At 49.4% G+C, this 72,089-nt stretch overlaps 1 pseudogene; it reads left to right on the top strand.

Moving 5' to 3' along the window:
• Positions 1–25,183: 25,183 nt before the first annotated feature.
• LOC138520865 (histone-lysine N-methyltransferase SMYD3 pseudogene) lies at positions 25,184–56,301 on the top strand (annotated as a pseudogene).
• Positions 56,302–72,089: the final 15,788 nt, after the last annotated feature.

Raw genomic sequence — 72,089 nt, forward strand, 5'->3', positions numbered from 1 at the left:
AAAGTCTTCAACTTTGATGAAATAGTGAAAGTTTGGAAAAGTACATGAATTTGGTCCGAGCCGGCAGAGGGAGACCAATTGAAGGTTTTATGTTAAAGTGGGTCTGGGCCCGGGTTGAACAGTAAATCACCCAAGAAGTTGTATGAGTGAAAATCCTAAGAAGAACAAAACTTTACAGTTTTTTAGTGTTGCATTGGGCCCTCTGAAATAAGAGACTTTGAATGACAAAGAGACTTTGGCACAGAAGGTCCTGATGAAATCTTGAGCTGCATCCTCATGCTGGAGAAGCCACAGACTGTGCTAAACTCAGGTGTGCTACCTTGTCCTATGCTGAATATGTGGGGAAGGGAAGCCAACAGCTTGAATATCCTGACATATCATTTCTTGAACACTTTTCTTTTGCATAACATTGTTTCCCACACTATTTGTATTTAGAAGTAAGGATTGGCAATAGGTGTATTAGTATAGGCCCTTTTATTTTGTCAAGACACCATTAGGACGGTGTTATTATTATTTGATGGTCATACCTCGCTGCCATTTTTAGATTTAGTATTAGATATGCGTTTTTCAGACCCAATTGAAATTCAATAAACACCCTTGAACTGTGATCACTTGTGTCTGTCTTTCTGTTTGATACCTTGCCTTCCTTACAAAATCCAGACTGTAAACCTCAGAGATACAAGGTCTGTAATGATTGATCGGAGCACACGCTGTTAAAGACTCATGCCTCTCACTTCAAACACTGCTCCCTCCCCGGGTTAACGATCCACTCCTTATCTGTGGTTTAGTTGCCAGTCCCTCTATGTCCGCGTGTCCTTCCATGTAGTGGGCACATAACTTTGTTTTCGCTCTGGTAGTCCCAGAGATTGGGCCATACGTGCATGTACGCTGCAGTAAGATTAGTGTCTCTGCGTGCTAAGCGATTTGTGTCTTGTCAAGCTTGAGATGCTATGTGAATCCAAGGGAGATCTTGTGAATCAAGCACAGGGCCCTTGAACTGGTGAAGTCCAAATATTAATTCAAACCTTTCCTGCAACTAATATGCACACAGTGCAACTATTTCCCCGTCAAAGAAAAACAGAGGAAATTAACTGATTAATGAAATTAGTAGGAGTAGTCTGGGCGGGTTCGGTGAGAGAGTATTAGGAATCTTAGTTTTTAGTTGGCAGACTAGCTAGCAAGGGTTTTGTGTAGTATTAGATAGTTGATTAATCTTGACTTAGCCTACTAGCACAAAGTATTTTAGAAAATAAATAGTAACCGAACAAGGAGGTCTTAGTAACGTTCAATGCCGGCAACAAAAAGATATTTTGTTTAGGCCTCAACCTGAGGAGTACAATTAAAAAAGAGAAGCATTACTATGGACAATCTTTGAGGGATAAGACTACTCAAAGGAGATATTGGATTTTATGAGTTATGCCTCAATTTGTCTCATTCAGCCTTTAAGGATTACAACCCTCCAGCCAGTGCCTTAAGTGTCCTGCAGACTCGAGCCAAGGGTCTTAGGGCGCATGGACTGCAGAGGGTCAGCACCTTAATTGAGAGGCAACAGTTCCCTCACCTGAATGCTGCCTGTTAGGCCACGCCCCTGTAAGAGCCCCGGCTCCATTTTTAAAAAGGGCCAGGGCCTAACTGGCAGCATTCAGGTATGTGTTGCTTTGGCTTTTAATTGTGGCACTGACCCCCTGCCAGGCACCCCTTTCAATAGAGATGGGGGATCAGGGGTCTAGTACAATGATTCCCACATCTTTAATGAAAGGGGTGTCTGGTAGGGGGAAGGCGACACAAAAAAAGCCTCACCTTTTCACTGAGTCACCGACCCCCTGCGAGTCACCCCTTTCATTAGAGATGCATCACCCATGCATCTCTGATGAAAGGGGTGGCTGGCAGCAGAGTGGGCACGACAAATGAAAGGTGGGGCTTTTATTTTCTTCTAAAGTCTTGCTATGTAGCAGCCTGGAAGGCTGGGGTTAGCAGCGGATTTAAGGGGGACTCAGCAGGGCCCTGTGTCAGACCTAAGTTTCCGAGCCTGTCGGGGCTAGACCCCTGCTAGGCCCTGTCCACTTAAAGCCCTGCCTCCAGCTCTTTGGAGAGGTTTCAGGTAAATAAAAGATACAAGGGGAGGAGCTAGGTGGACAGAAGGTCCTAAGAGGAAGGGTTGATCCTGTTCTTTTTCTTTCCTTCCCCTGTCTCACTCGGCAGAGTTCCTGGAAGCTTTCAGGCAGTCGAAATTGGGGTTTGTTATTTTGTCCAAATCCCCTTTCCCCTGGGAAGTTTATTTAGATTCCCAAGTAGGAAGCTTGGGGTGTATGCAACTCTCAGCGGGTCTGAAGGATGCAGCAGCAGTTCCTGTTGCCAACTGGATGCGCTGGCCTGACGGGTTGCACACACAAAGGGAAACCAGGTTTCCCTCCATATTGGTCGTTTCAGGACTCTCTGAGGGTTTGCTCTGGTTTCACTAGCCCTGCCTTATGGCTCCTTCATAATGGGTAGCAGCTCGGCACCTTGTCGCCCAGTATGCACGGGCCGTTACTGTGTTCGACACACTCTAAGCGGTGTCGTAGAGTGTGCTTTTGAGAGGAATAATGAGAGGAAGTGTGTGAACGTTTTGTAGCATTCCTGTTTAAAACTGCACATAAGATATGAAAATGACTATGGTGTGATGGTAAAATGTATCTTAATATAAATACTATGTCCTGGGATTACATGGGATGTGTATGGGATGTGTTACCTAGAAATTACTGCCTGGAGTAATGTGGGGTTTTCCCTCTGTAGCACTTTGGGTACTGTTGTGTGGCCCTCCTAAGTGTATTGCCCTTTTAAGAGGTGTCATGACTATGTCATGACACCATGCTAATAAAAGGAGATCCTGCACGCACGTGCCTTAGAACAGCGGCAGACTCCAACAATGGATTTACTGTGTCTGTCTTTCACCCCGGCCTGCAGGCCCATAACTTGCGATCACGGTCCTGCAGGCCTGGCTGACCTGGGACTCTCAGGCAGCATGGTGCCCTGGGTCTGCCCAGGTCGCTCTATCATCTGGAGGCATCCTGCATACATGTGTGCTACAACATCCTGTGCCCGTGTCTGCAGGGAACATCAAGGTCCGCCCTGCACACAGTAAGACCAGGTGATCCTGGCAACATAGCAAGGTGCTGGCACCCCCAGTACAGATGGGGCCGGTTCGAGAGGTCTCGCCGTGCCCCACAACAATGGCAATGAGAATGGGATGCCCCCTGCGGTGTGGTCTTTGCCCGCGTGGTAAGAGAGGTGAGCAGTTCCACCGCCACAAAGGAAGTGAGGGGAGTGGCATTCACCAACGCAAAAGAAGAGAGGTGAGCGGCATCCACCACTGCAAAGGAAGTGAGGTGAGTGGCATCGATTGCCACAAAAGAAGAGAATGGGCACCCCAGCACCCTGCTGAAGTGGGTGCTTGTTCGTGTTACCCACCACTGCCTCTTTAAGAGAGGCGTCTCTGCCCACGTGGGTGGTGACAAATGACGTTGGGGGTTGAGGGAGGATGAGAAAAGAATAAAGAAGGTTGTTTGCATTCCCTTCAGCTGAGGATCCTTTATTTCCAAGTTCCCAGGCCCTGCCTGGGTAACAACTGGTGACAAGGTCTTCTCCCGCCAGCCAGAGTCTTCCTTGCCGGTGGGCCCCACCGAGCGTCCGCAGCTCTGCGTTACAGGCGATCCCGCTGTATGCATCCTCCTTCTGCATGGCAAGTGATCCCGCTGCATGCATCCTCCTTCTGCGTGGCAGGTGATCCCGCTGCACGCGTCCTCCTGCATGACAGTGCCACATGCAGTGCCCGTCCTGGCTGGTGATCCCACCGAGCCCCGTCTCAGTGTGTCCCTCCAGGCCGTTACCCGCAACCCACATACAAATAACACACAATACGCGGCTGGCCGCCACCGTGAAGAGCACGCCCGCGGTCCCCTGCATTGCATGCCAGCGGGGACAAGTGAAGAACCATTAGCCTGCCGGTCTGCGCCCCACCCAACGCAACCCACGGCGGCCTGCGTAGCACACAGCAAAGCTGCAAGAACTACGCAGCATCTAAAGGCATCCACACAGTGTTGCACCGCCGCGGGGGAGGCCACCCGACCCTCGCCGGCACCTACAGTGCGCAGGAGTGCCAGCAGGGCCCAATCAAGACTACAACCAAGCACATGTGGCTAGTCGCCGTCCCAGGTTTTGACCTGCTATTGCCTCCCCATCCCAGTCAGAGGCAGCTGTGGGTTCACTGAGAGACATCCAGGGCACTTCATCCACTCAACCCAAGGCCCACAGCTGCACCCGCCATGGAAGCACAGCAGCACAAGATATGGCCACATCCGCCAGTCTACAGCGAGGCCCCAGAGCACCTGGCACATCTGTTACCCCAGTAAGAGTGTGCCTCCTACCACAACGGAGACCTGGTCAGAGCCTCCCCTGCCCAGCAAGTCACAGCCAGCGAGTCTGCCGCCATGAGCAACCCAGTCTCACCCCAACCCACCCGCAGCACTAAGTCCATCCAGCTGTGCATGCCCCTGCTGTTCTCCATGATGCCCCAGGCCAACAAAGGCCCTCGATGGACAGAATGGATGGAGTATTTCTATCATTTCGTAATAGGCTCTGGCGATGAAGACTCGCCCCACCTACGGGATATCTTCCAAAACTTGGTGGGGGGTGAGATGAAAACGATCGTCAAAACCATCCCGACGTCCGACGTCCGACCAGAACATTTTTGCTGCCCTCATTACAGCGCTGGACAAGCTACTCATTGAACCCAATAGAGACTACGAGCGGTACATTTTCAATCAACGTACCCAGAAACCACAAGAAACCATTGACGAGTACATAACACGCCTGAGGGAGCCCACTGCCAGTTTGATGCCAGTTTGATGCCTTTTCGCTAGAGAAAGCCATACGTCTGCGCATCATAGAAGGGTTTTTTTCACACACACTAAAAAAAGCTCCTAAAGAAGCCCCTCACGATCCCCAAAGTCAGTGAACTTTCCAGAATTTTCGAAAGGGTGGACGCACAGGCTGCATCCATGGCAGGCACTATGACACCGAAACCGGACACCATCGAACTCATTGCAACAATCCAGCCACCCACCCAGAGATTAGGGGAAAGAAGCATGTATCCATACAGACAACCCAACCTGCAGGTACCAAGGCAACAGCCCCACTGCTACTTCTGTAGCATGGCCTTCCCACAATCAGGGGCCTGCTCACCGCTATCGTAAAGATGCGCGAACGGCGGAAGAGAGGGGCACTTTCAGTCCATCTGCAGGGAAGGAAGACCATTCCCCACTATGAGACCCCAGGCACCCACCAGGACACCATACCATCCACAGCACCCCCAGTATGGCCCACAGAGACCTCTCCAGCTGAACCAACGCCGTTATGTCCGCGCCGTTGATGAATATCAGCTCCAGGACTACCCACAGACCTACAACTACCAGGAACAACCACCTAGTATGACTGACGAGTATGATGGTCCCCCAGAAGGGTATACAGAAGATGAACACTAGTACGAACCCATTAGCCCAACGGACACCTCATACTATGATCAAATGCTGTGAGACGAGTACGTCAACCTCGTATTAGATAGCGAAGAAGCCAAGGAAGCCCCGAAAATCCCGATTAAAATGGACAACTGCCTATTTCAGTTTCTGGTGAACTCAGGTGCCACCGTAAATATCATGGGTGAACAAGAATACCTAAAAATCAAAAATTCCTTATCTGCCAGTGCTGAAGATGACACAATCCAGGATTTTTCAATGGGGCGCAGCCACTCCACTACAGACCATTGGACACTTCAAATGCTGTCTTTTCCTCAGAAATAGACACACTGACACTACCATACATGTCATCAGATGCCACACCAAAGGTCGGTGTCTTCTCAGCTACTTAACAGCTTACTGCCCAGGCCTCGTTGAAATCCATGTGGGAGCAGGCATGTAATAACGTCCATGTGATACACCAAAGCTGTGAAGAGTCCGTACGGGCTGTTGCTCTTACCAACGCCCAAAGCCTCATCTCCCTGCTCGACATCAAACAGAAATTCCCCCACCTGTGCAAGGGTTTGGGAAAGCTATTAGGGTCTCCGATCAAGTTACAAATAGACCACTCGGTACGGCCGGTACCGCAACATCCGAGAAGAGTGGGGTTCCACCTCCAGGAAGCAATGTCCCGGGAACTTCACCAACTCCTGGCTGATGGTACAATTAAGCCTGCAACCGAGCCCACCCCGTGGGTATCCCCCTTGGTCATCGTGCCGAAGGAAGGTGGAACACTAAAGTTATGCGTTGACATGAGGGTGGCAAATACCGCCATTCAGAGAGAGAGACACCCGGGCCCATCCATCGAAGACATGATTGTACAGCTAAACAACGCATGCATGTTCTCCAAACTGGATCTGATATAGGGATACCACCAACTGGAATTGCACCCAGACTCCAGGATAATAACAACGTTTGCCACACATGAAGGATTATTCTGTTACCGGAGACTAAACTTTGGCATTTCTTCCACAGCGGAGATTTTTCAGGAGACGGTGAGGCAAAACATTAGACCAATAACAGGTGCTCTAAACTACAGCAATGTCATTCCTGTTTTCGGATCATCCAAAGAAGCCCATGACGCCGCCCTTTTCGCCACATGCAAAGCCATCCAAGCTGCTGGCCTCACCCTGAACATCGACAAATGCAGATTCAGTAAATCTAAGTTAAAATTCTTTGGCCATGTCTTTTCGAGCGAAGGGATGGAGCCTCACCGCGAGAAGGTGGAAAACATCACAAAGCTCAGTGAACCACGCCAAGTAGCTGATGTCCGGTCGTTCCTTGGCATGGCGGGATGGTTCCCTATGCAAGAAGAGCCCTGTCCACCCCAAGGACGGCTTACTCACAGACTGAGAAGGAGAGTTTGGCAGCCGTCTGGGCCTGTGAACATTTTCACCATTTCATAATCGGAAAGAAGTTCACCCTAATCACTGATCACCAGGTCCCCTGTCATTGTTCGGCAACCCTCGCACGAAGATGCCCCCGAGAATAGAACGCTGGGGTATCCATCTGCAGGAATACGATTACGACATTGTGCATCGTCCTGGGGGTGATTTAAACCCAGCAGACTACCTGTCCCGCCATCCGCCAGGTCCCCCGATCACCCGGAAGGGGGACGTCGCCTACATTGACTACATTGCAACCACCAGCACAGAGACAGTTGCGAGTACGTCCGCCGCCGATCCCACAACTGCACTGGCCATCAGCCTGACTACAGCCAACAAATGGAAGGACTATATGTGAGCGATGCTGGCTCACCCGGGGGTTTGTAAGGAAGAAATAGAAAGGTTGACCAGAGTACAGACAGAACTTGCCATTAAGGATCACAACATCCTTCTGAGAGGATGCCGGGTTGTAATCCCCGCAGCTTTGAGGGCCAAAGTAATTCGAACAGCACACAAAGGTCACCGGGGAGTAGAAAATACAATGAATCAACTAGCCTGCAGCCCCTGCGTCATTCGTTTTGCTCCCGCCCGTGAGTGAGAGTGCCTGGCTCTGCGATCAGAGCTCCAAAGTGAAATAACGAGGAAGAGGCATCCGCCATCGACAAGGAAACAACCCTGTGGCATTTCCCTTGAGCTGCAGGGAAGGAGTCGCCCCCCTCGCTACTGTAAGGAGGAGAGATTCACCACCACGGCAAACACCACTGTTAGAACAGGAGCAGGTCCGGTGAGGAACGGTCTGACCCCCCCCACGCAGGGCGCAGTGCATCCCTGCAGATTGTCACCCCGCCGAGGCCCTGGAATGATCACAGGCAGGCGGGCGGCGAATAAAGAGGTAACGTGCAGTCCAGCCCCAGACACTGCTCTCTAATAGAAGTTTGAAATGGTAATGGAAGAACTGAACTGGGACATGCCAAATGCAAAGACACAAGAGGGTTTCAGCTCAGTGTGAGTGCTTGTGCGCCCTCGAATGCTAACGGGTTTGTTGTGGGCGTGCTAGGCCCCAAATAAGGACGCAGACTCAATGTGCGTCTTAACTCTCCTTTATTCCTTACATCAACTGCCGTTTCCCTCTTTCCCGCCTCGCCTCCTCCCGCCCCTCCCCCAGTCCCTCTCCTGCTTTCGTTTTCCCTTAAAGGGGCCCTGTGCCCTGTTCCCTTCACAAAACCCCCCCACTTACTTATCGCGTAAGTCTGTGGTCTACATTTCTTCAATGAGACGGGCGGGCCTTCTGGCAGTTCTGTGGGGCCTTTCGGCCTGGTCACTTCTGTCGTTGTCCGGGTCCGTTGACGTGGGCTCCTCAGGTGGATCTGGGGGAGCCTTCAGGTCCTCGGGCTTCTCCTCCTCTAGAGGCATGTCCTCGGTAGGATCTTCCTGGAACATCCTACGGAAAAAGATGCGTTTCTGGTTATCTCACCTTGATCCCCTATTGCGGTGATCATGGGCCCTTTTACTTCAGTCACGATCATAGGCTCGGGCCGATGTGTCCAGTCCGTTTTCCGGCACTGGGCCTGCCGGACTAGCACTGTCTCCCCAACAGGAATTAGCGACTCTCTGGCTTTCTGTTTCCTGTCAGCCCATTCCTTGGCCTTTTGTCTTTTCTCTGCTTCTCGCTGTCTTATTTCATCATCTTCCTCGGGCGTGTAGTCCTCGAGTTGGGGAAGCTGGGATCGTGGTTTGCACTTGATCATGAGTTCAGCTGGGGTGCAGCCGGTCACCTCATGTGGGGTGTGTCTATAGCTTTGTAGCATCTGTGAGATGGCCTGGGGCATCGAGGCCTGTCTGTTGCCGCTGTCTGGCGTGTGCGCTTGATGTTCGCCATGAAGCGCTCCACCATTCGGTTGGCCTGTGGTCATAGTGGGGTGATTCTTTGGTGGTGGAACCCTAGGTGCGCCGCAAATTTCTTGAATTCCTGGCCCTGGAACGGGGATCCGTTTTCAGTTTTCACCGTGTGAGGAATGCCCCATTCACTGAACAGTTTGTCTACCGTGCCCAGTACGTGATGGAAGGCTGTGGTTTGCACATGTTTCACCAGTGGGAATCGGGAGTACTCATCAATGGCCACCAAGAGGTGGCCTCCCTCTTCCAGTTGGCCGTAAAAGTCAAGTGCCATGCGCTGCCATGGTCCTTCCGGGAGGGGTACTATCTGCAGTGGGCATGGCGGTGGGCTGGCTGCATTTATTTGGCATGGTCTGCAATGTCTCATTATGTCGTCTACAATAGTGTCCATGTGGGGAAACCAGACCTGGTTCCGTAATATCTTTTTCGTGTTGGCCACGCTTCGATGAACTTCATGTGCAATCATGACCAAGGATTTCCTCAGGCTCTTGGGTGCTACGAGGCGGTTTCCTCTGAGTAGGATGCCTTGGCTTGTTGTGGCTAGTTCGTTGTGTATTTTCTCCATTCTCGCTAGGTCTCTTCTGTCTACTTCCCCCCCCCTCCCCGGCTCAAAGTGTTAATTGGCCACCTGTCGCCAGTTATTCATGTTTGTGAGGTGTACTGCTGCTCTGATGGTGGGGTATGCTCTGCTCTTTTCCGCTAACAGTTGCGCTGCGATCGCTGGGGGAAGGGCGTTTAGTGACAAGTACGCCACATACTCTTCAGCTTCTCCTTGCACCATGGTGTCGGACGCCCCGTCCAGGTGGCGCAACAGATAATCTGCGGGGTTGGCATCGCCTCCAGGTTTGTGAATGATGGTATAGTCATATTCCTGGAGGCGAATGCCCCATCGTTCGATGCGTGGCGGCATCTTTATTTTCGGGTTGCCAATGAGAGCTAGCAGGGCCTGGTGGTCCGTTATTAGCGTGAAGGTGTGTCCAATGATGAAATGGTGACATTTTTTGCACGCCCACACTGCGGCCAGACACTCGCACCCCGCCTGTGAGTAGGCTTGTTCGGTGGTGTTCAGTGCACGACTGGCATATGCTACGATGTGGGTTGTGGTGTCGTGCTGCAGGTCATTTGGGCCAGTATTGCCCCTAGCCCTACCGGACTGATGTCTACAGTGATTTCAGTGTGCCATTGTGGGTTGAAGTATGCCAGTTGGCGGTTGGTTGCCAGTTCCTGTTCTATGGAGGAGAATGCTTGTTGGCACTAGTCAGTCCACCCAAAGGGTTGATCCTTCTTCGCAGTTGTCGTAGCGGGCATGTGAGTGTGGCGTATTGGGGAAGGTAGCGGGCGCAGTACCCTGCCATGCCCAGGAATGAGCAGAGTTCAGAGACGTCCCTCGGGCAGGACAGGTTTGTTATGGCACTGATTTTGTCCGGGTCGGCTTTGATGCCCTAATCTGAGAAAATGTGGCTGAAGAAACATAGGGTGTGAGTATTGACCTCACATTTCTGGCTGTTGAGTGTCAGTCCAGTGTCTTGGAGGATGCGACAGACTTGGTGTAGGGCCTCGTCGTGTTGGTCTTGGGTGACTCTGAAGACGAGGATGTCGTCACTGTAATTGAACTCGTTGGTGACTGGGCTGATTAACCTGCAAATTGTTTCATGAAAGATCTTGGCGGCGGATGAAATGCCGAAGTTCAGCCATTTGTAGCGGAACAGACCCTTGTGAGTAGTGAAGGTTGTGATGGGTCTTGATTCGGGATCGATGACTAGCTGGTCGTAACCTTGATTGAGGTCTAACTTTGGGAACTTGGTGGCTTGGTTGAGTCTTATCAGCATATCTTCTATGTTCAGTCCTGGGTGTCTTTCCCATTGAATGGCTGTATTGGGGATCCTCATATCGACGCGGAGGCGAAGGCATCCGTCAGCTTTGGGGACCACTACTAGTGGGGACACCCATGGTGTGGTTCCAGCCGCTCTCTCTATGATGTCGTTTTTTAGTAGCATCTGCAAATCATGGGTGACTTTGGCTTATAGATGAAACCCTATCCTTCTGGGATGTTGTGGCACTGGTCGTACGGATGGGTCAATGTGCAGTTTGATTACATTGTCCTTCAGCATGCCGACACCCTCGAACAAGCCGGGATAAGCGGTTTTTAGTGTCTCGATGTCTAGCGGCTTCAGACTGATGGCTCGTATGTATTGGGCGTTGGGTGGGAGCCCTTGAATCGCTTCCGGCTGGTCATAGTGGATATCAATGAGGTGTAACGCAACGGCTGTTTTGTGACTGAGGAGGCACTTTCCTGTCGTTGGGCTGTGGATGACATGTATCGCTGTCTGAACTCTTTTCCCTCTATGTATTAGATCGCATATGAATTGTCCTTTGGAGATCAGTGGTTGTGTTGCACCCCATTGGAATATGTGGGCTTGTGATGGTTGTAACGGGAACTTGTCGGCCAAGTTTTCATATGTTTTATGACTCATGACGTTGACGGTGGCGCCTGTGTCTACCAGGAATGGGGTGTCAGTTCCCCCTAGGCGGACTGTCACCCGGGGCGCCGTGCTGTCGTTTGAGGATCAGAGATGAGGCGGACGTACTCTCTGCTGTGTCGGTCATACTCTGCTTATTCTTCCGGTTCCGGTATTTCTTCCTCGAAGGGCGGGTTCTCATATGGGTCCCTGGTTGCGTTCTCTCTTCTGGGTTCTTTGTTAGGGTAAGATTGCATGTGGTATATTTGTTCTTGGCTAGTGTAGATTTCGTTAGCCGGTTCTACTTGTAGATTCTCTACTGCTCTAATGAACCCGGGGTTGGCCATAGTTCTGGGGTTGTTGCTTTTGGTGCTCTCCCGCTTGGGGTATGGTTGTGGGTTGAAACGCCTCGGCGGTTCAAAACGTCTCACTGGCGCTTGTAGATTTGGTGGCCAGTATGCTGATAGCAGGGATGTTTTCTCCCGGCACATGCTCTGGAAGTGGTTTTCTTGGCCACACCTCATGTACATTTGGCCTATTGCAGGGCATTGACCTGTGTGTGGGAATTCAAACCCGCAGCGGTAGCATTGCCTTTCTGGTGGTGCTCGTCTCGTGGAGTTCTATTGGTCTTGTCTGTATGCGGTGCCGGGTGGCCGGTTTGGCTGGCTACTGGTGATAGCTGCTATGGAATCTGTCTTCTTTGGGTTCTCCATGTGGGCAGCCTGGCTGTCCACCCTCTCATATACTCTGGCTAGCTCAGCGATCACCTTCAGGGGTAGCGGCTTCTTTAACAGGTGCTTACGAAATATTGAGGACAGACATCCCTCAATAACTCTTAGACGGATGGCTTCATCGTCATTGAAGTAGGCGAAGTCGCAATAAGTGATTTTCCTTTGAAGACGTAGTATGAACTGTCCAATTGTCTCCTGAGGCATCTGAGTGCACTGGTTGAAAATATAGTGTTCATGGTCTCTATTTGGGACGACCACTAGGCAGCTGTTGATGGCCTCGATGAGTTTTTGATGTGTCATCCTCTCTGCTAGCGGGATGGTTTTGATGACGCTCTTTATGTCTTTTCCGACCAGGTTTGTGAAGATGTCTAGTTTGTTTGGTGCGTCCTGATTTCCTACAGCCCTCATGAATTCTTTGAACTCGTCCATCCACTCCTGCCACCTCTGGCCCTGATTCTCTTGGGGTTCTAGTGGGAACGGGTTCGGACGGCGAAGGAATGATACAGGGTAGGTGGGAGTTACCCCTAGTGTGGCGGGTGCAGTAGTGTCTACCGCTGCGCTTCCTGATTGTGACATGGTTAATAGTGTCTGGTTGTGGTCGTGGTGCCACTGCCAAGGTCCTCGCTTTCAAGTGGCGTTTTGCTACGACTGATGCGTGCCTGTTTCCTCGCTTTCAAGTGGCTTATCGATATGACTGATGCGTGCCTTTGTTTCCTCGCTTTCAAGTGCCTTATCGCTAGGACTGATGTGTGCCTTTGATTCCTCGCTTTTTCAGTGGCTTATTGCTATGACTGATGCTTGCCTTTGTTTCCTCGTTTTCAAGTGGCTTATGGCTATGACTGATGCGTGCCTTTGTTTCCTCGCTTTCAAGTGGCTTATTGCTATGACTGATGCGTGCCCTTGTCTCCTCGCTTTCAAGTGGCTTATTGCTATGACTAATGCATGCCCTTGTTTCCTTGCTTTCAAGTGGCTTGTTGTAGCATTTTCAATGTCTATACTGTGCCACTCTCCTCATGTGCCAGGCCCTCCCCGTGTCTCCGTACCTTTGTGGTGTCTCCTTACACTTGCTCGTGGCTCTTCCTGGCCTGGGCGCTGTGCGCAAGCCTCCTGAGTCCTCCGCTCCTTTGGCCGGCGATGCGCTGCATTCCCTTCTGTGCGGCTGGGCCTCCTCCCCAGACGCGGGCAGCGTCCCTTGCCTTCCTGCCGGGCGGCGCACTCCTCGACTCCTCCTCGTTCACTCCTGCGCGGCTGGGCCTCCTCCCCGGCATGAGCGGCATGTCTCAGCTCCTCCTGTGCGGTTCGGCGCTGCAGGTCTCCGTCACTCCTCTGGGCGGGCTGCAACCTCTCTGCTCTTTCTTCTGGGCTGGGCTACCGGACCTCCTCACCGGCACTGCTGTGTTTCTGCTTGTTGGCGGCGCAGAGTCCCTCCGTGACTTCCGGCGGCTCTCGGCGCTCCTCCTTCACCTCTGCACCTTCTTCTGGGCTGGGCTGCCGGACCTCCACACCAGCGTTGCTGCGTTGCTCATTGATGGTGGCGCCTAGTCCCTCTGTGACTCTGGCGGCTCTCCACACTCCTCCTTCTTCTCCGCGAAGGCGTGGGTTCTTCTCCGCTCGTCGCCACATGTTGTGGCCGTGCTATGCCCCAAATAAGGACGCGGACTCAATGTGGGTCTTAACTCTCCTTTATTCCTTACATCAAATGCTGTTTCCCTCATTCCCGCCTCCCCTCTTCCCGCCCCTCCCCCAGTCCCTCTCCTGCTTTCGTTTTCCCTTAAAGGGGCCCTGTGCCCTGTTCCCTTCACAACAGGGTTATGCCAACGACTCCTGCCTGAGGTGAACAAGAGACCAGCCGTCATCTGTACCTGTTGCCTCATGCAGGAAAAGGGAGCAAAGGAAAGTACAGAGTGATTCTCATTCAAGGTGCTTGATACTGATGTCAGCAGAGCACACAGGAAAGCGCCCCAGTGCTTGCACCACAGTGAAAGACACCACCTGCAGCACAAACAAGCCCCCCATGTCCCTAACAGCACAGCTAGTGGCATTGTGAAAACACTCCATTCCCTGTCTCCAAGACTGGCCAGGCACATCTGATATTGAAGGGCAGTAAATCAACTACTAGGAAAGCTGGCACCAAGCACCCCAACGCCAGGTGGTAGTACAGACCGGAGAGATGTTATCATGTGGAAACACTCTCCAAGCCCCACGATGTCCACAACACCTGGTCATCAATGCGAGACCAGCACCCATATCAGGCAGAGGAGGCGCTGTGAACTAGTATCAGTGCAGGAAGGTGACTAGCATGACAGCCAAACACTAACACTGGCAAACAGGGGCATAAGGTCTACCTAAACCAGAAGAACAGACCACGGCTACCCATGCCTGTCATGGCAAGGAAGCCCTTTGGATGCTGCCCAGCACTATAGAAATGTCATTGCGGTAGCCTGGCCAGGACCGCTGAATCCTCAAGTGAACATATAACTCCTGGAGGAGGGAGAAATTGAGGGTGGCCTCCTATTGCAGGGGCAAGATAGGTAACTCCTGCCTGGGGGAGAGTATCCTAGACACTCTGCCAACAATGCCTCGCTGCCCCGCAGCCGCTGCTCCTGCCTGGAGGAGAGTATCCTAGACACTCTGCCAACAACGCCTCGCTGCCCAACAGCTGCTGCTCCTGCCTGGTGGAGTGGATCCTAGACACTCTGCCAACAAAGCCTCGCTGCCCCGCAGCCGCTGCTCCTATCTGGGGGAGAGTATCCTAGACACTCTGCCAACAACGCCTCGCTGCCCAACAGCCGCTGCTCCTGCCTGGTGGAGTGGATCCTAGACACTCTGCCAACAATGCCTCGCTGCCCAGCAGCCACTGCTCCTGCCTGGGGGAGAGTATCCTGGACACTCTGCCAACAATGCCTCGCTGCCCAACAGCCGCTGCTCCTGCCTGGTGGAGTGTATCCTAGTCACTCTGCCAACAATGCCTCGCTGCCCCGCAGCTGCTGCTCCTGCCTGGGGGAGAGTATCCTAGACACTCTGCCAACAAGGCCTCGCTGCCCAACAGTCGCTGCTCCTGCCTGGTGGAGTGTATCCTATACACTCTGGCAACAATGCCTCGCTGCCCCGCAGCCGCTGCTCCTACCTGGGGGAGAGTATCCTAGACACACTGCCAACAATGCCTCGCTGCCCCGCAGCCGCTGCTCCTGCCTGGGGGAGAGTATCCTAGACAAGTATCCTAGACACTCTGCCAACAAGGCCTCGCTGCCCACTAGACACTCTGCCAACAATGCCTTGCTGCCCCTTATCCGCTGCTCCTGCCAAGCGGAGAGTATCCTAGACACTCTGCCAACAATGCCTCGCTGCCCACTAGACACTCTGCCAACAATGCCTTGCTGCCCCTTATCCGCTGCTCATGCCTGGGGGAGAGTATCCTGGACACTCTGCCAACAATGCCTTGCTGCCCTGCACCCGCTGCTCCTGCCTGGAGGAGAGTATCCTGGACACTCTGCCAACAATGCCTCGCTGCCCAACAGCCGCTGCTCCTGCCTGGTGGAGTGGATCCTAGACACTCTGCTAACAAGGCCTTGCTGCCCCGCAGCTGCTGCTCCTGCCTAGGGGAGAGTATCCTGGACACTCTGGCAACAATGCCTCGCTGCCCAACAGCCGCTGCTCCACCCTGGTGGAGTGTATCCTAGTGACTCTGCCAACAATGCCTCGCTGCCCCGCAGCTGCTGCTCCTGCCTGGGGGAGAGTATCCTAGACACTCTGCCAACAATGCTTCGCTGCCCAACAGTCGCTGCTCCTGCCTGGTGGAGTGTATCCTATACACTCTGCCAACAATGCCTCGCTGCCCCGCAGCCGCTGCTCCTGCCTGGGGGAGAGTATCCTAGACACTCTGCCAACAATGCCTCGCTGCCCCGCAGCCGCTGCTCCTGCCTGGGGGAGAGTATCCTAGACAAGTATCCTAGATACTCTGCCAACAAGGCCTCGCTGCCCAACAGCCCCTGCTCCTGCCTTTGGGAGAGTATCCTAGACACTCTGCCAACAATGCCTCGCTGCCTCACAGCTGCTGCTTCTGGCTGTGGGAGAGCTTCCTGCCTCGCTGCCCCACAGCCGCTACTCCTGCCTGGGGGAGAGTATCCTAGACACTCTGCCAACAACGCCTCGCTGCCCAACAGCTGCTGCTCCTGCCTGGTGGAGTGGATCCTAGACACTCTGCCAACAAAGCCTCCCTGCCCCGCAGCCGCTGCTCCTGCCTGGGGGAGAGTATCCTAGACACTCTGCCAACAATGCCTCGCTGCCCAACAGCCGCTGCTCCTGCCTGGTGGAGTGGATCCTAGACACTCTGCCAACAATGCCTCGCTGCCCAGCAGCCACTGCTCCTGCCTGGGGGAGAGTATCCTGGACACTCTGCCAACAATGCCTCGCTGCCCAACAGCCGCTGCTCCTGCCTGGTGGAGTGTATCCTAGTCACTCTGCCAACAATGCCTCGCTGCCCCGCAGCTGCTGCTCCTGCCTGGGGGAGAGTATCCTAGACACTCTGCCAACAAGGCCTCGCTGCCCAACAGTCGCTGCTCCTGCCTGGTGGAGTGTATCCTATACACTCTGGCAACAATGCCTCGCTGCCCCGCAGCCGCTGCTCCTACCTGGGGGAGAGTATCCTAGACACTCTGCCAACAATGCCTCGCTGCCCCGCAGCCGCTGCTCCTGCCTGGGGGAGAGTATCCTAGACAAGTATCCTAGACACTCTGCCAACAAGGCCTCGCTGCCCACTAGACACTCTGCCAACAATGCCTTGCTGCCCCTTATCAGCTGCTCCTGCCTAGCGGAGAGTATCCTAGACACTCTGCCAACAATGCCTCGCTGCCCACTAGACACTCTGCCAACAATGCCTTGCTGCCCCTTATCCGCTGCTCATGCCTGGGGGAGAGTATCCTGGACACTCTGCCAACAATGCCTTGCTGCCCTGCACCCGCTGCTCCTGCCTGGAGGAGAGTATCCTGGACACTCTGCCAACAATGCCTCGCTGCCCAACAGCCGCTGCTCCTGCCTGGTGGAGTGGATCCTAGACACTCTGCTAACAAGGCCTTGCTGCCCCGCAGCTGCTGCTCCTGCCTAGGGGAGAGTATCCTGGACACTCTGGCAACAATGCCTCGCTGCCCAACAGCTGCTGCTCCACCCTGGTGGAGTGTATCCTAGTGACTCTGCCAACAATGCCTCGCTGCCCCGCAGCCGCTGCTCCTGCCTGGGGGAGAGTATCCTAGACACTCTGCCAACAATGCTTCGCTGCCCAACAGTCGCTGCTCCTGCCTGGTGGAGTGTATCCTATACACTCTGCCAACAATGCCTCGCTGCCCCGCAGCCGCTGCTCCTGCCTGGGGGAGAGTATCCTAGACACTCTGCCAACAATGCCTCGCTGCCCCGCAGCCGCTGCTCCTGCCTGGGGGAGAGTATCCTAGACAAGTATCCTAGATACTCTGCCAACAAGGCCTCGCTGCCCAACAGCCCCTGCTCCTGCCTTTGGGAGAGTATCCTAGACACTCTGCCAACAATGCCTCGCTGCCTCACAGCTGCTGCTTCTGGCTGTGGGAGAGCTTCCTGCCTCGCTGCCCCACAGTCGCTACCCCTGCCTGGGGGAGAGTATCCTAGACACTCTGCCAACAATGCCTAGCTGCCCAACAGCCCCTGCCCCACAGCCGCTGCTCCTGCCTGGGGGAGAGTATCCTAGACACTCTGCCAACAATGCCTCACTGCCCACTAGACACTCTGCCAACAATGCCTTGCTGCCCCTTATCCGCTGCTCGTGCCTGGGGGAGAGTATCCTAGACACTCTGCCAACAATGCCTCGCTGCCCAGCAGCCACTGCTCCTGCCTGGGGGAGAGTATCCTGGACACTCTGCCAACAATGCCTCGCTGCCCAACAGCTGCTGCTCCTGCCTGGGGGAGAGTATCCTAGACACTCTGCCAACAATGCCTTGCTGCCCAGCAGTCGCTGCTCCTGCCTGGTGGAGTGTATCCTATACACTCTGGCAACAATGCCTCGCTACCCCACAGCCGCTGCTCCTACCTGGGGGAGAGTATCCTAGACACTCTGCCAACAATGCCTCGCTGCCCCGCAGCCGCTGCTCCTGCCTGGGGGAGAGTATCCTAGACAAGTATCCTAGACACTCTGCCAACAAGGCCTCGCTGCCCACTAGACACTCTGCCAACAATGCCTCGCTGCCCACTAGACACTCTGCCAACAATGCCTTGCTGCCCCTTATCCGCTACTCGTGCCTGGGGGAGAGTATCCTGGACACTCTGCCAACAATGCCTTGCTGCCCTGCAGCCGCTGCTCCTGCCTGGAGGAGAGTATCCTGGACACTCTGCCAACAATGCCTCGCTGCCCAACAGCCGCTGCTCCAGCCTGGTGGAGTGGATCCTAGACACTCTGCCAACAATGCCTCGCTGCCCCGCAGCCGCTGCTCCTGCCTGGGGGAGAGTATCCTGGACACTATGCCACCAATGTCTCGCTGCCCAACAGCCGCTGCTCCTGCCTGGTGGAGTGTATCCTAGTCACTCTGCCAACAATGCCTCGCTGCGCCGCAGCCGCTGCTCCTGCCTGGGGGAGAGTATCCTAGACACTCTGCCAACAATGCTTCGCTGCCCAACAGTCGCTGCTCCTGCCTGGTGGAGTGTATCCTATACACTCTGCCAACAATGCCTCGCTGCCCCGCAGCCGCTGCTCCTGCCTGGGGGAGAGTATCCTAGACACTCTGCCAACAATGCCTCGCTGCCCCGCAGCCGCTGCTCCTGCCTGAAGGGAGAGTATCCTAGACAAGTATCCTAGACACTCTGCCAACAAGGCCTCGCTGCCCAACAGCCCCTGCTCCTGCCTTTGGGAGAGTATCCTAGACACTCTGCCAACAATGCCTCGCTGCCTCACAGCTGCTGCTTCTGGCTGTGGGAGAGCTTCCTGCCTCGCTGCCCCACAGCCGCTGCTCCTGCCTGGGGGAGAGTATCCTAGACACTCTGCCAACAATGCCTAGCTGCCCAACAGCCCCTGCCCCACAGCCGCTGCTCCTGCCTGGGGGAGAGTATCCTAGACACTCTGCCAACAATGCCTCGCTGCCCACTAGACACTCTGCCAACAATGCCTTGCTGCCCCTTATCTGCTGCTCCTGCCTGGAGGAGAGTATCCTGGACACTCTGCCAACAATGCCTCGCTGCCCAACAGCCGTTACTCCTGCCTGGGGGAGTGTATCCTAGACACTCTGTCAACAATGCCTCGCTTCCCCGCAGCCGCTCCTCCTGGCTGGTGGAGTGTATCCTATACACTCTGCCAACAATGCCTCGCTGCCCAGCAGCCGGTGCTCCTGCCTGGGGGAGAGTAACCTAAGCACTCTGCCAACAATGCCTCGCTGCTCAGCAGCTGCTGCTCCTGCCTGGGGGAGAGTATCCTAGGCACTCGGCCAACAATGTCTCTCTGCCCCACAGCCGCTGTTCCTGCCTGTAGGAGAGTACCCTAGACACTCTGCCAACAACGCCTCACTGCCCCACAGCCGCCATTCCTTCCTGGGGGAGAGTACCCTAGACACTCTGCCAACAATGCCTCGCTGCCCCAGAGCCGCTGCTCTTGCCTGGGGAAGAGTATCCTAGACACTCCGCCAACAATGCCTCGCTGCCCCACAGCCGCTGCTCCTGCCTGGGTAAGGGTATCCTAGACACTCTGCCAGCAATGCCTCACTGCCCAACAGCTGCTGCTCCTGCCTGGGGGAGAGTATCCTAGACACTCTGCCAACAATACCTCACTGCCCCACAGCGCTGCTCCTGCTTGAGGGAGAGTATCCTAGACACTCTGCCAACAATGCCTCGCTGCCCCACAGCCGCTGCTCCTATCTGGGGGAGAGTATCCTAGACACTCTGCCAACAATGCCTCGCTGCCCCACAGCCACTGCTCCTGCCTGATGGAGAGTATCCTGCACACTTTGCCAACAATGGCTCGCTGCCCAACAGCCGCTGCTCCTGCCTGGGGGACAGTATCCTGGACACTCTGCCAACAATGCCTCGCTGCCCAACAGCCGCTGCTCCTGCCTGGGTGAGAGTATACCAGACACTCTGCCAACAATGCCTTGCTGCCCAACAGCCGCTGCTCCTGTCTGGGGAAAGTATCCCGGACACTCTGCCAACAATGCCTCACTGCCCAACAGCTGCTGCTGCTGCCTGGGGGAGAGTATCCTAGACACTCTGCCAACAATGCCTCGCTGCCCCACAGCCGCTGCTCCTATCTGGGGGAGAGTATCCTAGACACTCTGCCAACAATGCCTCGCTGCCCCACAGCCACTGCTCCTGCCTGATGGAGAGTATCCTGCACACTTTGCCAACAATGGCTCGCTGCCCAACAGCCACTGCTCCTGCCTGGGGGACAGTATCCTGGACACTCTGCCAACAATGCCTCGCTGCCCAACAGCCACTGCTCCTGCCTGGGGGAGAGTATACCAGACACTCTGCCAACAATGCCTCGCTGCCCAACAGCCGCTGCTCCTGTCTGGGGAAAGTATCCCGGACACTCTGCCAACAATGCCTCACTGCCCAACAGCTGCTGCTCCTGCCTGGGGGAGAGTATCCTAGACACTCTGCCAACAATATCTCACTGCCCCACAGCGCTGCTCCTGCTTGAGGGAGAGTATCCTAGACACTCTGCCAACAATGCCTCGCTGCCCCACAGCCGCTGCTCCTATCTGGGGGAGAGTATCCTAGACACTCTGCCAACAATGCCTCGCTGCCCACTAGACACTCTGCCAACAATGCCTTGCTGCCCCTTATCTGCTGCTCCTGCCTGGAGGAGAGTATCCTGGACACTCTGCCAACAATGCCTCGCTGCCCAACAGCCGTTACTCCTGCCTGGGGGAGTGTATCCTAGACACTCTGTCAACAATGCCTCGCTTCCCCGCAGCCGCTCCTCCTGGCTGGTGGAGTGTATCCTATACACTCTGCCAACAATGCCTCGCTGCCCAGCAGCCGGTGCTCCTGCCTGGGGGAGAGTAACCTAAGCACTCTGCCAACAATGCCTCGCTGCTCAGCAGCTGCTGCTCCTGCCTGGGGGAGAGTATCCTAGGCACTCGGCCAACAATGCCTCTCTGCCCCACAGCCGCTGTTCCTGCCTGTAGGAGAGTACCCTAGACACTCTGCCAACAACGCCTCACTGCCCCACAGCCGCCATTCCTTCCTGGGGGAGAGTACCCTAGACACTCTGCCAACAATGCCTCGCTGCCCCAGAGCCGCTGCTCTTGCCTGGGGAAGAGTATCCTAGACACTCTGCCAACAATGCCTCGCTGCCCCACAGCCGCTGCTCCTGCCTGGGTAAGAGTATCCTAGACACTCTGCCAGCAATGCCTCACTGCCCAACAGCTGCTGCTCCTGCCTGGGGGAGAGTATCCTAGACACTCTGCCAACAATACCTCACTGCCCCACAGCGCTGCTCCTGCTTGAGGGAGAGTATCCTAGACACTCTGCCAACAATGCCTCGCTGCCCCACAGCCGCTGCTCCTATCTGGGGGAGAGTATCCTAGACACTCTGCCAACAATGCCTCGCTGCCCCACAGCCACTGCTCCTGCCTGATGGAGAGTATCCTGCACACTTTGCCAACAATGGCTCGCTGCCCAACAGCCGCTGCTCCTGCCTGGGGGACAGTATCCTGGACACTCTGCCAACAATGCCTCGCTGCCCAACAGCCGCTGCTCTTGCCTGGGTGAGAGTATACCAGACACTCTGCCAACAATGCCTTGCTGCCCAACAGCCGCTGCTCCTGTCTGGGGAAAGTATCCCGGACACTCTGCCAACAATGCCTCACTGCCCAACAGCTGCTGCTGCTGCCTGGGGGAGAGTATCCTAGACACTCTGCCAACAATACCTCACTGCCCCACAGCTGCTGCTCCTACGTGGGGGAGAGTATCCTAGACACTCTGCCAACAATGCCTCGCTGCCCCACAGCATCTGCTCCTGCCTGGGGGAGAGTATCCTAGACACTCTGCCAACAATGCCTCGCTGCCCCACAGCATCTACTCCTGCTTGGGGGAGTGTATCCTAGATACTCTGCCAACAATGTCTGGCTGCCTCACAGCCGCTGCTCCTGCCTGGGGGAGGAGTATCCTTGACACTCTGCCAACAATGCCTCGCTGCCCAACAGCCGCAACTCCTGCCTGTGGGAGAGTAAGCCTCGCTGCCCCACAGCCTGCCTGGGGGGGGGAGTATCCTGGGCACTCTGCCAACAATGCCTCACTGTCCAATAGCTGCTGCTCCTACCTGGGGGAGAGTAAGCATTGCCGCCCCTCAGCTACTGCTCATGCCTGGGGGGGAGTATCCTGGACACTCTGCCAACAATGCCTCGCTGCCCAACAGCCGCTGGTCCTGCCTGGGGGAGAGTATCCTGGACACTCTGCCAACAATGCCTCGCTGCCCAATAGCTGCTGCTCCTGCCTGGGGGAGAGTAAGCCTCGCTGCCCCACAGCCACTGCTCCTGCCTGTGGGGGGTATCCTGGACACTCTGCCAACAATGCCTCTCTGCCCAACAGCCGCTGATCCTGCCTGTGGGAGAGTATCCTGGACACTCTGCCAACAATGCCTCGCTGCCCAACAGCCGCCGCTCCTGCCTTGGGGAGAGTATCCCGGACACTCCGCCAACAATGCCTCGCTGTCCCACAGCCGCTGCTCCTGCCTGGGGGAAGAGTATCCTGGACACTCTGCCAACAATGCCTCTCTGTCCCGCAGCCTCTGCTTCTGCCTGGGCGACAGCATCCTAGACACTCCGCCAACAATGCCTCGCTGCCTCACAGCCGCTGCTCCTGCCTGGGGGAGTGCATCCTGCCTCGCTGCCCCACAGCCACTGCTCCTGCCTGGGGGAGAGTATCCTAGACACTCTGCCAACAATGCCTCGCTGCCCAACAGCCGCTGCTCCTGCCTGGGGGAGAGTATCCTAGACACTCTGCCAACAATGGCTCGCTGCCCAACAGCCGCTGCTCTTGCCTGTGGGAGAGTATCATAGACACTCTGCCAACAATGCCTCGCTGCCCCGCAGCCACTGCTGCAGCCTGGAGGAGGGTATCCTAGACACTCTACCAACAATGCCTCGCTGCCCCACAGCCGCTGCTTATGCCTGTGGGAGAGTATCCTAGACACTCTGCCAACAATGATTTGCTGCCCAACAGGCGCTGCTCCTGCCCGGGGGAGTGTATCCTAGACACTCTGCCAACAATGCCTCGCTGCCCATGAGCTGCAACTCCTGCCTGGGGGAGAGTATCCTAGACACTCTGCCAACCATGCCTCGTTGCCCAACAGCCGCTGCTCCTGCCTGGAGGAGAGTATCCTACACACTCTGCCAACCATGCCTCGCTGCCCAACAGCCGCTGCTCCTGCCTGGAGGAGAGTATCCTACACACTCTGCCAACCATGTCTCGCTGCCCCACAGCCGCTGCTCCTGCCTGGGGGAGGAGTATCCTTGACATTCTGCCAACAATGCCTCGCAGCCCAACAGCCGCAACTCCTGCCTGCGGGAGAGTAAGCCTCGCTGCCCCACAGCCACTGCTCCTGCCTGGGGGGGGAGTATCCTGGGCACTCTGCCAACAATGCCTCGCTGCCCAATAGCTGCTGCTCCTGCCTGGGGGAGAGTATCCTAGACACTCTGCCCACAATGCCTCGATGCCCAACAGCTGCTGCTCCTGCCTGGGGGAGGGTATCCTAGACACTCTACCAACAATGCCTCGCTGCCCCACAGCCGCTGCTTATGCCTGTGGGAGAGTATCCTAGAAACTCTGCCAACAATGATTTGCTGCCCAACAGGCGCTGCTCCTGCCCGGGGGAGTGTATCCTAGACACTCTGCCAACAATGCCTCGCTGCCCATGAGCTGCAACTCCTGCCTGGGGGAGAGTATCCTAGACACTCTGTCAACAATGCCTCGTTGCCCAACAGCGCTGCTCCTGCCTGGAGGAGAGTATCCTACACACTCTGCCAACCATGCCTCGCTGCCCCACAGCCGCTGCTCCTGCCTGGGGGAGGAGTATCCTTGACACTCTGCCAACAATGCCTTGCGGCCCAACAGCCGCAACTCCTGCCTGCGGGAGAGTAAGCCTCGCTGCCCCACAGCCACTGCTCCTGCCTGAGGGAGAGTATCCTACGCAAGGATGGGTCTCTTGCTTGCTGCGCCCTCTACGAAGGTGGCTTACCGTCATGCCGGCACTGACCTCAACTGAGAGGGTGCTTGTGAGGACAAGAAGAGGGGTGAGTAACATGTTGCTGCCCCATGCCCTTGTCAACATCCAGAAGCATTCCCCCCTGGGGGAGCCTGAAAGTAGCGCAGCCTAGACGCGCTGCTATCAGTGTCTCGCTGCCTGCCCCAACATCAAGGGACTAAGCCGATGTGGCCCCCGGTGCTCCAGGTGTGGCTTTTCCACCATCCTGAACTGATACTAGTGCATGTTTGAACTGGTTTCCTGCAGTCAAGGCGATGCTTGAAGAGGACTCAGTAAACATGGATTTGAATGCTGTGACCCTATGTAACTTATGCTTAAAGTAGTCACAGTGAGAATGGATTCGCAGCTGTGCTCCTGCAGTTTCTCGGCATGCTTTATATGGTGCCAGTAGATGACAATGGTAAGTTCCGTGTCTCCCATGTGCAATACAGTGTTTAGAATGTAGTGGAGCTGCCAACAGACCATCAGCAGTCCCCCAACCCTGACTGTCACCCGCCGAATGTTAACAGCCTGCTTGATACGGGATATGTTTGCAAATATGTGAGTCCCAATGTTCTCCTACAAAGAGGTGGGCTGATAGCTGAAACGCGAATTGCTCCTCTCTCTCATGTGGGCGACCTGCCCTTTGCAAGGCACACCCAGGGTGTCATCGTCGCGAGGCTGATAAGTTCACTGCCATGAACACACGCGGCCATATCTTAAAACCTCGTATTACAGCGCTTAGAAGTAGAACTTCACCATGAAGCGCTAGAAAAGAACACACTATTCCTGTACTCGTAAAGACAGCCCCAGTCTCGGTAATCGGCAGCTTGACAACTGCTGAGGTAACGCTGCCCTCTTCTGTGCCCAGGACACGTGTTGCAAAGCGTGAAGGGCGGGCACTATTGTTTGCGCTGTAGCGTCTGGTTATGATTTCCCTGTAAAGGACTCGCCCCAGTTTCGGTTTCGTTTCTTCTGCGGCAACAAGTTCCCGAGTTCCGGGACGCCTCTGCCCGGCGACAAGAGGGCTATAAAGCCGAGGTGGAGGGGGGTGAAGAGTGGGACCGAAGAAGTGAACAAGCGCCGCGACGCAGAACCCAGCCCGCAGAGGCACCGCTGCCAGATTAGAGCGCGCAAGAGAAGAGGGCGAGGGCGACCTAGGGCGATGCCAGTACGGGGCTGGGCTGTAATTCGCAAACAGCCGCTTGCCACTCGTTTTATCAACGCCGGGAGGAAGAAAGGCTGAGGAATTGGAACTTTTTTACATGCGAACTCCACGGTTGGTAAACTGTGCTTTAAGTGGGATTGGAAATCGGGGGCGCTCTCGTTAGGGCGTGTGGCCTGGTAAAAGAAGTAGAGCTGGGGGCACATTGATGCGCCCAACACCCAATTTTAAAAAAAAAGTCCTAAAAAAAAAAAGTGGGGGGACATAATTTGCATACATGCCAACATTCTGTGACCAAAAATCTGTAAGAATCTTAAAGTTTCAAAAATAGTCAGGCGAGGAGGTAATGATAGGAATAGGGCGCGTCAGCAGCCCATTGTCATTAAATGAGCCCGCCGCTGCGGGTACATTCAATGACAATGAGGCGCCTGCCACGCCTTCTGCCATCACGCCAGCTCGGGGCAGCCCTTGAAAGACTCGCTGGAGTTGACGTGGTGGGAGGCTAATGACACCTTTTGTGAAAGGCACTCGCGGCGGAGGGGCGCCCTTAGCCCACCGCCGTGGGCGCCTTTTACATCAAATGCCTGCATGCTGCACCTTCTCCCGCTACGCCAGCTCGGGGAAGTCCTTGAAAGACTCCCCCGAGCTGGCGTGGTGGGGGGCTAATGACGCCTTTGGCCAAAGGCACCCGCGGTGGAGGGGCGCTTTTAACCCACCGCCGTAGGTCCCTTTGACATTAAAAGCCTGCATGCTGCGCCTTCTCCTGCTACGCCAGCTCGGGGAAGTCCTTGAAAGACTCCCCCGAGTTGGCGTGATGGGGGGCTAATGGCGCCTTTTGCCAAAGGCACCCGCGGCAGAGGGGCGCTTTTAGCCCACCTCCGTGGGTGCCTTTGACATTAACAGCCTGCATGCCACGCCTTCTCCCGCTACGCCAGCTCGGGGAAGTCCTTGAAAGACTCCCCCGAGCTGGCGTGGTGGGGGGCTAATGGCGCCTTTTGCCAAATACACCCGCGGCGGAGGGGCGCTTTTAGCCCACCGCCGTGGGTGCCTTTGACATTAACAGCCTGCATGCCACGCCTTCTCCCGCTACGCCAGCTCGGGGAAGTCCTTGAAAGACTCCCCCGAGCTGGCGTGGTGGGGGGCTAATGGCGCCTTTTGCCAAAGGCACCCGCGGCAGAGGGGCGCTTTAGCCCACCGCTGTGGGTGCCTTTGACATTAAAAGCCTGCATGCCGCGCATTCTCCCAGTACACCAGCTCGTCGGAGCCCTTGAAAGACTCCCCCGAGCTGGCGTGGGCAAAAAAAAAATGTAAAAAAAATTAAAACATTTTTTATTTTTTTTTTACAAAAAAAAATCGGTATTTGGTGTCAAAACATCAGTAGGCGGTAGGACTGCTTAAAAAGCGGTATCCTACCGCCTAAATCGGTAGGGTTGGCAAGTATGCATTTGAATGTGGCGTCAGCAAAAACTAGCATATGAAGGTGCCATCTGAAAAAAGTGTGGGACTGTGCCCACCCATGTGTACCCTCGACCTGAGCTGTCTCGAGCAGCAGGCAGCCCTTTCATTCAAGGAGCCGCGTGGTAGGCAACACTTTAACCACATGCGCCTTGAATGAAAGGCCTGCCTGCTGCTGATGGCTCTGTACTCTGAAATAGGAGGGGGGCTGGACTGCCCAGCTCTCCTTTTGTCTCTGAGTAAATAGTCAACAAGCAGCATGGAGCAAAGGGGCTTCGTGCTGGGCGATGACTATTTACTCAGAAACAAAAGGAGAGCTGGACTGGCCAGCCCTCCTCCTGTTTGAGTACATAGACATCAGACAGCCCTCACTGCATGGTTACACCTGCTGCCTGCAAGTGTCAGTACTTCAGTTTAGAAAAAAAGAAAAGGCAATGGGCCTCATTACGAGCTTGCCGGTCCGGATACAACGGTACCAGTAAGCTTGCTGGTACCGTTGTATCCGGACCAGCAAACTCCCGAGTTGTGCTCGCGGGTGCCTTTCATTCCTCCAGGTCTGACCTGCCAGAATGAAAGGCACCCGCGAGCACAGCATGCCTGTAGCACAGGCACCGTTATGGACAGTGCCGGTGCTTCAGGCGTCCCCATTCCTATATGAATGGGGATCTACCGGCACCTGCAAAAGTACAATTACTGGGTCCGGCGGGGCCAGAATACCCCGGTAATTACCCATTCGTGGGTACCGGACTTTCTTGCAAGTTTGGAGGTAGCTTGCTACCCCCAACCTTGTAATGAGGCCCAATTTCTTTACTTGTGTTCTAATCCAAAGTGCTTACACCTGCGGGGCAGCTCGTGTAATTGTGCAGCCGCTACCCCGGCTGCTTGAGGTGTCAGCGTGGCTGGGGCTAGTCTGGTGGGCTTCGCAGGGCCCTCGGCTCACGGGCCCTTTGTGGAGACTGACAGGGCTTGGTCCCGTCTAGCCCTGGCCCACTTAAAGCCCTGTTGTTAAGACTAACACACCTTTGGACAGTGGCACGACACTGTTGAGCTGACAGGACACAGATGTACCTGGGCTTCACTGTTAACAAAGGGCTGGCAATTACTAACTTAAAGTATTTCACTGTTTGCGCCTGCATTCATATGCATACATTTTTTAGACAATTAAAATAGTGATGTGGGGTAAGTACTTGCATGCGAGGGGAGTGATTGGAAGGGTGGAGAGGGTACAGGAGACCATTCACTCTCACAGCAGTCCTTAAGTGGGTGCTTTCATACTTAAGGAGAGAGTTAACTGCTTGCAACATTGAAGCTGCACTAGAATAGTCTTATTAGCATGCATAAAGAAGTTAGATGCCCCAACACAAATGAGTTTGCCCCTCCCTCAGAGTCTCTGAAGTTGGCGCCTCTCCTAGCATTTGAAGGGTTAGCCCCCACCCACCCTGAAATGTAGGTTTCGTTGCACCCCTGCCTTTGGATCAATATACCAGTTATAGCAGTGTACTAAGCGATCAAGCATTGTAAATTGAATACAAAATGGGGATAGTTACTCCAATTTCCTTGTTCAGCATAAAATGTCAGTCCCTTTTTATATTTCCTTGAAGGATCCTTTTTGACAATTCGTTTACTATTTTAATTTTGTGTTTTAAAAGGGGCAAATACTGTCCATTTTCCACTAATTGGTCATCAAATCTTTTAGGACTGCCCCCCCCACCCCCGAGCAAAATGTGGGGAGACCGGGTCCCCCCAAAAATGCCAAATGGAGAGATGCCACCCTCGTAGAGGGCGCACCAAGCAAGAGTCCAAATGGCTGCTTCTAGTATAGTCCCTGGGCTCCCCCACCTGCTCCATCACAGTCTGGCCTCCCTCATCCCACTCCTAGCACAGTCCCTGTGCTCTCCCCACCCCCACCACAGACCCTGGGCTCTCTCCTCCCTGCTCCCACCACTATCTCATGGCTCCCGCCCATCCTGATTCCACTACAGTCCCTGGGCTCCCCCACCCCGTTCCCAACACAGTCCCAGGGCCAGTGGGAGCTGGTGAATTTATTTTTTAAGTGGAAGAGTATACATATTTCCCACAACAATGCCATAGCGACCAAGCGCAGCGAGCGAGCCCCAAACAATAGAGGGAGGTTCCGGGGGTATTCCCCGCGTGATTTTTTTCAAAATAATGGGTTCAAATGTTGCATTTTAGAGCATACTTTAAAAAGGGTACTTGGTTAAAAAGCCAGAGTTTGCAATTGGTGCTGGGGGCACAGGAGGAAAGCATAGTATTTTTGACTGGACATCTATGATAGATATCCAGTTAAAAAAAATAATATCCCTGTCCCCTGGGCTCCATAGCACCTCAGAAGGAGAACTGTTTTTGGAAGGTGGGTAGGAGTATTGTGCAACAAATGCATTTTTTAAATGAAACATGCAGTGCCCCAGTCAGTATTTACAATGAGCTATGCAACGCTGGCGAAGCAAAACGCCCCCAGCGTTGCATGGCTCAGTGAGCATGTGCGGCTAGGTAACTGAATTGGACTGTCAAAGGTAAATATTGTTTCCCTTTGACAGTTCACCCAACCCAGGAGCACTCCCTCAGCTGGAAAAAGCAGCCATGGGAGTGCTCAGTGTATCACTTGGCTGGCCCCACGGCTCCTCCATAATGGGTGCCGGGTCCACTGGGTGGGCGCCCCCTCGCCCTTATGGATGAGCCGCCAGGCTCGGACTGGCCTATAGGGCAATAGGGCAATGCCTGTACCAAAAATGCTAGTGTGGGCCAGTCAAAATGGGACGCATTTTTGGCCAATGTGTGCCTGTTTCAAGAGTTACTTCACTATGCAGCTTGTAATGTTGACCATTGTTGCTGAATAAATATTCTTTAAATATCACAATTTGCTTACATTTTAACAAAAAACACCCACTTGGGTACTATTCTAACAGTCTGTGACTAAAGGAATGAATATCCATTTGCAACTGCGGGCCACTTTTTCATTGGTTCCTGAGAACGTTTTATGCTCCAGTCCGACCATGTGAGCCGCCCCAGCCCATTTCCTCCAATATAAATGTTTTACATTTTATTTACATTTCATTCTGGGGTCTCGTGTCTCCCCCAATCCCCCACAGTTTGAAGACCTCTAAAGTAACACATCAGTCAGGACTATCTATAACAACTAGTGCAGTAACCCTTTGAGGTGTCGTAAAAGCTCTCTAATGGTTCTATGCTGGGTGAGACTAGCTGACTCAGTTCCATTTTTAATCTGCATTATGTACATATGTGTTATTTTGTATTTATTTTATTTGCAGTGTTGTAGCGTGCCAATTTGCAGCACACGCTGCTTCGCAGCAATGAGGGGAGATGGTGTGCTCTTAGAAAGAATCGTGATGGGATGGCTTTCTCAGACATGGAATTGGGACATTTGAGCGCTCTGTATGCAGGCCTTTAAGTGGACTGGGGCTAGCTGGGGAGGAGCCCTGGCATGCTTTAAAAAGTGCTCCCAAGCCGGAGCTCTGCTGGGCTCCTGCGACTAGACGTAGAGGTGCCAAACACCTGAGGAAGCCCAAGCAGCATGGTTAAAGGACCCGAGAGGTCGGAGCTTCTAGTTAGAAAAAACAGAGGCTCTGACCTCGAAGGCAACCTTTTAACCACCAGGCTATATTGAGTTAAGGATTGCCTGAGAGGTTTGGAACCTCTTGCAAGAAAACAATCGGAGAGGCACTGCAAGTCATTTGGTGCGCATTAACCTTTTGTTTCTTAATCACCAACTCGGACCCAAAACAAAAGGAGAAGGCACACCAACGCACCCCGCCCCTCCTGCTTGGCTCCCACTATGAGCCCCCTCCTCAAAACACCTCTATTGGCCAAATTCCCCCCTCATTCCCATACATGCCAACCCTCCCAATAATTATAACCCCAATGCAATCCCATGGGAAAATCACATTCTGCTGATTTCTGTGGTTAAATCTCTCCCTCAGGGGCTCCAGAATATTGATATTATATGATATGGCACTTATAATGCGCCTATACACAAGTGTTTCAAGGCGTGATAAGGGAGGGGATACGGAGGGAGGACCAAGACAACAATCTTACTAGGCCTAGTGACATTGAGAATTGCGCAAGTGCAGTGGAGAGTGGAGGGGAAAAGTGCCAGAGGGAGCAGAGGTTGGTCAAGTGCCGGACATGGGATCAAAACAACAAGTAGTGCAGCCAACAGGTGGCAGGTGTCTTAATAAGTGCAGGTAAGGGGACTGTAGGGTTGCAGATACAGACCACAAGTGCAGGGGTAGCCAGGGGCAGTGCAGGAGTGCAACTGGGCGGGCATGGACCTGGGCCTGAATTAAGCGGGTGACCAGTGCAGTATCAGACAGGAGATCGGCAGGGGAGAGGAAGAGAGAAGGCAGAAGCAAAGAGGAAGGTCTAGAGGTGCTTCCGGAACCAAAGATGGTTCTGCTCAAGTTTCAGAGCGGCAGGGAGGCTGTTCCAGAAGAAGGCGCCCAACTCATTGCCTGGAGAAGGACTGACCCTCAAGGAGTTGAAGGTGGAGGAGCGAAGAGCTTGAGTGGGAATTGAAGAGAGAGTTGGAGATATTATGGTCCGAGGCACCAGAAGGCCTTGTGGACAATGCAGAGGGTCTTGAACTTGATCTTTGCAGCCACGGGGAGCCAATGGAGAGATTTCAGGGCTGGAGACACACGGTCCCCGGGCTTGAGGCCAAGGACAAGTCTTGCAGTCCTGTTCTGGATGAGTTGTAAAGGACAGAGAGTAGAAGCAGGCAGATTTAAAAGAGGCTGTTGCAGTAGTCCAGCTTAGAGAGAACCAAGGCTCTGGACACACTGAGCTTCTGGGGGAAAGTGAGGAAAGGAAGAATACCTCTGAGGAGGTGCAGCTGGTAGTTTGACTTCTTAGAGACATCAGAGATGTGAGGATAGAAGGAGAGTGTGGAGTCGAAGATGACGCTGACGTTCTTAGCCTCACAGGTGGGAGCAGGAAGAGGGCCAAGAGAGGCCGGCCAAAGAGTGACAGGAAATTAAGGTGTAGTGTGCCGATGAGGAGGATCTCCTTATTACTGGCATTAAGGCAGAGATCATTGTGGCACACCACTCCTGGATTGCAGGCAGACAACCTCGGATGAGGGAGGAAGAAGAGTCAGCATAGGGGAGCCTGAAAGCGAGTAGAGTGTCATCCGCATAGCACTCAAAGTTGGAGCAGAGCGCAGCAATGCCGTGGGCGAGAAGTGCCAGGTATTGGTTGAACAGCCAGGGAGAAAGGTTAGACCCCTGGGGAACACCACAGGTAGAGAGTGAGATAGCAGAGTGGAAGGACACAAGTTGGACCTGTGAGGGTCACTCCGAGAGGAAAGAGGTCAGCCTTTCCAAGTCCTGATCAGTAGGACCCAGGCTATCACAGAGCCGGTTGAGTAGGATGCCATGGTTGATCATGTCGAAAGCAGAAGAGAGATCGAGTAAGATGAGAACAGAGGGGTGATTAGCATCAAGGTTAGAGAACAGGTCTTTACTGATGTTCAAGAGAGCAGTTTCCGTGCTTTGGCTGCTCTGAAGCCAGAATGATGATCATGGAGACAACCAACAGATTTAGTGTGAAGATTAAGCTGGGAGATGGGCAGCTTTTCCAAGAGATTGACCAGGTAAGGAGTAATGGAGATTGGGCGATAGTTAGCGGGACAGAAGGGGTCGGCTGAGGGTTTCTTGAGAAGGGGGTGCACAAGAGTGCTTCAGGGGAGAAGGGAAGGTTCCAGTGGCGAAAGAGTAATTGTAGAAGTCGGCCAAGGCTGGAGCGAGGGTGTCCATGTCGTCCTTTCTGGTTTTGGAAGAACAGGGAAGAACCTGTTTTGATGACTTTCATAATTAAGACTTGTCTAGAAACCCCCTCGGGGGTGAACAGAGGAAAGGCAGAGAAGGGCAGAGGAGAGATGGCAGCAGGGAGGCCGGAGGTAGAGGGAGAAGGAGGAGAGGGTGGACAGGATGTCCTGGGTTTTGGAGATGAAATGAGAGGCCAGAGCCGTGCAGAGGGGCTGGGAGGGGACAGGAGAGGTGGAGACTGCAGCAGAATTGGCCAGTTCCTTGCAGATTTTAAAGAGTTTGGCTGAGTTGTTAGATGCCGCAGAGACACAGGCTTGGATGTGAGCTCTTCTTGGTGCGGACAGAGAGCCGGTATTGCCTTTTGACCAGGTGACAGGCCAGTTTGTCAGAGGATGTACAAGAAGCCAGCCATTTCCTCTTAGCCACACTTCACTTGCGTTTTAAGGGTGACAAAGTCTGAGTCGTAGCATGAGTTGCACTTGGCGTTGGGCTTCAGGCGGATCCTCATGACAGGAGCAAGTACATCAAGAGTATCAGAGATAGAAGAATGGAGTTTGGAAAGGGCTTTGTAATTGTAATGGGTTATTTATAACCTTCTTAATACCCAGACGTTTCTAAGCGTGGACACGGGGATCGAAGCTGTGTTGCTCAGCGCCGTCTTTCTTCCAAGACGAGCGTGTTGCCCCTAAGCTTTCCTCCTTAGGTCAAGGGTGTCAGGATGTGAGTCAGCCAGAGGTGCAGGAGGGGGAGAGAAAGTGGCGGCGAAAGCCTCAACTGACACACGCTTCATGGGTCAGATGACCGAGAAGGTGGGTGGCAGTGTGGGGGTTGGATCGGCCTGAGGGTTAGAGAGAGTGAGATGAGAGGAGAGGAGAAAGTGGTCAATCCAGGAGAGAGTCGAGGTGAGAGAATTAGAGAGGGGGAGGTCTGAGGAGATCAGAACATCCTGGGTGTGCCCTGCAGAGTGAGTCGGGCCAGAGGGAAGACTAGAGAGAGAAAGTTGCAGAGGTCGCGAAAGAGTCCAGAGGAGGGACAGCAAGCATCCAGGGGGATGTTGAGGTCTCCAAGGAGGAGGGATCTTGGCATGTCTGCATTCCCTACCACCCCTGTTCCCACTTCTTATGGCCACCCCCTTCGTTAGAGGCCCCCCTAAAAATGTCACTCCACTTAAAGCACTGTCTGAATATCTGTGCCATGGGCAAGTGGGGCAGACAAGCTGGTTGCTGGCCCGATTGAGTAACCCATTCCTTCATGCCCATGTGTCTGATGTGCAGTGTTTGCAAAGTTGTGTGGTGAGCAAAGGGCTGACCGTTACGTGCTTCGGGAGGCCAGCACGCCCTGCCCATAACATTACTCCAAACATAATCTTGTACTGTCTTCATAAATCACTCTTCAGTATTGCTTCCACATTCTGTGTCCTACTTCTGTAGCAATGCAGATGTGTGTGTGTGTGTGCGTTTGTGTGTGCGTGGGATTGTCTGTCTCTCTAGTTCAGAGGTAGTCGAACTGTGGGGCGCTCCACCTGGAGAGCGCAGCCACATTCCCAGGGGGGGCTTGGAACCCCAGCCTGAAATGTGAAGAAAAGGAATCTTTACAAAAAATGTATTTTCTTTACAAGAGTTTCCGCACAAATCATACAGCCAGGAAATCTGATGAATGAAAAATATACAGCATGCATCTATTCATTTCCACAAAAGGTGTACAGTAAAGTTGGACAAGAAATGCCACAGATTTTGATTTTACAATGCAAATGTGGTAGAAGGTTACAGAAAGGGAGAGGCGGTCATCATTGTCATCATTATATGATATGATATGTTAGGTTATTTATAACTCGCTAAATAACCAGAGGTTTCTAGGCATGGACCAGGGGATCGAACCTGTGTTGCTCTTGCTTCCAAGGTGAGCACGTTGCCGCTGAGCTATCCTCCCATTCATTGTCATGAAAACCCATCTGCCTGGCAGTGAGAGATGGTCTGAGAATGCAAATGCCTCACAACTTCCAGCACTTCAGGTGAAAGTTACTCATGGCACAATCATCAACCAAGCCATTCCCGAGCACTTGGACTACGTAAAGTGAACCAGCCCAATCTCACGCGTAGTCCCTTACACGGCAACCTTAGCTTGGCATCGCTCAGTGGGTTCATGGATTGAAATACTGACACAGTGGGCTCTACTCATAATGAAAAAAAGGGTCATTGGTTTTGTATATTGCTTTCCAAAACAAACATATGAATATACATAAAAGAACAAAAATATATAGCATACATTTTGTTTGAAACTACCTGGGCACCATTTCCTTTTACTGGCTGCTAAACACTGGGTGCGCCACTCATCATTTGAAGCAGTAGCTCTGTATAAATTGGTCATCGGTCATCTCTTCCTTGAGTGGTCCCTGTTTCCATCATTCTGACTCTTTTAAATGCCTCGCCTGTAGACTTTCTCGCTCACCATCGCCACCATCTAAAGACCCCCTGGCCTTATCTCCCTCTTCCTCTCTGAATGGGCCGACCTTGCCTCACGTCTTTCAACTTCTTCCAAACTCCTCCTTGGTGATTTCCACATCCACCTCAACTCGCCTGATTCATCCACCTCTCAGTTCCGGGTGCTCTGTGACTCCCTCTCTCTCTCACTTTTCTTCCTTCTGGCCCGACTCACTCTGCTGGCCACACTCTTGATGCCCTCATCTGGTGACAACCCTGTCTCTAATCCTGCCACCACCCCCTCTCCTGGTCTGACCACTCTCTCCTTTCCTCCTGGGGCCACTTGGTCCTCTATCCGAGCCACCCTCTGCACTGCCAGCCTCCTTCACCGTCATCCAACAAATGAAGCGAGTGTCAGTTACTGCTTTTACTTCCACCTTCACCCCACCCCGGCTCCTGACTCCCCTTCTGAATCTGTCATTTCTAATCTGCATCTTGCCATCTGAACACTCTCAACATCCTTGCCCCTGCCATGAGGATCTGTCTAAAACCTGCCACCAAGAACAGCTGGTATGACTCCGATCTAGCATCTCTGAAACGCAAGTGCAGAGCTGCTGAACGGAAGTGGCAGACCTTGGCTCATCCTCTGACAAACCGGCCTGTTGCCTTCTCCAAAGGCAATATTGCTTCTCTAGCTGCACCAAAAAGCGGGCTGATTTTCCCTGAGTGGGTCCCTGCTTCTATCGTACCTACTCAATTCTATCCCTCTTTTGACTTCCTCATCTGTAGGCTTGGGGTCTCTCCTCTCTCTCACCTTCACTACCATCTACAGGCTCCCCCAGCCTATCTCTCTCTGCCTCTCCTAATGGGTCAACCTCACCTCGTCCCTCATGACCTCTTTTTCAAACTCCTCACCCACCTCGACTCTTCTGAATCAGCCACGTCAATGTTCTCTGAACTCTGTGTATAACTGGGGGTGTGGTAGCCGCCGATAAAGTTAGAACATTTCTAAGTGTAGAATGTTATGTTATTTGCGAGAAAAAAAGATTATGTTGGCGTTGATACTGATCACCAGAAACCCAGCATGCAAGTAATGCACGTCTTGCTCACACGCGGAAACAAAACAGGACTGTCTTTTTAAATGGATCACAAAACTATTATAAAGCCCATACATTTGGGGACATGTGTTTATTTACATTTAATGGAAGTAGAAATCAAATTAACATGGTATAAAACCAACTGAGGTAGTCATTGTCATTATGAATATGCGGGCAAAAAATGGAGACAATATTCATATCCATGTGTAACCACAGCGTAACTAAGCATAAGTCCTAGACTAGGAGTGGTTAACAGTACTGGATGTGGCAGGACATTACTCTTATCATGAGACAATCATTCCCTGACATTTAAATCACGAACAAAGAGTAATCCATTCTTTACACAATTTTTGTAAGACATTTGTGGGCTTCAATACATCCAGTATTGGATAAATACTTGTGGTAAAGTTAAACAAAAGGTTTTAGTACATTTTGCTGAAGGACACAGTTGTTATCTGTGAACATGTTGTTTTGCTAGACATGCAAAAAATAATACTACAGGTCCAATGTCAAGGGAGCATAAGCCTGATTATCTGTTTGGAAATAGAACAAAACCTTGTTGTTTATATTCAAAATGTTACACATTAAATGGGTAGTGGCCAATCCTTGGTCTACTTCAGGAAGAAAACTTCCCGGATATTGAACTGACAGCAGGTGGCACCTGCTACAGTGACGTTTCGGCTTATAGATGGAGAGCCTTCTTCTGGGCCAGTTGGATTGTGACATCCTGTATAACGTGAACAAAGAAACAGAGTAAAAAATCTACTTATGTTGGAGTATTGCTTATGGGGTATTAAAGCAAATAGTGCTGGGTCAGTAGATGTTAAAAGAATAACATAATTAACACATATAAATGTGTGTACTAAAACAAGAGGGATAAAACATCTAACCTTGCGTGAGTCTGGGCTGGGAGTGAAAGGAGGGAGATGATGCTGAACTAGAAGGGATGAGGGGAATCCCAGTCTCAGTAGATGGGGGATCCCTTATTTAGCAGTGTGGTCTTGGTCAAATATGTCCTAGGGTGAGCCGCTGTGTTGGCTGGAGACAAAACACAAAGCAGAAGTTCTGTTACTGTGTGCAGTGCTTGCAAGAACCTCTAAATTGACGGTGTAGGGTAAAAGTAAACATTCTTACCTAACCATAAGGGTAGCTGCTGTTATGGAGGGATAGATGAATATCCAAGATGATTGGGTGCCTGTGCGTGGCCAGGGTCAGTCTGTATGCAGGGCATGGATGTTCGTTTTATGTTGACTCCTGTAACAAGATGGAGTAATAGTAATAATAATAATAATAATAATTTAGCATTTATATAGCGCTACAAGCTCTCAGGCATCTGAGCACTCCTTATTATTACCCACAGTGTGTGGTGCTCATTTATCGACCTCGGAAGGATGAAAGGCTGAGTTTGGCCCCACCGGGATTCAAACCTGCGGTAGCAGGCTCTGCACAGATGTCAAAGCGAGCGCTCACCTCGCTGTGCTATTGGCCCGGCATGAGTACCATTAGGAAGCAGCTTGGGTGAAGGGCAAGAGTCCTTTCATGCTATAATTGAGATTGCTGTGAAAGAGCGTTATCTGGGCATCCAGAGCTGGGGACAGGGTCGGGCGGTGGAGAGGGCGTGGGGCAGGTGCGCTGCATCCTGCGGCGGTCGTCCTGGAGGGCGCTCGACAGAGCCCTGATAGTGTAGAGCCGGAGCGGTGTGTAACGCAGTGTGCGCATGTGCTAGGGATTAGTATATCACCCAGAGCACGGCCGTCGGGTGGATGGTGCGCATGCGTGTTAGTGTAGTGTACGAACGCATTGTACGAACGCATTGAGCTGCGTTCCACTGTCCTCCAGGAGGGAGACACTAGGATTCGTGTGCGCGCAGGTGCTGGGAGACTAGAGTTTAGCTCCCCCTGACGTGGTGGCAACGTTAGAGTGTGTAAAAATGTATGTGTGCGCCCGTGCCTTTGTGGGCGCCTAGTGCTGAGCATTCTATACATTAAAGTTCAAAGTAACGCTAGTATGTATGCCTGACGGTTGCCACGGGTAAAAAGAGGCACGATGGTAAAGTAGTGCCAAGCCATCTCTGTGAATGGTGAGTAAAGAAGTGCTCTGGCTGAACAGAGCCTGCCTGGATGGGTGTGTACATACCGTTGAATTGAGAAGGTATGTAAGGGGAAAGAGTAGAGAAAGAATGCTATAAAGAAAGGCAAAGCAGGTGTGAAGGCTGTGTGCTGCCTTTCTAAAATGTAGTGAGGAGTGACACGAAGTGGGGCTCCGTGGTGAATATCTAATGTGGAGTAGTTACTAATAGCTACCCCGAGCTGCCGGTAATTGAAGTAGGTGTTTCCCTGGTGGGGGGGGGGGGGGCGCAGGGCGTCGGGAGGAACAGAATTGTGTGGGCCCTGATGTAGTAGGGCATATACTGGCTGCTGGCCTAGGGTGTGCTTCAGTGAGGCCAGACTAATGGTGGAAGCCCTGATTGAGTTACTTGGCCAGGAGGATACTAGGGTCCAGGAGTTGAAGGGTTCAGTTGTGATGGTAATTTTCTAAAGGAGAGACTTCATTCAGGCCATACTCAATTGTGCGCAGTTTGAATATCCACCATGCCTCTTTATAATTTAAGGCGTTTTTGATGTTGGAGGTATTTTGAATCTTGTCAAAGACCCACCATTTCATCTGGTCTTGTGTATGTTGAAGTTCGATGAAGTGGGTAACCAGAGGTGCTGAGATGGAATGGCACCTTTATTTTGGAATGGTGTTCCCCGATGCGTTTGTGCACAGGTCTTGCAGTTTGGCCCACGTACCGGAGGCCACACGGGCACTCGATAGCGTAGATCACATTAGGGGTCTTGCAGTTAGTGAAATGTTCTGTGACTACCTCTCTCTCACTATTCTTCCTTCCAGACTGACCCATTCAGCTGGAGACGTTCCTAACTCTAACCCAGTCACCTCCCCCCTCTCCTGGTCTCACTACTCTCCTCCCGCTTGGGGCCCCTCAGTCCTCTGTCTGTGCCACCCTCGGGACAGTTGGCCTCCTTCACTGTCATACGACCGATGAAACAAGTGTCGGTTGCTGCTTTTGCTTCCACTTTCATCCCCCCCTCCCAACCCTCAGTCTGACTCTCCCTCTGTCCTTGCTAACCTTTACCTCTCCATCTTCAACAGCCCCGATATCCTTGCCCCTGTCATGAGGATCTACTGATGCCTGCCTTCAAGTGTAAAGGCTGGTATGAGTCTGATCTAGCTGCTCTGAAACATAAGCGCAGAGTTGCTGAATGGAAGTGTCAGACTTCGGGTTCATCCTCTGACAAACTGTCCTGCCCCAAAGGTAATACAGTTTTTCTTTCTACTCCAAGAAGAGGGTCCACATCCAAGCCAACATCTCTGGAGCCAATAACAACAGAGCAGAACCTTTCCAAATCTTCAAGGAACTTGTCAATCCAACTGCAGTCTATGCTTCTCTCCTTCCTTCCCAGGCTCTTTGCACCACTTTTTATCTCCCATTTCACAATTAAAACTCAGGATATCCTGTCCTGACTCTCCACCACCCCACCTCCACACCTGCTCTCCTGCCTCCTTTGGTCCCCTCCCTCCATCCCCCTCACACTCCTCTCTCCTGCCCATAGCACCTGATGAGCTCTCTAAAGATGTCCACTCTATAAAGGTGTCATCCAAACAGGTGCTCCCCTGCTCTTCTAGAACCATTATGGACAACATCCCTCTTGCCAATTTCTGTAACCACTCCTTCACCACTGGCTCTTCCCTTCCATCCCTCAAGCACTCCCTTGTGCACCCTCTCCTAAAAAGACCTGTCTGTTGACCCCTCCTGCCCGGCTATCTATCGCCCCATATCCACCACCCCCTTCCTTGGTAAACTCTTGGAAAAGTTGGCCCTCCCCCAACTCATCCTTAATCATGAACTTGTTGGTTGTCTCCATGACCATCAATCTGGATTCCAAGCACCCAGAGGCATGGAAACTGCTCTCCTGAACACCCGTGAAGACATGCTCGCAAATCTTGACTCTAAATCTCCTGCTGTGCTCATTCACCTCGATCTCTCCTATGCCTTGACACAGTCACCCATTCTACCCTCATAAAACGGCTCAGTGATACCCTCGGCATCACGGACCGGGAACTGGATTGGCTAACCTCTTTCCTCTCTAACTGCCCTTCCCAGTTGGAGCTGTGTCCTTTCTCCTCCACCACCTCACTATCTACCTGTGGTGTCCCCCAGGGCTCTATCCTGTCGCCATGACGCTTCAATATCGATCTGGCCCCCCTTGCTCACCTGATCTCCTTTTCTCCTAATTTTCAGTGTTATGCTGATGGCACACATATTACCTTCAAAGTTCCCTCTACTACCTCCTCTTCCTCCACTAGTGCCCTGCTTCCCTCCTAGCCTCTGGCCGCCCTCCTTGGGCCCGCTAGCCTCACCATCCTGTGAGGCCAAAAACCCTGGTCTCATTTTCGACTCCTCACTCTCCTTGACCCCTCGCATCTTGGACCTTGCCAAGAAGGACCACTTCCTTAGAGGCATTCTCTCTTTCCTCACATTTCCCCAGAAGCTCAGAGCTCTGGTCCTCGCTAGGCTGGACTACTGCAACAGCCTCTTCCTCAATCTCCCCATTTCCTCCTTACGCCCCTTTCAGCTAATCCAGAATAGGCTGCAATACTTATCCTTGGCCTCAGGTCCAGGGACCGCATCTCTCAGCCCTATGATCTTGCCACTGGTGTCTGGTGCCACGAGGATCAAATTCAAGACCATCAGCATCATCCACAAGGCCTTCTGGGGCCCTGGACCACGCTATTGCCAACTTTCTCTCCCTAAATACTTCCCTGCTAGAGCTCTCCCCTCCTCTAACTCCAACTCTCTGCTGGTCAAACCCTTTTTCAAGCAAAGAGCGGGCGGGGCAGGTCTCTCTTCAGCTGGTGCCTCTCTTTGGAACAGCCTACTTGACCCTCTCCGACTTGAGCCGGACCTCCTTAAGTTCGGTAAACTTCTCAAAACTCTGCTTTTCTCAACCTCTTTCCCTTCCCTGCTAATCACCCAATTGCCACTGAGACTGGTGGCCTGGATCTTCATGAATCTCACAGGTTACAGGCCCAGCCCGGTCGACACCAACACTCCCCTCCCCCCAGCACTGCCCTTGTGGGCCCCCTACCTGGCAGCTGTGCATCCCACCTTGGGTTTCCACTGCCCAAGCACTTAGCGAGCGGCCTCGTCCCCTGGCACCCCTTGGCACTTGCCTGCTGGGCTGGCACTTCCCTGCTGGGCTCTCCCCAGCACTTTCCCATACCTTGCTCCCCCCACTTCCCTATCTCCTGCACTTCTCTTCAATGCACTTGCACGTCTGAATGTAACAAGGCCTAGTAGAAACATGAATGTATACTTACTGTTGTTTGCCATTATTATTTACACACCTTGTTCCCTCCCAACTTTGTTTTGTGGCACCTAGAAACACCATTCTGTTGTAAAGGCGCCTAGCAAATGGACAATAAATAAATGAAATAAAAGCTAGGGGGCCCTACTCAGGGCTTAGTGGATGCAAGGGTCTACTGTGTCTAGGGTCCCTTACTCCTCGCTTTCTTTGGACTATATGTACTGTGGCTATCAGTACATATTGTCAGTACTAACATCTAAGCCCACTGTGTAGTGGGCTTAGATGTTAGTGGTTGGGATACAGTGGATATTCGTGGACCCCGCTGTCTATATAAACTGCTTCCATCTTGTATTATGTGTGCCTAAAGTACTTTTTCACCTGATAGGTATTTTATGTGTTATTTTAATACTGGATATATTTATTTTCAGTTCACCAGTGTTGGGGGTTTTCTTTTGGTTAACTGTGGGTGGGTTAACTGGCCCTACCTGCCAGACCGCCTTTGCTCCTTTTTTTTGCCATTGGCTAGGTGGCTGTGCAGAGGCCTACATAAAAGAAATCCTAACATGCATGAAGATGGAATAGTGGCCTGTTGGAGCTTCTGGAAAAACGTGATGAGCAAGATGGACACCCCCAATCGGGCAAAAAACAAGGGGGGGGGGTCCTGGGAGTCCCTCTGCTGGACATTCGACCTGGTTACGAGAGCCTTACCCAGATTTTTTAGCGCACTATCTTTCACAGAGGAGAAATATCCAAAGCATATCAGTCTTTGTCCTGCCCAGGCAATTCTCCTCTGAACAAGAGCACCAACAGCAACCACAGACATGTGTTTCGGTCTGGTTGGACCTCATCAGTAGGGTAGAGTTGTGCCTCTCTAAGAATAGTGAGCAAGGGGTTTGTTTGTTGGATTCCCCCAGTAACTTAGGGTGAGACTCAAGGTTACTTAAATTATGCAAAAAACAAGGGAGGTCCTGGGAGTCCCTCTGCTGAACATTAGTACCGGTTACGAGAGCCTTACCCAGATTCTTTAGCTCACTCTAATGTCTGGCAGAGGGACTGCCCAGACCCCCCCCTTGTTTTTTGCACCCCTAATCAGGGCCACCACAGACTTAATGAGGGACCTACTTGCGCACATTTTTGCTGCATTTTAAGACCCTTTCTACAAAAGACTGGAATAGTCAAGGGCACAAAAATGGTGCCTCAGGATTGGTAGAGCTCAACAAGGTTCGAAGTGAATGGGTGCTATTGGGAACTGAGTTTCACCACCGTTATGTTTTACTGTTAATGGTTCTACTTCTTTTTACAACTATTCTGACAATTGCAGCACATTTTCTTTGATGCACAGTGTGAAAAACCTGAAGGCGCTCTCATAACTACTCCCCAGGGATCTTCTGTTCAGGTGGCCAGGGAAGGGACATCGCTTTTGCATTTCGACTCTGTGGATGAGCTAGCGAGGGAGGATGACCTTGGCGGAGGGCCCTTGGGATTTGGGGAGAGAATGCCAGAGGGGGAGACACAGTATTCCCCCCTTTCCTGACATTAACTTATCCAACCCTCCCTCACTCTTTGTTGGATATTATTGTTCATATCCTAATGCCCCCTGAAGTTATCCAAAGTACTGCGAAGAAGATGCCCCAAAGAGCAGTACAGACTTCCTATAGGAAACACCACTGTAGTAGTGGGACGAAGAAGAGGGGGTTTGAAGACTACAGGGCTGAAGGTCAGGCATGTCCTGTTAATTGGATTAATTGTGATAAGGAAATCGAGCCTGAGACTGTACACCTACAGCCTGTTAGAGGCTCACAGGTGTATAAAAGGTGGAGACCACAAGCGGCAGGGAGAGCGAGCGGCCTGTTCGAGGAGAGAGCAGCAGGATAGCCAACCCAGCCCACGGGAAGCCGGAGGAGAACGGGATGCCGAGACACTGAAGGGCGGCACAGTGAAATAAGGTGTCATTGCGTAGCGAGGGAGCCGTGTCTCCAAGGAACCGGGGAAGGCTGGAGAAGGCTACCATGGAAAGTACTTGTCCCTTTGCTGTGGCCAAGGACTGCTCGTTCCCCTGAATGGCTGTAACCTTTCAGAGTTGTCTGAAGGGCAGGCGGTGAGACCCTGACCGCATATCCCAGAAAGCATCTTACAGAGTAAACAGAAGAAAAGTATGTCACAGCCGGTGAGTTTCAAGAGAATGCAAGAAAGCCTGGTGCGCATATGAAAGTGAAGGAATTACATTGTAGCGGAGTAGGAGTGAACTAAAAGAATGAATTAAGACAAATGCAATACTTGAAATGGATTTTGCAGAAACATTGTGTCAGAGTGGTCATGCGTAAGCGGTAGGTGTTCAAAAATCTCTGATTATCAAAGGACCTTGTAAAAGTATCACAAAATAAGAATACTATGAATACGTGTATGAAAGCTGTGAACGAGCAACCCGAGGGAAGCCAGTGAAGTGTGAGCAAAATGCTAATCAGGCAAAACAAAGCTGTAAATGAAAGTCCACCAAGTACATTATAGAAAGGGAAATCCTGAATCCAAGAACTTGAGACCCTGTAATTCGCCATGATGGTAGAAAGCTGGGTACGGACAACTGGTTGCTTGACCTATAACGGGTGGGCCGTGCGGCCTGTTAACTGCACCTAGACCAGGACACCCCAACAAATCCAGGAGAAGTGTGAAAGCAACTTGGAAATACGATAAAGCTGAACATTCAGTACCTGAAGCTTGGGGAAGGGAACCCCTTTGTTACTTTGGAACATTGTTGTTTTGTGCACCAGAGTTTGAAGCTTAGGTAAGGAAACCCAGGAGATCCTTTGGAACATTGTTGTTTTGTGAAACGGTGCATAAGCTTTGGGAAGGGAACACTAAGCACCTTTCTGAACCTTTTGGCTGGAACTGTATCCTGAACTTGTGAAGGCGGCTAGAGTCTGCTCCAGACTTTATGTTGAACGCTATTTGAGTTAGAACATCCCTACACCAGGCGCACAACATCATTGAGCTATTCGGGCTCCAGCTCCCCCACCCCCGAAATGTGACCTATGGGGCAGGCATTCCGTGCTGACCCTTTAACAGTTCAAAGGATCAGGAACATAGTCCTGGGCGCATTTTGTTTCTTCCAAGGCAAATCTACAATCTGCTCGGATGATCTAGCACTGTCCATTTCCTGAGTCACAGCCCCCTGAGACACACACTTTGCGTCCCTGGCTCTGCAGACAGTTCCGTAATGAACTCGACAACACGTTTCTTTTGTCATCAGCAGCATAGCCTTTCTTATGCATGATATTGAATTTCCAACTGAAAGACCACCAGTCACCTTGCAAATCTGTGACAGTTCAATCGAGCCACACAATAAAGCACCCTTTGAAATGTGTCCATACCCATAATGTCTAATGGCTTGATATGCTAAGTTTGCTTTGATGTCCTTAGTTGAATGTTCTTAAAACCATACATAACAACTTGCTGGGAGGTTTGTGATGAATCTCCAAACCTAAGTGAGTTTATTACACAACTTCTTATTGTGTGTCTTAAAGCGCTGAAAATAAAGTGGGTAAATAGATATTTTGCTTTTTGCATCTTATAGTTTTTTTGTTGGCTCAACATGCTGGTACGAGGATTTAATTGTTGTCATAATGCTTTACGATGCAATTTGTGTATTTTGCAAGTAAACTCTATAGGACAGTATTATTTGGACCTTGATACCCAAAACTTAAATATTTGTTCCAAGTAAAGCGTGGAAGAAGGTGGCTGTGCCCAAATTGCAGAGTGGGTTACAATCCCTGCTTTGCTGTTTAGCGTAAGTGTGTGATCATGGGCATATAATGTAATCTCACCCTGACTTCAACTGCAAAAATTGGAGTGCTTATAAGTGATTACATTTGCACCCTTTCAATAGGACAGATTTAATAAGTGTAGAGACACATTGGTATAACCTGGTGCTCCTCTGCTAGTCGCTCCAAAACGGTCACATAGAATTGCATTTTTCTGCACTGGCCCTCCCCCGTCTCATTTCACTTGATTTGAGGGGCAGATATACAGCCTCATTACAAGTGTGCCGGTGCTGTAACAACGGTGCTGGTAAGTCTTCCGGCACCATTGTTACTGGACCGGCACACTACGAGTCTGCTGGCAGGTGCCGTTCCGCCCGCCTGTCAGAGTTTCACAGAAGCACCCGTGGTCTCCATTCCCATTTAGTCCTATGGGACTGAAATGGGAGTGGGGAATTACATTTTCCGGCGCCTGACTTCACGGACCGCCGGGGCTGTAATGCCCCGGTGTTTCCGGTAAGTCAGGCGCCAGACAAATTAGCAAGTCTGGCGACAAGCTGCCGGTTTTACCTGGCACAGTTACCGCCAGACGTGTAATGAGGCCCGTAGTCTTACCAGCCAGTCAGTGCACCAGAGATTTTAGTATAGCGGACTAACTGTGGTTGAACCAACATTACATTTTCTCCCCGTTGCTCCCTGCCACTGAAGTTGCTTGGGCCATCCAGAGTACTGCTCCACACGCTTTAATGTCCTGTAATGCTATGATATTGAATCTTTCATTTCACACCATCTGCCATTTTCACACTTTCTAGGACCTCCAGGATCTGCAAGAAATACGGTAAGGGGCTAATGCAGTAGCAGAAGGATCAGGCCCAGATTGCTTTGTTACAACATTGATGTGTGCAGATCTTAAAAGATATGACTCTGTATGGTAAACGTTTTAGATATTTTGTCAGCTTTGTGGAGCAGTGGTTATGTGTGTTTCAGGTAGCTAAGGTACTCGTTTGTGTGATTGACAACAAGTTTAAGCGTTTTGCTTCTTGTTTTTGCCACCGACTCACCAGAGAGCCAAAGACCATAGGAGGGATGGACCAAAGGTCCAACTCGCAAGGGAGCCAAGGACCACAGTAGAGTTCATAGTAGCCAAGGCCAGAGGAGCAATTGACCAGAGAGGTTACCTTTTACCTTAGTTTTACTTCATTCTATTTTTAATTTTAGCTGTAAGCCAAAACTATTGAACTGCAGTATAATTAGACAGAGATGACTTGTGAGGAGAGCCTCACAGCTTGAGGGCGTTTGGTTATTTACAAGCCCACTGACTGCCCATGGCCATGCTAATCCTTATGGCCAATCCCACCCACTACCTGCCCCCTCCCAAAACACATCCTCATGGGATCTCTTTGAGCTAGCTTTATCAAGCATTAACGTCAACCAATTCCCTTCAAATGTTATTTCTAAGTAGTCATCTGAGAGTTAATGGCTTCAATACAGTTGCAAATGGCTTCTTGTGTAATAAAAAAGCCTCAACCAAGTGCGCCATCAGCCACCTGATGTAGATGAGTCCCATGCACTGAACTCCTTTTAAAAACAAGCGATCACAAAGCCAACAGTTTTGGGTTGTGGTATTCGAAAGGCATTTGCCAGTCAATACCATCATATGCATAGCTAATCACTCAATTGTTCAGCCGTAGCCATCTTTGGCGAGGTAATACCATTAGATTAGTGCCTATCCCATACTTGCACAAAAGCTCAAACTCGGGGCTTTGCCAGTGCTTGTTTATTATTCCAGGCAATGTCTAGTCTAGCCACAAAGCATTAAGAGACATTGTAGATGGCAAACCAAGGGTCAGACCCCATCCGGCACAGTCCTACCCTCCCCCATCCCCCACTCCCTCCTTTTCGGATGCAGAGTACCACTAGTTTCAACTTCCACCACTGTTCTGAATACTGCACTTTTAACACGAATAAGCAACTTTCTTGGCACAGGATGCAGCGGCAACTCTATTTGAACTTTCCTCCTCACTTACAAACTATTTTTATATGAAGTTGCAAGGGCAGCGAGTACGCGGGTGGCCCGTGCAACCCCAGGAAACGCTATTTTCAAGAAAGTCCCTATTCTTAGAATGGGACTTTTTTGTGTTGTCACTGCCCCTCCTCCCCTCCCTCCCCTTTATACCCCCCCTAACCCCCAATCCTCTAGGTCCCTCTGGGAAAACCAAAAGTTGGCAAAGTTGAGCAGGTGTTGTTTTGCAATCTAATGCAAGCTTTGTATGGAATTTAAATGCACTGTGACGTGCATCCGGAGTGATGGTGCAGGTCAGAAGCACCAGAGTCTTGAGTGATGATCTTCGATGGGATTGGGGATATGTTATGAAATGCAGAGAACGGAGGTCTGCTCCCTTGAAGTGCTTTGTGGAAACATTAGTTACGCAAAGCATTTCATTGTTAGCACCTGGATTCATATGCATACATTTTTAGGAAATTGAACTTGTGATGTGGGTTTAGTACTTGCATGCCCGGAGAGTGATTGGAAGGGTAGGGGGCACAGGAGACAGCTCATTTTCACAGCAGTCCTCATGTGGGTGTTTTCAGATGTAAAGTCTAAAGGTGAGAGTTAACTGCCTGTAACATTGAAGCTGCACTAGAATAGTCTCATTACAATGCGTAAAGAAGTTAGATGCCCCAACACAAGTCATTTTGCCACTCCTCCACCGTCTCTGAAATTGGTGCTTCTCCCAACATTTGAAGGGTTAGCCTGCCTACATTTGAGCCTAGGTGCACCCCTCGATGTGCGCACTTGCATTCTGTTAGGCAGAGAGGTGAGGGAAGCTTTTCCCGAAACTTGCGGTGCTAAGGTTTTACTGTGTTTGTGCAGAAAAACGTTCTTGAACAAATGCAGTAAACCTTTCAAGCTGCTACTTTCAAGAAAGACTTCCATCGTCTCTTGTGCTTTAAAATGTACTATTTGATCGTTGATCCCCACACCAAACTATGGGGGTGGGGGAGGTTAGAACAGTGGGGGCAGAACCTCCAAGTTTGCCCCAACTATTTTCTGAAGTGGCCCCTTCCATCACCACTTAGCACCCCACCCCCCTCGGAATTTAGCTTTTGTTGCGCCCATCCCTTACACTACATTTCTATATTAGACGGGCAGGCAAACATAGATTTTGACACAAACAGACTGAGTTAGATTTACGGACTTGGGGCCTCGTCACGAGTTGGGTGGTAGCCCTTAAATACGCTGGTTAACGCTATTGGCGATGCATATAGGGGTTGACCGAATCACGATTTGGGCTGCAAGTTGGAGTTTTACCTACAGCTTTTTGCTGGAGGTAAAAATCGTCATTTTCTGCCCACGTTCGGTGCTATTAGCGCAGATCTAATGGCGCTGAAAAACGCCATTGGGCCGAATGCACCCAATGGGAAAAGGGGATTTACTACCTTACCGCTACTTGTGATCCGGCACTAATAGCGCTGGATCGAGTGGGGCTAACGCTATTTGCGTTGGCAATATCCCAGTGCAATTTCCGCTGGGATACCGCCAACCTCGTGAAGAGGCCCTTAGACTTTTCCTACCTTTTTTTTGGTAGGGCTATTGCCACCATAGCTATAGGGCAAGTTGGGCATTACACCCATCCTGATATTTTAATAAAGGTTTTCAAAACTGTTAAATCTGTTGTCTGTGTTATCTCTTGATACCATGCCTGTCTCAAATTAGGTATTCCTCTGCATTTTACCGCTCTATAGAAGTCACAGCTACATTGTATATGAAATTTGGTTAAATGTAGCAGGGAGGGCAGCGCGTTTGTCTTGGAAGTAAGACAACGCAGGGCAACACAGGTTCGAATGCCAGTCCCGCGATTAGAGACTGGTCTCTTGTAGGTTTGAATATCGGTCCTGCGATTAGAGACTGGTCTCTGGTAACTAGCGCGTTACAAAAGATTAATTAATTAATGTTAGGTCAACAAACCTCGCAATATGTTAGCCTGGTTGGAATCCAGCGGGCCTAATTCAGACAAATAAATATGGAGGGGCTTTGGGCAACACTAAGAGGGAAGCAAATCCATTCTCCCCCGATTTGTGGAAAAGCTGTGATGCTCTCATATTAATTTTAAATGCATAGATATGAGAGTTAATAAAGATCCAGGCCATTCACAAAGGATGCTATTTTAACAGCACTTGGTAATGTGGGATTTTCCCTTCTTTATACTGGACAAGTCGCAAAAAGGAGCCTTGGTGATTAGTTCCTTGAACTATTATAAGACTCTGCTGGGGATATTGAAATTTAAATGATTAGCAAACACCCAGTGGATCTAAAGCGATTGTACATGATCCCTTTTTCTACACCCAGAACTGGTCTGCTCTCATGAGCCTTCTGTGGTTCGTAGAGCAGAGAAATCATTTTCAAATTCTCTGCCTCATCTTCAAATGCACCCACAAGACCTCTGCAGGGCCCCCCTAAGGGTAGGATTACATGGTATATCCCAGGATGGAAACCTGGGCTGAGGGGGATCAGAGGGAATACATTTCCAAGTCCTAGTCCTGAGGTGCTATAGTTCTCTACTCTGTTCAGGTGTGTGTTGGGTGTGGCTTCCACAGGTTGAAGATTAATAATAAGTGGTGATTGCTTTAATAATGGCAATATATATGTTATGGCTGTGAGAATTAAAATGCAGTAGAGGATCAGGAAATTCGACTGGCAATTGGAAATAGCCAGTGACACCTGCTACAATCGGTGGCAACCTGCTACAATGCAGGCAGCAAAACTACCAAAGCCATATCCTTGGTGGTCACTTGGCCAGCACTTATTTAGGGGACTTTAATTACTAAGGACCTATAGCCAATATTCAGCAGGGTTCATAGGGTTAGGGGCATTCTCAAAGAAGCTCCTGCAATTTCCAAAATCAACTGAAAAGTCTAGCGCGATATCTACACAGACGTGAGTTTCCTCCAGCTCGAGAGCAAACAAGGTGTGGCACATACCCATGCAAGTAGGCGATGTGAAACCTGCCAACATGTGCACAAAACCGGCCATACCTACCTCGCAGAAGCAAACCATACAAATACATGGGGCATACAACTGCGAATTCTCCAATATTGTGTACCTCAACTACTGTCTGAAATGCTCTCAAGGAAAATATGTAAGCGTGACTTGCCAGGAACTGCGTCAGAGTGAAACTACACAGACGTATCGTCTCAAACCACAAAACAGAAGCACCAGTCAACGCTTGAAACAGAATGGGCAGATGTATTAGAAGGTGGCCAATCAAACACCACAGACAGAAGCGCATGGGAGCTCCAGCACTTAAGATGCTCAACCAAAAAACAGGTCTTTTTCCTAGATCTAGGATTCATGACACTCTATGGCCATCGTTGCACGTGGACCATTCAGGCAACCACATCAGCCGTGATGAGACAGAATGAGCGAGGCTGCAATCCACCGACGATTGCAATCTTGGCTGTCGCTCCCCACATGATCGGCACCCTTTCTTGAGCATGCGGAATACTGATCCAAAGAGTGGGCTTGTGACGATATGACTAGTGCTCTGCAGAAGTGCTGGGATGAGCAATGGCGTTCTAAACCAGCATGCTCCCAATCATTAGGGTGAAACGGGCACAGCATGACAGGTGTACCTCCTTTGCCGCTTGTGGTATCAGGGGCGAGGGCAGGCTAGACTCTTCAGGTGGGATGTGTGCTAGGCCAGAAGGAGTCCAAACATTAGTACTGTACTACCCACGTAAAAGGAATGTCCAACCAAGATTCTATAGAAATAGGAGACTCTATTTAAACTGAATTTATAAACACACCAAACAAAAACACTGTAGCATACACCTGTAAAAGAAGACACAGAATATACATTTGTTTTAATAAAAGGGTGCACTCTGGGTCTGAATTGTAAAGTCAATTTCAGTAGCAAAGTACAGTCCCATGAAGAGCTTTGCATTGTAAAATGTGGGGCCTTGTAATTAATCACGGAGATCCTATAATTAGGTCAGGGGATCAGAACTACTTGAAATCCCTTCTAGACTTGTTCTTGGGGCTCGACTGCATCGAGCCGGGCTTCTAGGCACTTTACAATGGGTCGGCAGCTGGATGCTTTGAGTCGGTAGTTCCCAATGGATTGCTGGTGTCGACACAGTCAAATTGGTTCAAAGTGGTTGAGCGATGTGGTGCTATTCTGTAGTGATAGTCGCCTTCAATCAATCGGGTCTAGAGCAGATAGACGATGGTCCAGTTGGTGTCCCGAGTTGGTCAACTCGGCCTGAAAGGTCAGATAATCCGATGGGGTTCTTCATTGGCAACGCTTCAGATGGCTGGAACAGAAGGATGCTATTGGCCGAGTCAGTGGATCACAAAGCGGTGTTTCAAAAACAGTTCCAGGTGTTTGCAACAGCTCAAAGTCTTTTTGAAGGGTTTATGGCCTATCCATCGAATTTTTAGCCTCGAGGGACATTTCCATCGATTTTTATTTTTGTTTTTTATTGATTTTCTTTTGTTGTTGCAACAAATGTATTTTTGAATGGGGGGGTCTCCCTTAACCCCCATTTTTTACCCTTTAAAACCGACCCAAAAAAAACCCCTTGCCCCCTCAACATGCATTCAGTGCATATTTTTTCGTTGCAAACCCCTCGATGTAAATGCATTCGATGGAAAGACTTTCGATGGATATACTAGATACCGTTTTGAAGCAGTTGAGTTGGACAACTGGCTCAAAGTGGACAAACAGTGCCCAGGGCTAGTTCCAGACTTGTGGTTGCTGGGGGACACTGTCAGGAGAGTTTAGGTACCAGGTGGATCCTTGCTCTGCCCTTCTCGGCCAATAAGTTTGCCAGAGAGGACTCGCAGGTTCATTGGTTTCTGTGGCCACAGCTGGCAGTAGCTCTTGTCCAGTCAGCGGCTCACCCCAAACGTTCCTCTATTATGGTTGGAGGAAAGGGCTTGCTCCTAGTCTTTATCTTCGCCTTTCCGGAAGAGGACTTTGCGGCAGATGCTTAATCTGTAAATCACATTGATGAATCTGGGTGGGTGCTATTGAAAAAAACAGTCAAAAAGACGAAAAATGTTTTCAATATAATAGTAGGCTTGATGTTTAACCTGCTTTTCTACGTACTGGAATTTCCAATACAGGGTGTTTTTTTTTTTTTCTTAATGTGTTTATTATATTTCTTTCCACCGGGTTCATATAAAAAGCCACGTCACAACTGTAATGGCCAAATGCGCTAGTACCACTGAAGACCATGGACCAGTGGCTTACTGAAGATCCCAACACATAGATTTGTGTGCAATGTTAATCCTGGGTAGTTTGTATAACACATCGATTAGATTACTAGCAACGTTTTCCCTCTGTAGGAAGGGATGGATGGGTCCAAATGTAGCAGAGGGAGGGCTATCAGGTAATATTATCCCCACCAAAAATATCGCCATATATATGGTCGTCGGGACTGCCATAGGCGATATTTTTTAGGGGGATAATTTGTGGGGGTGGGGGTTGCGTGGGTGTCCCCAGCACATTTAAAAATAATGTGGGGGTTGCAGGATATTTTTGCGGGGACATTAACGGATGGAATCGAGGAAGGGGAGGGAAAAGCTGTTGACGCAAAGCTAAAGGGTGAAAGTGAATACCAAGAGATAATGTTGGCATCATCCTTACATCTTTCTGCGTAAATGCATTGCAAGTCCGTCAGCGGAGAATGTGTACATTCTAATTGATGACTATGCAGCACTATTCCCAATGAGTATGTTTGAACCTTTATTGTAGCAACAGGATATGGCACCCCAAGAAAAGAAATAATGTAGCCCGTATTGCTAGATAATGTAATTTGAGTCTCTTATAGTCCTTAATCACATTGCAAGAGAGGCCGCTGTCTGTAGAGGTTTGCCCCTAGAATGAAGTTAAATTAATCAAATGATTCAATGCAACACATGTTTTCTCGGTCCTTCTTGACCATCATCTTCCAAGAGAATGTATCCATCTCTCTCTCTCTCTCTTTCTTCCTTGCAGCCTTAACTGGACGCATTCTGCCGGTGTTTGAGCCTCAACGTGACGGTGAACGAACCAATTATTTAGCAAAAGATCGCATAAGGTACAATCACAGAGGGAGCCTGTGGAGACCTTTTGTACCCGTGTTGATTCACTTCCAGTACACTCTCCAGCTAACATGGCTCTCAAGATTGAGAAGTTTCGGAGCCCCGGGAAAGGCTATGGTTTACGCACCAAGGTCCCGGTGTCGCCGGGGGATGTGTTGTGCGTTGAAGAGCCCTTCGCCTACACCGTCAACCATGCTGGCTGGGGGAATGTGTGTGAATTCTGCCTGTGTATGAGAGACAAACTACTTCAGTGCTCGCATTGTAAGTTTGCTAAATACTGTGGCAGACAATGCCAGAAGGAAGCATGGCCAGATCACAAAAGAGAGTGTAAATGTCTGAAGGGAAGCACGTGTGATGTGACAACACATACAGTAAGACTCGTCGGGAGAGTTATCTTTAAGCTGCTTCAGAACAAGTCTGGTGGGTCAAATAACCTCTACACCATGTCGGACCTTATGTCCAATTTCAGCGGTCTGGGCGAGGCAATGAAGGCGGAGTGTGAATATTTTGCAGAGATTCTGCGTCTGTATTTGAGACCGGAAATCCCTGATCTCTCCCAGTTGCCGATTGACCTGAGCTTTCCAGAATACTTTGCCAAAGTCTTCTGCAACCGGTTCATGATCATCAACGATACAATGGAGAACGTTGCCAACGGGCTCTACCTGGACATGTCTCTCCTCAACCACAGCTGTGACCCAAATTGCACTGTTATTTTTAAAGGCAGTCACTTCTACCTCTGTGCGAATAAGAACATGGAAGCTGGCGAGGAGCTCACCAAAACCTACATTGACCCTCTGAACGCCACCGAAGAGCGCCAGAGTCAGCTGAGGCGTAAGTACTGTTTTGAGTGTGAATGCCATTACTGTCGGACCCGGTGCCAGGATGAGCGCATGCTGGCTGGTGACCAGCAAGCGTCTGACGAGACGAAGGCCTTGGTATCCAGAGTTCAGCCGATGCAAACGCAGAGGAAGTGGACTGAGGTCCTGGAGCTGTGTAAGACCCAACTGGAAAAGAACAGTGGGCGTCTTCCAGACCACAATATCTACCAACTTAAACTCCTTAGCAGCGCCATGGATGCTTGCATGCCTTTAAATCTGCATCAGGAGTTCTTGGAATATGGCATCCGGACACTGGGACCGTATGAACTGTATTACCCAGGGTGCAATCTGATGAGGGCTTTCCAGCTACGAAAAGTGGGCTTGCTGCAGAATGCTATGAGCAAAAGTGGTGAAGGGCTTGAGAATTTAAGCGAGGCCTTGCGCATTCTGAGGTTATTCTATGGCGACGATCACAGGCAAACTCAGGAGCTGATTCAGGTGTTAACAATTCTTCGATTGGTGGGACTCTGTAAGAAGAACCCCTTTTCCGGCTGAGCAATATTCTTTTAATCATTTATTTTGTTTTATGAGACACCAATACATACAAAAGACGTCAGAGCACACAATATTAATAAACAATGCCTACGAGCAGTCAGTTATCTTTTCTTCTAATTCTGAAACTGCATTCCAGAATCAGCCCCACACTTGGAAAATCACCATTCTAATAATAAGAGCATAACCAGTGGTTTTGTAGCATGCATGTTAACCCCACAGTGGTATATTGGTGCTGTGGAAAGATAACCCATGTTTCTGATGCTTGTTAATCTGCTTAGAATGTTACCCACCCCAATGGTACTCCTTTTATCGACGTCTGAAGGATGACGGTCTGAGTGGAGCTGCTGGGATTGGAACCTGTGACCATGAGGTCAATCACGGATCCCTGTGGTGGATGCATTAGTCCACCGAGCCACAGACCCAACTCTATAAACTTTGCAGGAATGGCATCACTTGGAAACGTCCCCAGAAATGGCTTCTGGCGTGGATACCAGTGATGTGTGGGCCTGGCCTGCCTTTATATACAAAGGTCGAAAGTGAAGGGCAAGTCTGACAGCATCCATATCAGCCATTCATGACACATTGTGGGCGGATGCAAGCCATGTCTGATGCCAACACTACATAATGTTAAAAGTATTTGTACTGCGCACCGTCACCAACGGAATTGGTCCCCAGGCGCATGGGGGCATGTAAGTCTTGTTAGGTGCACTACAGTTCTGCAAAAGGGAAGAGGCAGATATTTAATGAAGTGTTGTCATAACTGGGTAATGTTGAAAAGGGTCTACTGTAAGGACCAGTGCCATCAATCATGCCCGTCGAAACTTCAGGTAACCGAAGGCTGTCAAAACCAACATTAAGAAAGTGACCTGGAACCGAGGTACAAGAAACCTACATTTGGCAAAGCTCCAATCCCATTCCTTCATGGCATTTGGTCCAATATGGTATGTGCACCTGCAAGAGATACAAGGTTAGCTGAAGATCCTTGTGGCTTAAATGAAATGACTTCTAGGGCATGAGTAAAAAGGTTTCATGCCAATAAAATTCAGCTTGAATTGCCCTTTAAGCTCGCCAATACCTTTCACTTACATGTCTTTGTTTGCACCATAAACAGACCCACACTGATGGGCAACCGGTAGTGGATTACACCTATGGCATTTTATATTACAAAAAGACCATCCATTAGGATTTTTATATTTAAAAAAAATACCGTAAGAGTTAAAGTCTGTTAGTTATAAACTGTAAGCTTGAATTGCGGCACACCTGAGGTTAGGAGGTCTAGTCTCCTAGGCTGGTTCTTGTGCCTCACTCATTGACGCACTGCACCATGAGGGAGAGCCATTCCACTCATTGGTGTAGGCCACTACTCCTAGATGCGAGAAGCGGAGTTTAGGTCACTAAAACTCTTAAAATATCAATTGTAAATTGTACCGAAAAAAATGTAAAAAGAGTAAATTGTAACTAAGTTTGTGCTCACCTTCTGTAACAAGCGCCACAATGCCCATGGGCTGTTGCATGCTCTACAAATATGAATAAATAAATATATAAATAAATAAGGAAAGGATGTTTAAAGTCTATGCATGTTGAGTTGGAATAGTTGCGACAAGCAGGAAGAATGGGGCCCGAGCGGAGCTGGTGGTGTAGCTTGGGAGGGGGCAAGTGAGAGTGCAGCGGAGCGCACGCATTTGTGATGTCAATACTGCTGGTCTCAAAATGTGCCCTCGCCACTACCCCTTAGCGAGCGAGAATAGACTCTTGACAAGTAAGACGTGATGTGCTGTGTGCATGTGGAGAGCTGAGGGGGCGAGTGACTTTTAATGCTTAACTAGTAGCTGGCAACCTGACATGTTTACCCCTCTTTACTGGAAGGATTATTTTAAATGGATTTGGGATGATGTGAGGGTTAGAGTTGGAGATGGGCTGAAATGGATGACTAGAATGGTCATATTTAGGAAAGGGGATACCTGTATCTTGAATGAATATGCTTCTTCTGAGTGGAGCAGAGTCACTGTAGATAGTTTGCAAGGCATGGAACACGCATTCCTGTAAACCGAGCGAGTTCGACTTTGAGGCCATTGCAAACCAGGAGGTCCTCTAGTTTCTTTTTGCATTTGGGGAAACTGCGTGTAGGGGAGCGATTGTGAGGTATATAATATACACATAAGTACATGCCTAAATATATGCCAGTAAGTTAGCTCAGTGGGTTAAGCGGCGGCGGTTGTGATCTCAGTTTGACCTGCGGGTCATAGGTTCAAATCCTGGCACGGCCAACTCATCCTTCCGAGGTTGATAAATGAGTACCAGCTTTGGTTAGGTGATATTTTATGTAAATATGTTCTATGCAAACTGCATTGTCAAAAGCACCATATGAATAACACATCATTATCAGTATTACAGGATTGGAAATTGAGGGAAGCTGGGAGCTATTTGGCTAGTAGAACTTGGTTGGCTTGACACCAACAGCTGCCAGGAGCTGCGTTTGGCTCCCCAGGAAAACTGATGCTGAACAAACACAACAAAGTGACTTTAACTCTGTGCATTTGGGACAACCTTTAAATAAAATTTAGGACACATTTGTATGAAATTTAAAGCATAAATAATGGAGACAATTATAGGTTTTCAGTCATACAGGGTGGGGTCAAAACCTGGTGGAGGGCGAGCTTGAATCAGGAAATGCACTAATTTGAGTGTGGGGGCACAGCTGCAGATTCCGGCACTAATTAGACTAACACGTGCCTAATATAGAACTGAGTGAACTAAGAAGCGTGCCAGTATCAGATGTGCTCGTCTTATCTTATGAAAATAAATTGGTTGTTAGTTAAAATGGGAATAGGCAATCATGTATTACTTGTGTCAAATAAATGTATTGGGCATATTTGAAGTCTGCCCTCTGATTTTGCCAACACGTGTTTTGACCTATTCAGTCTTTTTCAAGGCAAATGATTCCTATACTTTGCTGTCTGTTAACTTTTTATTTTCACAATAAGAAATAAGAACAAAAACAGTAGAAATCCATTAAACCCTCACATATTCAATCAAAATCAAAACATAGTAACCAATTCGTTCACAAACCAATTCAAAATATCATATATAAGAAAAAGAACAAGCTGGATGAAGGGGCGGGGGAAAGAAAAAGAAAAGGAAGAAAGGAAGAAAGAGTGAAGATACTGGATCCAAGGACTCAAAATTTCTATTGCAAGAAACTATACATCAGACACAAGAATATTACAAAACCATTACATAGACTGTGAGAAATCTTACATAAAAGTAGTGTTCAAAGGTAGGGATATATTATCCCAGATCAAAGTTCAGATTCATCCATAGGCATCAAGAAAGCAGCTCCAAATGTCCCAAAATTTGTCAATGTCACCAGTGAGTTTGTAAATGGCTCTTTCATATGTTGAAATAGTAAGAAGTTTCTCTACCCAATCATCAATGTTAAAAGAATTGCTTGATTTCCAGGACCTCAATATGAATTTTTAACCATGCATGCGCGTAGCAACCAAACTTTCTTACCAAAGTCAATTTCATCCAGCAAAGAGTCATCGCCTAAAATCAGTAATGAGGCATTCATGGGGATTGCGATGTTTAAGACCAAACTTAATCTCTCACGAACCTTTTCCCAGAACTGCATTGTTTTGGGACAGGACCAAATCAAGTGACTGATAGAGCCTCTTGAGCATTTACACTTCCAGCAAAGATTGTTGTTTAAAAGTTGCCTCCTGCATAGCTTCTCCAGAGTCCAATAGGCCACAAACAACAACTTTGTTTGAGAAGCTCTGAGGCCCCAATCCAAACTCACCAAACGAGTGTTCTCACAGCACCTCCGCCAACATCTGAAGCTCACACCTTCCCCCAATTCCTCTGCCCAAATTGCAGGTAATCTCGGATCACCTTTCCGAGTAGCTTTTATGGTTCCATACATGGTAGAAGCAGGGTGTGATGCACTCAAGCATACCGTTAGAGCTGCCCAGGCGGGACTCTGAGAAGTCAATTGCGGCACCTCAACACAAGCCGAAATAATGAGCTTCAATTTCCTATATTCAGCAAACGAGCATTCTGCCATGTCATATATCTGGGTGTATGTTAACCAATTGTCTCCCTCAAACAAATCTCCAATGTATTTGATGCCAGCCACAAACCATTCCGCCCAAAACAGTTTTACCCTGATACTTCAGGGCTGGATTATTCCATATGGAGGCATCTGGGTGCAAATGGGGATTAGCACTCACACGGTTCGAGAGCTCACACCAGCGGTCTTGCAAGAATGAAGTGAGAGCGCTGATCTTTTTTTGATTTACTCCTCTGAGTAGTTAGCAGCGCTTTCGGGTCCAATTGGGAAACAGCACTGCACTTCCAAGATAAGAGGCCAGAATGTTCAGACTGTACATCGTCAGAGTCAACAATTCTGCATAAGTGTCGAGTGGAAAATGATAAATGGTAGCCTAAGAAATTAGGCAAGTTCATTCCCCCCAATTTTAACGGGAGTTGAAGTTTCCAAATTGCGAGCCTTGGAGGTTTCCCATTCCAATAAAGTTCTGCATAATCCTATGGACCTCTTTAAAGATGCCTCCTGGTATCTTAATGGGGAGCATGACTAAGAAGTCCCCCAGGTGACTCCACCTTACCAAATCCGATTTGAGTTTTGGAATGGTCCAAGCAAAATTAATGGCTGGTAATTTCACTATGTCTGCTCCAATCCATATGCCAAGATATTTCAACTTTTCAGTACACCACCTGAATTGAAATTGAGCACATGTATGTCGTTGACATAAACCATTGACTGGTAGGATCTCTGATTTACTCCAATTAATCATATCCTCATATCAAGGAGAAGGAATGAATATCTTGCATCAAATAAGAAATACCAACAGCCGGGTCTTGAAGGGCAATCAATAAATCGTCTGCATACAACCAAACCAAGTTATTCCGACCACTTCCAATTACAGGCTGAAGGTGTACATCCGGCCGCAAGCTCACTGCAAGTGGTTCCATAGACAAAATAAACAGGAGAGGTGAAAGCGGGCAGCCCTGCCTTGTACCACGATGAAGCTCAAAAGGATCAGAAATAAGTCAATTCGTCAGCACACTTGCAGAAGGGTTGTTGTACAACAGCTTAACCCAACGCTGGAAATCTTGCCCAAAGTTCATTTTCCCCATGCATGTGAACAAAAAGTCCCATTCAACGTGATCAATTGCCTTTTCAGCATCTAGGGAAATGACCGCACTGGCAATAGGTTGATTACGCCCCTTCTCAATGGTCAATAGCAGGCGTCTCATGTTGTACGCCACTGCTCTGCCAGAGACAAAACCTACTTGGTTGTCATGTACCAGAGTTGGAATGACCCTACCCAGTCGAACAGCCAGGATTTTGTCCAATATTTTGCAGTCACAGTTTATCAGATTGATTGGCCGATAATTTTCGCACCTGGTAGCAGATCTATCCCTTTTTTCTCATCACCATAATCAATGCATGTCTCATTGTATCAGGTAGTGAACCAGACTCAAAGGCATCATTAAAAACGTCACACAAAAGCTGTAGTGCGGAATCGGGGAGGGCTTTATAAAACTCATTAGGTAGTCCATCAATGCCAGGCGATTTACTGACAGTCTCAAAATAGCGTGTTCAATATCATCCACTTCCACCTTCCCCTCTAGGCTCGCCGCCTCATCCGTTGTCAGATGAGAGAGAGTCAAGGAAGTTTTCAATTTCTACATTTTCACAGGACAGTTCAGAGTTGTAGAGTTTTTCATAGAAGCCACGGAATGAATTGATATGTTTTTGCTGTGTCTCTAATGTGTTAAGACCTCTGATTGCGGTAATAAAAATAAAGCGATCGCTTTCAGCCACCTTCAGCCTATGTGCCAGTAATTTATCCTGCTTTCTCACCATTCACAAAGTAATTAATCTTTTGCCTAAAAAGTGCATATTCAACCTGACTAGAGATGAGCTTGTTCAGTTCATATTTAGTTTTTCGCAGTTCATTTTTTGTGTTTTCATCTTTGCTTGCTGCAAATAGAACATCTAGGCGCTTTGCTTCAGAAGAGAGTCTCTGAATCTCCTTTGTTCTCAATTTTCTCTCCTTGCCAGTTTTTGAAATCAGTACCCCCCGAACAAAGCATTTCAGCGCTTCCCAGACTGTTGATATTTGAACATCGGCAGTTTTATTAATTTGGATGAAGCTATCAATTTCCTCCGCCACCTCCTGCCTGATTTGGTCATTCTTCAGTATATAAGAATTCATTCTACACCTTGATGAATTAACCAGAGAGTGCTGCAAGGACAATCGCAATTAAACAGGTGCGTGATCTGACAGGGCAATGAGTCCAATAGCTGTATCATAGCAGCTCGAAGTCACCCGTCCAGATGTCAAGAAGAAATCAATCCAAGAATATGTACTATGACACTGAGAATGGAAGCTATAATCTCTGTCTGACGGGTGCTCCAGTCTCCAGATGTCAGCCAGGGTGAATTCCTTTATCAAACTTTCCAAGCATCGTTTACATTTATTTGAAGTTCTAGTACAATCCCCATTTGATCGGTCCAATCCTGAGTCCATCACCTGATTGAAATCTCCTCCAATTATAATTGAGTCCATGTTGAAACATTGAAGCAACGAGGCCACTTCATGGAAGAATATGGGATCATCTAAATTTGGTGCATCTATATTACATAGTTGAATGTCCACACCTTGAATTCTTACCAAAACACAAATAACTCTACCCTCTTTATCACTTCTGCTTGTAATGACTGATAAAGGCAGATTTGTTTCTTGAAACACCTCTTTTGCTGGACGAGTGATTAGAAAAGAAAGTATCCCCTACCCATCCCCTCTTCAATTTTTCAGCCTCAGGATCTTCCAAATGTGTCTCTTGGAGGAAAGCGATATCGCACGAGTTTGAATGTAGATGAGACAATGGGCCTCATTACACGGAAGGCGGTGAACCATGGCGCTATTAGAGCTATGGTTCATGCCGGTAAAATACCGGCACCGCCTTGGTGGAAAGGGGAATTACCGCCCTATTCCAAGGTTGGCAGGGCGGTAATTCCCCCTTCCACCATTGCCCTTCCCCATTCCCATTGTTGCCCCATAGGGCTCTATGGGAATGGAGAAGGTGCTAATTACGGCACCGCAAATTGCGGTACCGTAATTAGCTCCCTGGTCCCTTTGCGGGTTGGTTTTAACGCCTGCAAAAAGCAGGCGTTAAATTCCCCAACCCGCAAAGGGACCTCGTAGTACGGCGGTAAGGGTTAACGGTCACCGTTGCCATTAACGGTGACCGTTAACCCTTACCGCCGTCCGTGTAATGAGGCCCAATATCTTGGTCCTTTTCACCACATTATTGAGTCCGTTAACATTCCATGAGATGAAATTTAGATGGCTCACAATTTTAGTGCCCATGGTATAGTTCCTATTTTGATTCAATATACAATGTATGTAATCACAGTCAAAGAATAGGATAGGGAGAAAGAAAAGTTAGAAGATAGAGCACATGCCCCAAAAGGGCATTAAGCCACTAGGATATATCAGTAACAGTTACAAGTAGATGGCTCACTGTACAGCTGCAGCTGCAAGGCAAAAGCAAGTATAATGTCACAAAAAACACTAGACTTTCAATAAAACAACAATCCCAAATCCCCCATCCCCACCCTAAATGTACTTACAATGCATACCCTAAAACATAACTCTACAACCTCCATATGTAACCAGGCCTACCCATTCACATTCATAAACAAAGAATCTGGAACATTAATCTTGGACACTTATACCAACTGAAAGACCATTTTGGACCCTCAAGCCAAATTACAGGAAAGAAAAGCTAACATGTCCAGAAACAAACTCCTAAAACCTGGTGTATCTACTCAATTGCACATATATACTGCATCCTAATACTCATGTGAGATCATTCACTTATTCTGTATTACACCTGAAATACTTGCACCTTTCTGAACAGTAACTTCCATAAACACATAAATCCCCCAAAAAGCTAGTCCACCCCCCATCAATAACATATGTTGCAAAATAGCACAAAACCCCTACCTTTGCAGGAACGCAACAACTCAATAATACCAAAAATCTGCCCGCACAGTTTTAAAGGAACCATATTAATTGGAAGCATAACATGTATTGTCTCCATTCGTTATTTTTACCACAAGCCTCTATGGCACCCACAAGCTATAACATAACACCCTCTCTACAGTAACCTGGACACTGGTAAGTCACCTATAATACTGATAGAATTGCAGAAGTAAGCTTAAAGTTTGTGTAAAGGGGAACCATCACAGGATAATGTAAACTGCACATGGGGAAACATGGGGGCTACACACTAAAAAAACATGCTTTTAGTGATTCAAATTAGCTCCTGGTGACTGGTTAATGCTGGATACCCAGGAGCTTTTTTTTAGCTCCTGCTTATCCAATCTTAATTCCGAGCCCTGCTATTATCATTATCACCTGTGCTGAAAGGGGGGCAAAGAGCCAGGGTTTAAATGGAGGTGGCCAGCATTGTGGGAGAAGATGATTAAAGGGAGTTTGGAGATCCTGTGCAAAGCGAGAGAAGGATATCCTAGCAGCTCCCGGGCTGGGATGATGTTTACAAAATGAACTTTATTTTTGGAGTTCTAGCGGCAATGACTTATTCTACTTCCTCTCCCACCCCATCGCAACGACTGTTACTTCCAAGAAGACGCCATGTAAGTCCGTCTCTTTTCATTGTCACTTCATCCTATTTTCTATTTTTAAGGTATCCAGTCATTGCATCAAATACAAAGCATTGAATGCCAAAAGCATTGAAAAAATGCTTTGAAAAAAAAGCATCAAACTCATTTTTTTCAAAGGTAAAGGTTTTGTTTGAACTAGAATGGGATTTAAGGGGTAAAAAAACGGGGGTAAGGGGGACCCACCCCCCATTAAAAGAAAATGCATTTGATGCTTTTTTTTTCATTGCTTTTCTTTAGATGCTAAGGCATTCGATGCAATTACTATAAACCATTTTTAATACAGAAAGCAGCGAAAACTGCACAAGTGATCAACACATTACTTTAGCCAGCCTCTGCCTCAGCCCCCCAGACACAGCCAGCAACAATGATGCTAGCAGCTCACTTATAGGAGCATTCTGACTTAAGGCAGCGGTTATAGAAAGAGCCATTTCAGTTTTGGGACCGTGGGCCCTCTTTGCCAATGGCGCTTTTGTCGTGCTGTGGTCATGCCCACACCCGTGTAGGCCAGCGAGCAACACCTGAAGTGGTGCTGGTGAACAGGAGGTGCTATATATTACCTGGCTTGTGGTCCTTCCTAGCAAGGCTCCCATGAGGGCCAGCGAGCAATCTCGATTTGTGTGCCACCTTCCAGTGCCTACACACTGGCTGTGTAAGCTACAGGGTGCAGATATGAAGATATCTGCAGACACAATCCTTTCTGTCTTGCGCGTCAGAGTTGGTGGGGTATACATTTGACTATTTTGGGCACTTGAATGTTTTGGGTGAGGAAGGGACTTATGGAGGCACAGCGGGGAGCACATTTTGCCATCCTTTCGATTATAACTTTTTGTGTTGTCTTTTACCATCTCCTTTCCGGGATACAGTTTTTATATCAAATTATATACCGAATCACTTTTATATCTAAACATATACCTTGAAAACCCATATATATCGAATATATTTATGATGGGGTAAAGGGTTCATTTTTTTGGGAAACTGACGGGAACAGGAAAGTCGGAACAGTTTTAGGGTCAGAAACAGGAGTTTGGGGGGAACCCCCCAAATAAACAAAACAAAAAAAAAACGATATTAAGGTTTCCAAGGTATATGTTTTGATATATAAGTGATTCGGTATATAATATCTCGATATAAAGACATGTAACCCGCCTTTCCCTACCTTCTAGTGCTACTGTTCACTCTACAATTCGTATGTACTTTAGAGGCTACTCTTGTATGTCATTTATGTTTGTGATGCAGTAACAGCCAGAAAAGACCACACGGGTAAATAAGGGCTATCTATTTTTTATTAAATAAAGATACTGTCACAATACTTTTTGTGTATTGTATATTTACATTTGCCCATGTCTGGCAAAAATGTGATGAACCAAATCCATCTTCGCTGAAAGTAGGTCACCAGTCCCACCGACTGGCCCGTGAAGCGAACACAGGGCCGGCAAAAGCATTGGCCGATTTCCATGTCCAGTGATCACTGCGCAGGTCCGAGCAGTGCGGCTCTGTGCGCTGAGGATGAACAGGTAATGACATCCTGGGGTGGTGGTGCGGGGTTGGGGGGCAAAGGGTGGGTTAGGTCTCAGTGCTACCACAGAGTGTGCAGATTATAGGCAGTGAGGTGGTTGTGAGTGGGGAGAGTGGGGGTTGGTGGTATGGGTTGTGTTGGGTATCCGTGTGGGTGGTATGTGGGCAGTACCCCCATTATGTGTGCAAGTTAGAAGGAGTGAGGTGGGTGCAGAGGGGAGTATACAGGGTTAAATCCCCCATTAGTGAAGGGAGTAGGGGCTCTGGGGTTGAGATAACCAGATGCAGTGGGTGGGATCTGACCATGTGGAATCTGGTGGCAGCATGTCTTGCGGTATTTTTAACTTCACCGCAGCATCCAATGCATATTACCACACAAAACAATAAGATACAAGGGGCCTGATTCAGAGGTCTGTGCAAACATAGAAATGTGTTGTTCCAAGCCAGAACAACGCATTTCCTAAATGCACCATATTCTGACACGGAAGAAATGTGGTACAGGGACATGAAAGCCTCAGCTTTTGCATGAACCTGATTTACGGCTTGACAATAGCCCTAGCAACCATGGGGAATGCTGGGCCGCCATAGCAACCATGAGGAACGCAGGGCTGCCCTAGCAACCATGAGGAACGTAGGCAGCCCTAGCAACCATGAGGAACGCAGGGTAGCCACATGGAGGGGATTCTTCTCCCAGTTGCACTGGTTTAGCAGGACAAAAAAAGGAGTAAAAATACAGTGCCTTTGAGGCGCCGTTAAAATACACTGCCCAGTTTTTCCCTTAATAAACAATACATTTCTTAGACTGCAGCACCACTTAGTGGCAGTCTATGTCACTGGAGCACATGTTTCCCCCACAACGTGTGATTTTAGCCGCTTTTGCTGCTGGAAAGCACAACATCTCCCATCCAATATTTCCACCCATCTCAGAATGATGGACCTGGAAATGGGAGGGGAGAATGTTGGCTTTGCACACACTTATTACCACAAGCTCAGAATCAGGCCCAAGGTCGGTTCATACAACGCAACAAACAGCATCCATTGCCCGTTTCTGTAATGTGGATTACATGACTAGTTTCCATACTGGCTTTCATTTCCTCTCCTTCCACCAGAAGCTCACTGTCTCCAGAGCCCTGGTCCTCTCTAAGCTGGACTATTGTAACAGCCTCGATCTAAATCTTGCTGCCTCTACTCTCTGCCCTTTGCAACTCATCCAGAACAGGACTGCGAGACTTGTCCTTGGCCTCAAGCCCAGGGATCATATCTCTCCAGGACTGAAATCTCTGCACTGGCTCCCAGTGGCTGCGAGGATTTACTTCAAAACCCTCTGCATTGTCCACAAGGCCTTCTGGGGCCTGGGGCCGCAATACTTGCAACTCTCTCTTCCTAAAAATCTTCCTTCTTGAGCTCTTCGCACATCCGCCTCCAACTCCCTCATGGTCAGTTGCTTTTCCAAGGAACGAGCTGGGGGTAGATCCCTCTCTTCGGCTGGGGCCTCCCTCTGGAACAGCCTTCCTGCCTCCCTGAAACTTGAGGAGAACCATCTCTGGTTCCGGAAGCACCTCAAAACCTTCCTCTTTGCCTCTGCTTTCTCCCCCCTACTCCCCTGCTGAACGCCTGGCAGAAACTGCACTGGTTACCTGGCCACCCTTTCTGATTCTCTGGCCCCTCCAGTTGCCCTACTGCACTGCCTCCCTGCCACCCCCTGCACCGGGGGACTGTTTTCTGTATCCCTACAGTCCCCCTACCAGCACTTATATCTGCGCTTACCTTGCACTTGCCACCAGTGGCCGTCTTTATGTATCTTATTTATTCAATTATCCCATGTACTGCACTTTCCCCTCTCCCTTCCCCCACACACTTTTCCCTTTCCCCCTCCCCTGCACTTGCACGATCTGAATGACACTTGGCCTTGTAGGATTGTTGTTCTGTCCTCCCCTTTAACACTTGTGCATAGGCGCGTTATAAATGCCATATCATACTAGGACGTTCTACACGAATACAGAATGCACAGCACAGCACTACCCAGCTATCGACACCACCAAGATGGTATGTGAGAGTTGTGAATTCTGCCTTTCCTCCCATAGTGTAAATATGAAGTCGCCAGAGCATCCTTAAAATACGGTCTCTGCTTTCACTTAATTTGCCGTCAGGGCTGGACTGGCCTATAGGGAACTCTGGAGATTTCCCGGTAGGTCTCTGCACCCTGGGCAAGGGTGGACTGGCCTATGGGGAACTCTGGAGATTTCCCACTAGGCACTCTACACACTAGGCAGGGGTGGACTGGCCTATAGGGAACTCTGGAGATTTCCCAGTAGGCCTCTGGAGATTTCCTGGTAGGCCTCTGCACCCTGGGCAGGGGTGGACTGGCCTAAAGGGAACTCTGGAGATTTCCCGGTAGGTCTCTGCACCCTGGGCAAGGGTGGACTGGCCTATGGGGAACTCTGGAGATTTCCCACTAGGCACTCTACACACTAGGCAGAGGTGGACTGGCCTATAGGGAACTCTGGAGATTTCCCAGTAGGCCTCTGCACCCTGGGGGGCCTCTTGTGGTATTTCCACATTGTCCCATAGGAAATTGGCTTGCTCAATATGTGTAATATGGGGTCACTTTGATTATGATTTCCAGGGCCTCTTTTGGTTCCCAGTCCACCCCTGTTTGCAGTGCCAGTATGAAAGATGGTTAGCATGAACACCACATCATTTGATAGCTGATAATTTGCCCTTGGCGAGTAAGAAATTATGCTATTATCACCTGGAGAACTGGCCTTATCTGAAAGACTGGCCTTCATTCCCGGGGTCTAGGGAATGTGTGCAGCTTGGAGTGTGTGCGTCTAGTGCCAGGCTATTATGCAGGTCTATGTAAAAATGACGAGCATACTCGTCCTTGGCACTTAAGGGGTTAAGGTAGCGGTTTCCATGGAGTTTACTAAACGCATTTCTGGGATCCACGATGCCCAGTATCACACATGCCCAGTGATACGCATTATGACTCTTCATGATGCCCAATAATGCCCCTTTCTGATGTCCTTAATGTCCGATAATACACATCACCAGTACCAATAATATGCGTCTCGCAGGTCCACAAAGCACAGTATTTTACATTTGCAGTATCCATACAACCACTAATGCATTGCCAGTTTCAGTAACACACATTGCAGTATCAAAAGTACCCAGTATGCACATCGCCAGTAGCCATGCACCCCACTTATTATAATACACATTGCTAATTTATATTGCTTCGAATATGATCGGTTTCTAAAATGTCTCACACTGTTCTGGAGCTCCTTTTCCCACCCCTCAAATCCTTGGCTCACAGCTGGCCCACCCCAGGCCTGCATATGTGTTGGCACACTTGCAGGACCAATCACTCTTTTTTTTTATAAGGGAAGCCTCATTTAACTCCCTTGTTTTTAGCTGCCAGCAAATAACCCTTCAAAAACCCCTGCAGTGAAATGTGTTTTACTGGTGATTACCCCGAGGAAGCGACCCGTGTGCTCTTGAAAGCTGGCAGACAAAAATAGGGAATTCACTCGATAAAGCTAGATCATTTCATTTTTTTAATCCACAGCCTGCACTGTTTTCTTGGCTAACGTGGTATTCTTACTCTTTTAGTACTTCCTCGCCAAAGGACTTGCAGGAGCTCACTGTGTTGCAATATTGCAAGCTACAGAATTCTCCTTTATGTGAGAACAGAGGGAGGAATGGCTGCCCAAGGCACGTTAGCCATGTGATGGTGTGAGTCCTAGCCCGCCAAGCCTCCGGAGAGGTAAATGCCTGACGTTCGCTTTCCTGATTGTCAACTCTACTACTAACCTGAAGTGTGTACTTGTGAGTGATATATGGGGGCCTCAGGAACAATGGGTGTGCCATATTCTAACCCAACAGTTGCTGTGCCTTAATCCGAGCGCTCATGTTCTTTGAAAATTAAAGAAAGGGACTTGGAAGAGGCTTGTTAGGACACATCCCCTGACCAGCTGGCTTACCCAGGGCAATTTCCTGGCAACTATGAACTCTCCATGTATTGCATTACACACCTCAATAGTGCTCGCTTTCCCTCCTACTGTAAACATGCTCCCAATATTCCCCACGTTTCCGGGGACTCTGGAAATCTCGCTGGGGCCTCCATCTTGTTCCCGATATTCCACTTCAATCCATCAAATAGGGAGTAAACCGAAGAAACCAGCTTGCTTAATATAGTAGTCCAGAAGAAGGTCCACAGACATTCTCCGCTACTTCCTGGTCACTCAGGGGTTATAAACTAAACACATTACATCATCGTAATCATAAACAATAACATCTTGAACTTCTATTGGCTGTTAAAATAAAGTCACATACATAGTTATATACATTTTTTCTTCTTTCATTGGCCAAGCATTATCTTGAGTCAGCAGAGAGTCCTTTCCAATATACAAAATGTCATGTCCCGGACATCATCGGGCCGTGCTCTAATTGGTTGGCATCACATTGTGGTGACATTGTTAAAATACTGGTGCCTGTTTCTGATATGGCCTTGGATGTTACACTTATCCACACCATTCCAATTAACGTTGGTGGGAAAGGAGGGATCAAAATGTTGCCTTGGCCAATCAAACTCACCCGCATCTCTTTTATTTCACACCGGGCCCCAATATCCGAAATAGTTTGCTCAATCTTGGACAGCTCGTCTTGTACTCCCTTTGACACATACTGCTGCTTGTAGGCGTTTGATATTCTCGGGTCATGACGTACGTAGCTTATTCATTCTAGGGTGAGGCCAGTGAGACCTTTTGCCATTAGTGTATTCAACCTATTAATGTGTTCTTCGTGCGTGCGTTGAACGGCTTTCACCATTGGAGGCGCTGTGGATGTATCTTGCTAGTGTGTTATTGGCAAAGTTACTATGTGCACCTGGCGATGGAACCTAGTATATTCCTGTCTGCTAGCACAGAACAAACTCAACTGTTGCTTATTTAAGCTGGACGCATGGGAAAAGCCTGTTTGTGCAGTTTCAGCTATCCTCCCTTTTCTCTCAGCCATGGCACTTTGAGTTGTCTGGACACCATCACGCATCAACGAAAATCCCTATTGAGCTACCTAAACTGCAATGCTGTGCTTTCTAACCATGTGCTGTGTGGGGCCTTCAGGATCGGATTGGCCCCTCAGCCTTTCGGCCCGTGGTGGGGTCGAAATCGTCCCTGTGGAGTGAGTGCCGGTTTCTGGCCACTCCTGGGCCGGTTTAAAAAAAAAAAAAAACACCTGCAACGTGCAATATGGATCTATACACACAGATATTAATTATACATATCGTGATCCATTCTTGCATGAAATGTATATCAAATTAGTGAAATCATAACCATATTTTTCATAGAGTACTTAGGGACAATGCTATTTGATGCCACTTCCTGTTTTGTCAAGGGGTGAAAGGTCGTGTTTCATCGCTTCTCTGGATGTCTCTTTGGGGTGGGGTCAAATGACATCACTTCTGGTGATGTCATCAGAGGTCAAGGGTCATGAGGCAAGGGGTGGGCCACTTTATTTTGGGTGCCCGGACCTATTTCTTGTCCCAGTCCCACCCTGCGGGCCTTGCAAAAGGAAAAAATGACATTTCTCTTGTCATTTATAATGGTGCTTCATATATATATATATATATATATATATATATATATATATATATATATATATATATTCAGTAAAAAAAACGTTGTTAAAGGGACGTTATGGTTCAAAGTAAAACCGAAAACCCCCTGAAATTCGGCAGTTTATGGTAAGCTAAACAACCATAACTCGCGCCACCGTGCACTGCTAACACTAACACCCAGGACATTAAAGATGACATTACAAATGTCATTGATGACATCACTGATAACATCACATGTGCATTTACCTTTCATGAAAACTCTGTAGGAGCGATTCTTATAATGTTGACCAAAAAGTGTCAAGAATCATTTGAATAAATATCATGAGTTAATTAGTGCATTAAGCAATGCATTGATATAAATAGCATTCTATTATGAAGTTCTATCCAGTATACTAAGCAACTCATGCAGAAACTTAGGCAGTGTGTGCAGTATACATGATGAAGGTGCAATATTCATAATCTTGCCATGTAGAATAATGAAATGATAACTGCTTTCTTATTAGAGTGTTGCGTACTGTGAAACATGTAATAAATAGCTAATATAACCCACTTAATACATATTTACACTTAATACAGACAAAACACAAAGAGACAACAACACATACACATATGAGTATATACAGGGACAGAGAAGTAAGCAAAAAAGCAGAAGTAGTTGCAGAAAGAGTTCATAACCTAACTGATTATCTTTATGCCGACAAATGATTGCTCTGTTTCAAAGCTGCTACTTACTGTATGTATGTGTATCAAATGATGTCAGTGTACCCTAAGGAAAGGAGTGTAAGTACAATGTATACAAATATGAGCATATAGAGGGAAGGTATAGTAATAAAAATAAAACTATGAGAAAGTGCTGATAATTCTAATGATTATCTTCATGCACAGAAAGGATAGCTCTCTTTCAAGCCTGTGTCTTCCGCTATATATATGTTTCATATGATATGACTTGACCCCAAGTCTACAAATATAGTACCTTTTCAATTTTTACTTCCTGACTGTTACTGAAGAAAACTATGTGGCTTACATATGTCAGTAAAGGAAAAAAAGGGAGAGCCAGCAATGTGATGTCATCAGTGATGTCATCAATGACATTTGTGATGTCATCTTTGATGTCCTGGGTGTTAGTGTTAGCAGTGCACGGTGGCGCGAGTTATGGTTGCTTATCTTACCATAACTGCCGAATTTCAGGGTTTTTTCGGTTTTACTTTGAACCATAACGTCCCTTTAACTATTTTTTTTACTGAATTTCATAGGTTTTTAGTAGCGCAACTTAACCATAACGTCCCTTTAACAAAGTTTTTTTACTGAATTTCATAGGTTTTTGGTAGCGCAACTTAACCATAACGTCCCTTTAACAAAGTTTTTTTACTGAATTTCATAAGTTTTTCGTAGCGCAACTTAACCATAACGTCCCTTTAACAAAGTTTTTTTACTGAATTTCATAGGTTTTTAGTAGCGCAACTTAACCATAACGTCCCTTTAACAAAGTTTTTTT

The sequence above is a fragment of the Ambystoma mexicanum genome, chromosome 13 (assembly GCF_040938575.1).
Source record: "Ambystoma mexicanum isolate Mex_15411 chromosome 13, UKY_AmexF1_1, whole genome shotgun sequence".
Classification (NCBI taxonomy): domain Eukaryota; kingdom Metazoa; phylum Chordata; class Amphibia; order Caudata; family Ambystomatidae; genus Ambystoma; species Ambystoma mexicanum.